The 60,948-nt window shown below is 35.1% G+C and overlaps 1 long non-coding RNA gene across 3 annotated transcripts; it reads right to left on the reverse strand.

The window, feature by feature from the left end:
• Positions 1 to 2,074: 2,074 nt before the first annotated feature.
• On the reverse strand, positions 2,075 to 58,443 carry LOC132673527 (uncharacterized). Of its 3 annotated transcripts, none has more exons than XR_009608096.3 (5): positions 58,193 to 58,443; positions 51,952 to 52,106; positions 18,910 to 19,043; positions 10,009 to 10,134; positions 2,075 to 2,258 (listed from the first exon to the last, which is right to left on the reverse strand). It is a non-coding gene; the product is annotated as an uncharacterized LOC132673527 (long non-coding RNA). The 3 variants fall into 3 exon arrangements; XR_009608097.3 differs by lacking the exon at positions 58,193 to 58,443 and adding an exon at positions 53,025 to 53,192 and having other exon boundaries at positions 18,933 to 19,043; XR_009608095.3 differs by lacking the exon at positions 58,193 to 58,443 and adding an exon at positions 53,025 to 53,192.
• Positions 58,444 to 60,948: the final 2,505 nt, after the last annotated feature.

Here is a 60,948-nt window from a genome sequence, read left to right on the forward strand (position 1 = left end):
ACTTTTAAAAAAAATGAATTGTAGGTAAGATTTAAGAAAATAACTTGGTTTGAATTTACTCATCCTGATACTATTATTATGGCCACACTCTCATCGGAATCAAATTCTTTCACCTTTTACCATTATTATTGTTCAAACTGGTCAATATTCTATGGGCCTGTGTCATACATGATGGAACTTCTCATAACCCACAGCTCCTTAAATTAAATGGACCATCAAATTTGTATGGAAATTGCCTTTTAAAATTCTCCAAAATTATTTTTATTATACTTAATTACCTGCTGCATATTTATCATGGAGATCAAACTACATAATAATCATGTTGTATTTTAAGCATATCTTTTTTACTATAATAATAGTAAATAATAATAATAGTAAATAATAAGTAAATAATAGTAAATAATAATAATAAGGTTGTGCATTTGGAGAAGTTATTCTCCAACCACTGAAAGAAAAAAAAATAAAAAAGGAACATTTATACACATAAAGATGAAAATTGTAAGCCAAGTATTCAAAAATTATTTCCTTCATTTATATAATTTTTATATGAAAACCAGAGAGAAAACACTTAAGAGTCTATAAAACATTCATTGCATCTTTAAATTAGCATGCGTTTGTAAGGTTTACCTTTCATTGCAGTGATATGTCAGTGTGGCATGATGTGGTATACGGCAGCAGCAGAAATTATACTCCATGGCATGTAATTTGTTGGAAAGCAGAAAGATTTAGAATGACAAAAAAACTGGTTCTGAAACATGTACATACAACAGTAAAATTAAATGAATTAATCTTTTATTTATTAGAAAGAGCAATTCCTTAAAAATATGAAATATGCTTAGAAATGCAATATTTGAAATACTGTCCTGAAGGGTATGCACAAACAGGAACACATCTTCGGTGAAACTCGCTTTTCCCCCAGTTCTGTTACTACATTTTATCTTTTTAAAGGGAAATCCCAATTTTGCAAGAAAAAAAAATAACTCAAATTAACTGCAAAGACCAGTTGAAAGTCCCACCTAGGAACAGACCCTAAATTAATTCTCTGAAAATCGTTAATGGAAGTGAAAATGAATTACAATTTCCAACATAAAAAATGCATAAAAATATTCCCATCAGAGGAAATAAAGTAAAACCAAAAATTGGTTCTGGTGTGGGGAGTCTCAGAATGGCATATGGAGCAGGAGACCAGAATGCCTAAAATGTTAGGGAGAAATAAGTATTTAACAATGAAAAAAATGTAGATGACGTGTATGACTTTTAGGTATTTGCAAGAATATTTTTCAAAGGTAACATGAGGAGGAAAATAATAGAGACGTCATTTTAGCATTGTAGACCATGGCTACAACATAGCTCTGACCTTCATCAAACTCAAAATTACAACATAAAACATGTATTTGGATCTGTGCCCCGGTAGAAAGACTTTGAGAGACGCTAACCTTTGGTTGATACTGTCTAAAATTCTCCCATACCTGCTTTGTCACATTGCGAGTCATTTTCTCTTTCTTCGTGTTCTCTGAAAACATTTACATCCATTCTCCTTCCAAAATATATTCTCTCCTTACCTCTTAAAGTGTACTCTAAGCCAAAAGACCCTGTTCTATTATTAAAATAGAATAAATAGATACTGCTATGTCCACAGATGCTTCCAGTTTGTCATCACTTCCTTCAAGGATTGCAGACATATTTTCTATTAGTTGACAGTGTATTTTCTTATAGCACTTCTGGGTTAAGTTCCCACCTATGTGATCCGTTATTTCATGTATATATGGAAAACAAACTGAATCACTATGTCCTGAACAGAAAACAACAACAACAACAACAACACTGTGTCTACAGATGCTGCCATGTCCTAATATTCGATAAAATTCCTTCTTTACTTTTAAGTAATTTGGGGAAGATTTAAAATGTTGGCAACCAATCTGCAAACTGTATGTAAGTAGGAAGGTGACAAATATGCCCTTTCTCTAATTCTCCCCCGCTAAAAAACCCAGCTGTCTGGTCTTTCAACATGTCCGATAAAATAGTGGAATAAATACAAAAGGAACTTTCTGGGTACAACATTTTTCTGCTACATTAGGAGAAGGTTTTATTTAACATTTTTATTTTCAACTTTAGAATCAAGTCACTTTTTGAAAAGATGGTTTGATGTAGAAAAACAAGGACAAGGCGGAACCACACTTGTTCAATGACCTTGAGATGGCTCCTCCTCTGGGTCCCAGCTGACATTTCCTTCATAATTGATGAAACTGATCATAAAGCTGGAGAGAGAATTAAATGAATTAACATTTGTAAAGAGCTTTGTATATTCAGTGTCTGTCATATAGTAAGGGCTATATAAACACTTACCGTCATGAAGATTCCAATAATGATTCTTCAACCCAGAGGTACATGATGCAATTTCAAAACTATTCTAACATGACAAATGTGAATTGACATATATTTATATATCTCTAGTGAAGCCTTTGTAAAAGATTTCTTGCCAAGATTGCATGACATGAGGCACATATGTATACTTTTCCCCAATATAACAAATACAGACTATAATTTTCTTCTTTTGCTCTCTAGACTGAGCAATCTAAGGGCATATCTCTTCAACTTTATCAAATAGGGGTTACCATTGGGAGAGCCTTGATAGAGTGTATCTGTAAACATGGCCCCATCTAGCTGAGGGCAGAGTTCCAATGTTCAGAACTGATTTCCCCAGGGAGATCTTATTGGATATGAAGTTTCACTGAAATTCACACCCAATAGCAAAGTGCAAGGAGGGTCACCATTAACCACAAGTGTTCAATTCTTCAGGAGAGCTGTTTAACAGACAGCCATATTTAACCTGGATGCTCTTCCTGTATCCACCACTGATGCATATTAGTTCAAAATGGAAGCCAGGGAACTCTTGCATGTACTCTAATAACTGAAGGAATTTCATTATTCTCTGTGTTGTTTACTTACATAGACACAGCTGTGAAAAGATTGCTCATGGGAGTCAAGACAATTCCTGATCAATAAGATACATTTTAAAGTGTGCTTATTCCAATGTGGAGGAAAATAGAATAAATGTCATGTTGCTGCTCAGAAATCCAATTGTGAACAGAGTTAGAAATGAATTAGAAAGACCATTCTCCTCAATTATTTGGCAGAGTTTTTAAAAACTATTTCCTCACAAACAACAATTGTACTTATCTCAATAGAAAAAAAATATTTTGGAAAATTTTCTTTATAATTGGTTTCTATTTTTTTTCTTTTTCCTTTGTTGGGAGAGGGAAGACTACATTTGTTTATCGAGTGCATCTGATGCTATGATCCATATATTACATACTTAGTTTTACTTAAGTCTTGTAACAAGTAAGTATTATATATTCTAACTTTACAGCTGAGGAAAGTGAAGGTTGGTAAGTAATGTCCCACAAAAGTAGCGCTATGGCAAAACAGGAATTTAAACCTGATTCTGTTCCACTTTAATTTCTATACTATTTACATTACACTGTGCAGATACTGTATCAGACATGACTATTTTGGCTAAATTATGGTCTTTTTCAACTGTTTGTTTTGAAGGTGTGGTAAATAAGGCTAGGCGTTTTTTTCAACTTCCCTCTAAACAGCTCAGCAACTATACTTTTGATTTTTTCTGCTTCTTCCATTTTGTTGAAGTATAACTTCTCTGCTTCATCTTCTGGATTTCTGGATATTATTGCTCAAACAAAGATACAGATTGAATCATTGGTACAAAAGATTTGTGTGACCACATCTGTGGCTACCAAGTGTCCATGATAGCATCAAGATAAATTCCATGGGGCTTTCAGGAAATCTACTATTATAACATTTCTTCCATACCTGTTCCAAGAAAGCTAAATTTGTATAGCCTTTGACAAATGTCAGCAAAATAACTAGGAAGCTATTAAGAACCACTTCAAGAATAATCAGTTCCTGTACCCAAACAGCTGCCTCTTATCAAAGGACGGGCATCTCCACAAAAGTTGAGACTAAATATGCTTTCAAAATTTGCCAGTGCTTTCACCAATATCTCATTTTCACAGGTAGATCCCGAGATATACCCAAAGTAGAAGAAAAAGAAACGATTCAGTGCTCTTGTGATTAAATAGAGTTTTTGAGTAAATATTTGAATGCTGACATGATATTATTGGTTTGCAGAAGCTATCGGGTTTAAAAACCGTTAATGGAAAATGAGACGATATAAGACATTTTCCAAAATCCAACAAAACTAAACAATATTCGTGAAGTCTAGAGCTAAAGGCCAGCACAACATCTGCAGAACCATGAATCTCACTCATAAAGCAAGACTTGTCAGTTTTCACATTTCTGGATGAATGAAAAGTATAATTACTTTGGAAATAGGAGGGAGACTATCTCAGAGTATTGAAATTAATCTTGTCTTTAATTAATTAATTAAAATTAATCCTGTCTCTGAGTCTGTGAGGGCAGGGACCCTTTCTCATTAATCATTCTACCCCTAGTACCTACTGTTATGTATGAACGATGTGGGTGCTTAAAATATATTGGGAAAAGGAATTAGTGAAATAATAAATGGAGAACTTAGCTGTGGCCCCAGGCAGAAAACACCACATGCTTCCAACATAGGATAAGGAACGGTTGGAAACTGAGAAGGAAGTTCAGAAGACTACAAAATCAGTAGCTTTTTCCTCCCAATTTGCCTACTAAGATCTCTTATGACATACAAGCCCAAGTGGAAGTGTTAGTGAAAGCTTAGAGCTCATACCCTATGTCCCAACCCCAGAAAAGTTGTTTCTTTGCCAGATTTGGGTTCATGTCTCTGTCTCCTCCTATCGGCGACTCTCTCATCCTTCCTAATGTTACACTGAGTGCAGAACATATCCTGCAATGTCCCCTGCCCTAACAATCCTGTATTAACTTTTAAGAAGAAAAAACTTCACATTATAAAGGTCATACCAAGCAAAGAACATCAGTCATCTTAAGATCTCTCTCCTAAATATGCACTTAAATTCCTTAATCAATAAAGTCCAGTCACCAGTTGTTATTAGTAGTCTTATTCTGGGGGGGGGGGGGGGTGAAGGGCTGTAAAATTGATGGGTTAAGTAATTCATCAACTCCTCCACATGAGTGCCCTGGGACTTTACCTCAATTATTCATTGTGTCCATTCACAATACGTTCTCAGGTAAGTGGAATTTGCTCACAATAACATAGTAAAATCCCAAATAGCTTTTTTTTCATATAAATTATGCAGCTACAACTGAAAGAAGTTGCAGGACATCCAGTATACAACTTAGTGACATGTGATTCCATTCTAACATTTTGTAGAGTAATATTTTTCATTCAGTTCAAAGTAATTTTACAATCCAATCCCTGCAGTGAAGGATCTTTTGTTCTGAAGATTCAAAAAATATATATTTTGATGATTCAAAACTGGGTAAAGAAGAGTTTTTTGATCTTAATATCTTACTAATTAAAATGGATAAGATTGGCATACAAACAGTGTTACTATGAAGCAGAAAGCACAGAAATTATTAAATATGTTAAGGGTAAAGAAGAAAAAGCCTTATCTATCTTATCTATTAGAAATAGTTGTCAGCAGATTGGTAGATTTTGGAGAATGATGAATAGAGTTTCATGATTATCAGGTGATCAGACAGGCAGAAACACAGGGGAAAGGAGCCTAATTCCATCCTGGCACAAATCCTGAGTGTATACTTATACAGCAGCAAATAAAAGCGTTGGCTGCAATATAAACTACCTTTACAGTGCTAGCTATATGCCACGCACTATCCTAAGAACCTTACGCATGTTATAAAATGTTCTTATTTTTATTGAGATATACTTGACAGTTACCGTCGTATAGTTTCAGGTGTAGAGCATAATGATTAAATATTTGTATGTGTTGCAAAATGCGCATCGTAATAACACCCATCACCATAAACGGTCTTAATTTTTTGTATGCAATGAGACTTTTAAGATCCACTCTCTTAGCCACTTTCAAATATACGACACAGTATTATTAACTATAAAATTTCATCTGTACAGCAGCAACATGAGGCTAAGGTGTTAAGACACTTTATTATTCCAATGACAGAGCTGGGTTGGACCTGGGCAGCCTTCCCCCATAAACCTTGCTCTTAATCACTGCACCATACTTCTCTCACTTCTTATAACCTCCTAATTGGGAGAGTGGCCTGCAAGCGATAGTCATTAACAAAAACCTCGATATCAGGAGGAACTGCTCTGGGCAGAAAAGAAGATGAATTCCTATTTCTATATTTCCAATTACAGATCTGTAATCTCATGGAGTTGGTTTTGAGAGTTGGAGAAAACTCCAGTTTGGGTTTGGAAATTAGCTTCACAGAGCTGAGATTAGAATGAGTAAGTTTACCACAGAAGGAAAAAATGTGAGAGAGAATAGGGTAGAGGACAGAGGCTTGAGGAAAGTCTTCACTTAGAAGAGAAAGAGGGCTCTGAGAAAGAACGGGCCTGTTGTGTCCAGGGAGCTGGTGGTGCCCTCCTGGTCAGGCTCTGCAGAGACCTGTCACTCAGAGTGGACCACATTCCCACCCATCTTATCCACACGGCTCGGCTTTGTGTCTGGCATGCAGAAGACTTTCAAAAATCTTTTCAAATTAAATTGGAAAGAACTAACATATTTTGTATGCATGCAATATGAGCCACAGGGTTTAATAACTGCACCTTATTGAATACCCATGGTGTCTTTTCTTCCTTCCTAGAAATGAAGAACTTCACACATTCAATAAATGGAGAAACTATGAGCCAACTTCAGATTTGCCTAATTTCAAATTGGTTTCTACTTCTAAACCATGCATCAGAGATGTCTACCCTTTGTTCATTGAATTGCTTTCAGTGTAGTTTAGTTTTTATTTTTGTGGGGATGATGGTTGGTGTTTAAAGAAATAAGAAGGCTTTCACATGAAATAATGAGCTGTCATTCTTACAGTCATGCTCATACTATCCTGAAACAAAGCAGAGAAAATTCAACATGAGGACTAGAGTTTGTATTTAAGCTAATTATTACTGTGTCTAAACAAAAAGAAACAAGAACTTAGCAATATATGACATTGTTGAGACAGTTTTGTAATACCATGATGGTTGTCCTAGGCAAACGTCATCCATCTATCAAGAGATACAAAGAATCAAGACTTTCTCTCTCTCTCTCTCTCTCTCTGTTTCCCTCTCTCTCTCTCTCTCTCTCTCACACACACACACACACACACACACACATACACACACACACAAACACACACACATTTTTTTTGTCTTGATAATTGGACACAAGTTCATTCTATTTCTAAGATTTTGTTGTGGTGGTAGTGTTTTATTTGTTTGTACATGAGGAATTTCTTCTTGTCATTAGGACTTCCAGATTTATTCTAGACAAAAAACTCCCAATTAGGACCTTGAGGAAATAGATTTACATCTTCCTTGAAGGGTTATCAGTGAACCCAAGAAGCATGTTAATTTAGGTGCATAAAACACCACGACCAAATAGATGAGCTATCTGTTCTGTCCCCCTGTTCTCTCCAGCTCCTGGGAGGAAAGGAGTGGGCCATGCATTTTCAGAGGAAGGGGTGGGGAAGTGGCATTTCCTCTTTCGTTAGATGAAAAAGGAAACCCATCCATTTAGGGTGTTTGAGTTTGATCTTGATCCTTCTGATCTAGAGTCATCATTTGTTTGTTAGATAGGAAAGAAATTTGTGCACTGACCCAAAGGAAAACATAACATCTGAATTATGACCTCACTCCCCCCACCAGCCGTCACATAAAAGAACCTTCTGAATTACTAACTATTCAAGTTGACAGGGAAAGTTTGAAAGGAAATGTGACATAATGTCATAATGTGAAAGATGGAAGGAAGAGACCAAAAAAAGTCACTTTATTTTCTATTAAGAGTTCTCATTCATAGGAGAAATTGAGGAAAGAATAACAATGCAAAGGGCAATATCAAAAGTATGCTCTATTCTCACTTTTATTCTAGCCATTCACCCTTTTGCTCTGTACCTCATCTCTCAAATTTTTTGTGGATTTCAACAAATTTGATGTGTTTTAGAAAGTCAGTGTAGAAAGGGGAGAGAAACTAGAATGGATGCTTCTTTTTTCAAAGTTATTTGGATGTTAATGCTTCATAATGAAAATAGTTGTATTCCTGGTTCAAATGTGAGATGGCTTTGATATCTCATCCTGATGTCTTCAACATTAGTGAGCCATTATAATTTACAGATAATGTTGACATTGTGTGATTTCACCACACTGAGGACATTATGTTATTTGTTATTTGTTTTTAAATAAGAATGTTATTTTCTACAGTGTGACCCTCTGTCTCTATGAACTAGCCAATCCATTCATGCAACATAATAAACATCAGTAGAATATAAAAGGTATCAGTAATGGTACATAATATGGTTGCAAAAGATGATATTGCATGTGACTGAGTTCGCTGAACTTGCTGCTTCATTCAAGCTTGGCTGACATGGCAGACTAAATGCTACTAAATGCTACAAAAGATCTTTTCTACAAAGCATCCAGCCCTCCAGCCGCATCATTCCAATATTCATGTGTAATTTTACATTTTAATTTTAAGAAACCGATTTGCCTTTATTAGCATTTTAGGTCTGTAAACAAAAATGACACAACTATTGTTGCAAGAACAGAAGGAAAACTAATGTGCATGTTCCTTTTGCCTGGAGATGTTACTTTTTATGCGATTTAAACAAACGTAAATTTTATCATTTTTTACGAAAGTACACTTTTTTTATGCATCACTATAATTTACATCATATAGAACATGAAAACAGTATTCTATTAGATTATATAAAATCAGAGCTGAGCGATTAAGTCTAAAGCCCTAAGTAGGAGTTCAATAAACATCTATTAGATTAGCTAAAAGTTCTGAATTCTTATTTCTATTAATTAGCTATTTGAAGTTGGAAAGTTGTAGAAATATAATCAAATAGAGTCGAGCACAAAAAGAGAATAGGAATTATTGACTTCATAAAACTCTGAAGTCCTACAGTTTACCTTCAGGTATGGTTGTATTCAGGGACTCAAAACTCATCAGGACTCTTTTGTTTTTGTTTTTGCCCCATCCTACCTGTCCCCCACCATGGCCATGCTTTCTTTGCTCCATGTTACCTTCATCAGTAGGTACTTTCTTTCTAATGGCCCCGGAAGTTCCCAAATTCCATGCTGCTACTTAGTAAGCAAGGCAGTGGAAAATCCCTCTTTTCCAATAATTCTCAAAAAACATTACTGGTGGTACTTCAATGGCCAGGCATGAATCCTGTGGCTTCTCCTAGATTTCAGAAGTGAAGTCATCCTTCATAAAGACGTGGACTAAGAGTGAAGGAGTGATGCCCAAAGTAAAATACAAGCATTATTTACATAACATGTGTCTACTACATAATCTCACCTGAGATAAATCCAACATTTTAGTACATTTCAATAATGGAATTTTACCAGCATTGCAATCCTGCCAGGGGTGTCTCAACTATTTCTAATGGTCATTGGTGGTTTTGATGTCAATATTTTAGTCTTTTAGTAATTAATTGTATCCAATTTAAAGGAGTAGTTTATGTGGAGAAAGCATTAGTTATTATCATAACTTTCCCTGAAATTTAGGGCCACAAGTCACTATTTTGAGAACAAGTTTAACAGCATGATTTTAAGAATATTTATTTTATTGAAATGATAATTCCATTTGAAAAATGACTTTAATTTTCTAAGCAGCCTGATCAGATTGACCTAATAAATGAAATTGGTGCTAACAAAGTGATGACAAATGTGCTTGAGTTGTTTTTCCAGAACTAAGAGGAATTTTTTTATTATTGTGAATATAGTAACTTTTCCAGCCTCTTATGAGTGGTTTATACGTGTAAGACACCTGGCTGGCCATGGTTCAGTATGCAGTCTGTGATCACTGTACAGAAAAAAAAAAAGTTAACTGGACTATATGGGGCTCAAGCCCCTGACCTCGGCCTCATTATGCATAGAACCGAATCAACTGTGCTTACCAGCCATAGACATGCAAGAGTGTTATTGAATGTCCCAGATTTCCTGACATAGGCTTCTTCCTTACCACAGGACAACACAGTTTGGTGATGACTCATCTAAGAACCAGCCATGCACATCTCAGCTTCCTGAGGAAGGAACCAGAACAACAGGCCAAACAATCTTTAGAAGCTGATAAGGTTTAAGTCAGCACCTTCTTCATCAACATCTCCCAGACCCCTCCACTGACTCCTTTTCCTTGGCACACTGATGTATAACAGTTACATCATTTCTCAGGAAATGGAACCCATAGCCCAGTGATCTCTGTGGAATTATCATTATTGCTGGCATGTTCGTGATTGGCAGTCTGACTTGTTTCTTTTAATTTTTTTTTCCGTTGGAGGATGATCAATCCAACTAGATGCATCTCTGGCTTCAAGTATATCAAGCCTTAAATCTCCATTACTAGATTTCAAGTTTACTTAAGGTGATTTGGACATATTCTTAATTTTTCACAGTTTCATACTGTAAAATGAGGTTTTAAACATGTAAGTACTTCATCATCACAGCTTTTGGTCTCTCCTTATATGAGAGATTGTTTCTAGCCCTTGACCTGTATGATTAAAAAGACATAGTTTGTATTTCATACATATGTTAAAATGCATTTTGTACAGTTTCAAAATACAGCAACTGACCACATGCACTTACAGTACTTGTTTTTATGTAGTTAAAATACTTGAAAAGGCTTTTTACCACAGCTTTTCCGATGCATGATGCCTATAATTATATTGACACCAGATCATGGCTTATTAAATGTCTTTCATAATAAGCATCATAATCAGAATTCATAGACTGAGCCTATCTTTTCAAAAGGAATATTTATTTTACAGTTTTTGATGCTAAAATTCCCTTTTTTATCTATTATTCTGTGGCAGTTATAGGGTTCAGGTTTTCCGGAGATTGGTCGGAGATGGTGCCATTAAGTGCCTGATTCAAACTGCAGATATTTGGATAAATAAAACTTCAGCTAATAGGGTTGATGTTATTAACTGTTATTTTAAGCTAAGCAGAAAGGAAGAAAGGAGTAGAGGAAGGAAAGAAGGGAGAAAGGAAGGAAGAAAGGGAGAGAGAGGGAAAAATAAAAAAAATTACTTGTAGATTTTTCATATACCTCTAATAGTATGATTATGTATGCTATTTAAATCTAACCCTAAAAAACAAAATTAGAAAATGAAAAGTTCAGAAACGGTAACTAATCTAAAACAACTTTGTTAAAGTCAATAGGATATGAAAACATAGCTTTATGCTCAGTAGATATCACATGAATATTTGCTCAGAAACTCGGATAAAGTGGCTGAGGCATTTCTAAAAGAGATTTCTTTCTTTTCTCTTTCGAGCCAAAATACACTAAAAGGAAAGCATGAGTCCATAAAAGAAAGAGAAGTAACCATTTTAATTTAAAACGATTTGTTGGCAAGTCACTTTCCTCATAGTGTTCGGAAGGACTCTTTATGTGAGTTCAGAAAGCTGTGAAAATATTGTATATTGTACAACTGGAAAGATTACAGACATCCTGAAAAATAACAAAGGTGAAATATAATGCTATTTCAATCACAAAAAGTTAAACATGAGGATTTACAATAATGTAACTTATATGATCAGTTATAAACATATAATTCTAGACACATATAAGAACAAGTATAAAATTCTGTAATTAAAACATCCATTAAAACACATATGGACTTAAGAGTCTCACTGAAATTCCACTGTTAACTTTTAAAGGGTCTTAAAGCTGCCAGTTCAGCTGTTTAAATAATAGGAAGACTTGTAATAGGAACATATTAGGTCATTGTATTAGAAAAGCCTACATTTTATACCTCTTTAATGTTAGTCTTTCTGGGATATTCCCTACATATTTTATTAGCAGCAAAACGCTGCCTGGGTATTCTTTCAGCTACAGAGAGTCTTTCTAGAACCCATGCGAATGTATTTGGTTGGGTGAGCAACATAAATGAAAACATTTTAAATACCCTTAAGTCTGGTAACCAAGTAGTATGCTTCTGATGGCAATTTTATCTCTCAATCAGAATTTCGTAAGTAGTCATTACTGTACAGTGTCAGTGTTTAGGAACTCTCTTGGAAGGGAAAGTTTGGGTTGCAATGAATTTACAGAATAACAGATGAAACCTCTAAGTATTTGTGACTGTTGAAAAGTGGAATCCTAGGAGATTTATTTAAATTGTTTTAAAATCAGTTCCACTTGGAAAGTCACTTCTCAAAACTATCTCAGAAGTTACTGAAGTATAGATAATGAATTACCCATGGTAATCATGCCACATTATCTGTGGAGCCATAGGGGGAAAACAGATACTGGATACAACAGAGAGCACAAGGTAAATATGGATCAAGAGCCTCGCAACTGTCTACGCTTCATTTTGTTTACATTTACCTAACAAGTGTTCCACGTGGCTTCCATTTGCCTGCTGAATATCCCTGTTAACTTCAGCATTCATACCTTCAGTCTTATTCCTCTTGCTTCCATATCCTGTCCAAAAGATTCCCTGGCCCTTCCTTCGTCTCCCTGACTGTCTGCCTCCTTTCCCTTTTGCTTTTCTCTCTTTTTCCTTCTGGCTTTGTGCTGAAAGTGCTGTTAAACATCTGTTTTGTTTCTAAGGGTGACACTCTTTCTTTACGAACTTTCCTCATGGTAATCCCTTGAAAATTTGAAACGTTGAGTCCAGCTTTTGATCAATCAGTTAGCAGCAGTTTTCTCAAACACCCACGTATGTAGTCAACACAACATCAATCTTACCCTTTAAATACAGAGCCTCAAAGAAATGGAGTAAAAATCTCATATATTAAATTCTTCTTGGATTAAAGACTATGCTATACACTTCTACAAATTATTTTATTGAAAATTTGCAACAATCTACTTCATCCAACATCGACTGGGTCCACATTATGGGGAAGAAAGAATACCTAACCCGGAGGCAGAGGCATGGGTCCTGACCCTTCTCCATTGCTTACCAGCTGTTCAATCATGAGCACCTCATTCTACCTTGGTATTAAGATCAACTGGAGATAATAATGGCTAAAGTTCACAGATGGCAATAGATGTGAAAATTGTCTTTACATTTCAAAGTACTTATTCAAGTATCAGATATTATAATCTCTCGAGAAAGTGCCCAAAAGACTACCTTCAATTTTTCACATAATTAACTTTTTAAAGAGTAAATTAGAGCCCCTTAAAACTTTTCCCTATAACAAGGTCACTGTCACTTTTTCATGTATTCTTATGTAGGAGAAAAAGTGGTTGAGGTAGGGGTAGAAGGATTAGAATTACACATTATTAGGGTAGTCAATATTCTTAAGCTCCTTCCCTGCAATTTTTAAAGCTACAGAGAATCAAGCTCTTATTCTGTGCTCAGTTAAATGTTTTATATATGTCTGAAAGAGAAAAAGACAAATCCCTCTTGAGAATATAACTTTTCTAAAAACCCATGATGGACATGGCTTCAATATTCTGGGGGTGGGGAGAGAGAAGAAAAAGAAAAATCAAAGCTGAATTGCTCTGTTGGTAAAAACTTTGGAAAATCAGGACCAGGGAAGGTGCTGAAAAGTGAGACTGAAAAAGAAGAGCCAGGAACCAAGTCAAGGCACATTCGTGACAAGTTGCTGGTTGGGGAAATGGCTGAGGAACATTTGAAAATGGTATTATTTTAGCATACTTTATTGAAACACCTGCAAACCTTTGAACCTTGGTAAAGCCTGCCCCTTACAACCCCCCTCCCCGCCCCACACATGCACATAAACACACTCTAATGGTGGTAGTACTCCTGGGAGGGATTAAGAATCAAGACAGCATCAGGTATATGTTAATGTGGCATGGAAAAGGAGACTAGACAGCATGGGAACCAGAAGAAAGCAGACATGAAAGGTATACATGTGCACTTTACTAGGAGGCCTTAGAAACTGGATTTAAATCCAGTATCTTGGAATAATTAAGTGGTGTGATACTGGGAAACTACTTTTTCCTTTCTGAGACACTGATTCATTGGGAATAATTGAGGACGATAATATCCACCTTTAGGGATTGTTGTCTAGATTATATATGAAAAAATATCTATGTGACCAATAATAGGCTCTATGGATATACTCCATGGACTCTAGTCTCCTTAAATCTTTCTGAACTCTGAGTTAGATAAATATTAAACTCCACCCCTCCCTCTTTGATTTTCTCAGGTATCAATGAGGATATTTCCAGAAAAAAAAGTTAAGTACCCTGCTGCAGAGAAGCAGGTGGTAACTTTGATTCCATGGTATATAGACTCCTTCCGTGTGTAAGCTCTTCATGCCTATGTATGGTGTGGATTTCACTGTAACACTGAACTGGGTGGGACTAATGTGCTGAGTCTGGTGACAACACAGGAAGCAAATGCTAAATAACTCCATCTTCTTAGCAATACATAAGATTCTGCTTCTCATCTTATTTCAGGGTGGGAAGTCATCTGATACACTGGTTTACATTAAGGTGATATTGAATGATAGTTTAATGTGTAAACTTCTCTGAGGGATATGTGTATATTAACAATAATAGTAGAGAACATATACTGAGCACTGCCTGTGTTAACAGGCACTTTCTAAGAACTTTTTAAGTATTATATACAGAGTTTAACTTCACACAACCACATGGCAAAGCTACTTTTAATATCCCCATTTGGAAAATAAAAATAACTAAACTTAAAAAAATTTTTTTTAATGTTTTTATTTATTTTTGAGACAGAGAGAGACAGAGCATGAGCAGGGGAGGGGCAGACACAGAATTTGAAGCAGGCTCCAGGCTCTGAGCTGTCACCACAGAGCCCGATGCGGGACTCGAATTCACAGACTATGGGATCATGACCTGAGCTGAGGTCGGACGCCCAACCGACTGAGCCACCCAGGCGCCCCAAAATAACTAAACTTTAGCAGCTTAAAGAATTTACCTAAGTTATCATCATTAAATAATGGGACCAAGATCTAAACATAATTTTCTATATTCAATAAATATTAATTATCACTATTAACACATGTAGTTATTAATATTGATATTTTATATATTAATATTTAATATGTTTATTATTTATATTCATCTTGGATTTTATCATCTCATAGCATTACATCTCAAAGCAAATTAGATAACCCTCTCCTTTTCACATAAAAAAAGGGATTCTTACCCTACTGTTCTGGAAATATTTTCTAGCAATCTAATCTCACCCATCTACACATGACTTTGGACTGTTAATTAATATTTTTGAGCTCTAAACCTCTATATTATGTCACTTTCTTCTTGAATTCCCTCAAAGTTCTCTACTAGTTCATAGAACTTAGTCCATGTTTCTATGAGACCAGAGTGATTAGTCAGTCCATCCATCTTTATTTTGTACACAACATGTCAAAGTTTCTTCTACCTCTGTGCAACGCTATCCCCATATCCTTCATTACCTTGTCAACCTCCATTCACTTCCAGGGCCAAATTCAGTATAACTTTTACAGTGAAGAGTCCTGAGACCCGTGCCTCAGGCTAAGTTAACTCTACCCAATAGAACCTCTATTACATAGCCCACTTCCTTCTGTAACAATAGCATGGCATTTGTACTAATTTTCATAATTGTTTGCCCTGTATTTTCCCATAGATTGGGAATTGCATGAAAGTAAGAATATGTCTCCTTCATTTTGTTTTCTTGTTTCACCCCTTTTATCCTATTTCCTATCATACCATAAACTGTATTCAGGGCCTTCCAGACACTTGCTTATATTCATATAGGCACATCAAACTTAAAATGTCCAAGACTCAGCTTTTTCATCTCTCCCCAAAACCTTCTTGAGAATCTGGGCAATGACTGTCTATCTACTTATACTCAGTCATTCAGGGAATTATTCTACACTGCCCCCTTCTCTCCCTCTGCTTATCCACAGTCATCAGGTTATGCAGATTCTGCTTCTTAAACACTTTTCCTCCTCTCTATTTGCAAAACCCAACGCACTCAATCTGTCTTGAAGTATTTTCAGAACTTGTCTGGTCTTTTTGTCTCAAATCTGCCCCTCAAATAGATATTTTCCCCCCAAACACACAGCTGGTCAAATTAAGGTTCTGCCAAAAGCTTTTCAACGAACGATTTAACTGTCTTCAAAATATTGTCCTATATTTTTGTTGTCCTCCCCTATTCTCCACTTTCGTCCTCCCCTTCAACCATGCTACACAAATATTCGTACAAATACCTTCCATTTCATGTGCCTTCCCCCCACCGGCCGCCCCGCACTTGGATTCCTTTCCTCCTTGGGGAACATAGCTAACTCTTATTTAAGAATCACCCGATAATTACTCTAGGAATCTTTTCTTCCTCATTCTTACCCTCTCACTCTGTTCTCTAGGGTTTGATATTTCCATAGTGTCCTATAATCAAATATAAAAGTTTCACATTGTATATTCATTGCTTATTAAACCTGAAATAAGGAATACCAAATTTGGTTAAAACAATTCCAAAATTCAAATTGGTTAAAAAGAATGTATTTTTTATTGTTTCTGTTTTGTTTCACAGTAAATATTTCATTCCTATCCCAATTTCGACTTAAGAGAAAATCCAGACACCACAAGAACCCATAAGGTTTTTAGTTTTGTTTTAGTTTCATAATCCAACATTCATAATGAAACCTTTCTAATGCTATCATGAAGCCTATAGGAACTGTAAAAACTCTCATCTCCCTGGGGCTAGTATTCATTTGTTTGTTTTGGTTTTTGTTTTCTTTTTTTTATAGCTTTAAATAGTTGATTTTTGAGATAAAAACTTTAAAAGCTTCAAAAATGATTTGGGGTACTTCCTGTGTTTTAGCACTACAAAGACAATATTCCAACCAAAGTGTGTTTTTCTATATTAAGAGAATCTCAAAGGAATCTCCATAAATGTGAGCTGTGGTTTATGAGACACTAATCTTGATCCTTCAGACTTTCTCAGAAATTGTGGTGATTTTGAGGAATTGGTTTCCTTTTCTCTCCTGTCCACTTGCTTGTGTTTTATTTATTTTTTTTTTTAAATATTTATTTTTGAGAGAGCGCAATTGGAGGAGGAGAGGAGAGAGAAAGAGGATCCCGAGCAGGCTTCGCTCTGATAGAGAGCCCGACGGAGGGCTCCATGTCTCAAACTCACAAACTCAGAAACCATGAGATCACCACTTAGGCTGAAGATGTCATGCTCAACAGACTGAGCCACACAGGCACCCCACTTGCTTGTGTTTTAAAGAGAGGGAAAGAAAGGAAAGGAGGAAGAGAGGGAGTTAGATGCTTCCTTCCATCTGCATGATTTCCTATTTATCCTCTGCATTTTTGTTATTTATAAAGTTAAATGTTTGGAATATGAAAGGAAGATATGCGGGGTTTTGCTTTTTGTTTTGTTTTCAGCTCAACCTCTGAATCATTTAAATGTTTTCGACGGGATTATAGGTAAAATTTCTATTAAACCTATCAGTTTACTTTTTATATATAAGAGGTGATTAGATAAGCTTGAGTGTATATTAAATGTGGTTAAATAAAGAAAATTCACAGATATTATTATAAAATAAATATTTAAATTGACTATGGAATATATATATATTGAAATACATATATATTCTGTGAAATATTTCTTTATATGCACCATTCACAGAAACTATTGACAAAATGGAAATCTATGAGGAGAATAAATTCTGAAAAAAAAAAGGCCTTGAAAAAAAAATTTTTTTAATCTATCGCTATTAATTTGACTGAAGTATTCATCTGTCTTGTTCTCAGCTTTTTGCAGTAAGCAATAATATTATCTACTTTATATTTCTGTGTGAGACAAATAAAATGATATATATGAAGTTCTTGGCACAAACTCAGCACAAAGAAAACCCTCAATAAATGCTAAGTATTCTCCCTTCGACATTTTAAATCCTAAATGTTCTACATGTTTAATAGTTGTTTTATGTTTTTTGTCATGTAATATTTTAAATTATCAAAAAGGAAAATTTAACTCTTCAACTGAAGTCATGTGCTTATTTGGATACAATGTTTCAGATGCCCAGAACACATCTTTTAATGCAATCCACCCACTATTTAACATGGCAGATGGTAACAGAGTATAAAATTACTGTCTTGTTTGTTAATATTATAGATATGTTATCTGGGGCACAGTGTGACACATGTGACCCACAGGAAGAGAAGGAGGTGCTCTGGTTCCCTAACAGATGCTATTTCTTGTGACCTTTGCAAAGTTGATATGCAGTTTTTCCTTGCAGGATTCAGTGATCCTACTGATTCTAACCTGTACAGGGAGATAATAACATACAATCTGGTCAACTTCCTTTCTTTCTTTTTTTCTCGTTTTACTTTTTACTTATAAGTAACCCAAAGCAAGAAGTTTGCAGAGTTGTTTCCATAATAAAAAGTTTTATTGAGGTAAATTTGAAATAAACAGTGAGCATACTTAAAGTTACAATTTAATCTCTCTCTCTCTCTCTCTCTCTCTCTCTCCATATATGTATATATATATTCCTGAGAAACCACCAAGATACTGAATGTTCAGCATATCAGCACCCAGGTTTCTTCCTGCTCTTTTGTCACCACTCCCTCCTATCTCCTGCCCCTTCCAGTCCTCACGCAATCACTAACCTGCTTTTTGACACCACACGTTACTTCGCATCTCCTCAAGTCTTATATAAAAGTAATAATACAGTGGTGCCTGGTTGGCCCAATCGGTTCAGCATCTGACTCTTGATCTTGACTCAGCTCATGATCCCAGGGTTGTGGGATCGAGCCCTGTGTCAGGCTCCATGCGGAGCATGGAGTCTGCTAGAAATTCTCTGTCTCTCTTTCTCTCTCTCTCAAAAGAAAGTAGTCATACAATATGTATTCTTTTTTCACTCACTTGGTTGCATCAATTTGATTCACCTGTGTTACTGCACACGTCGATAGCTCGTTCTCTTTTATTGTTAAGCAGTATTCCTTTGTATGAATATTCCAAAATCTGTTATCTTTTCACTTGTTGTAGGACATCTGAACCTACAAAAATAAAATAAAAATAAAAAAGCTGCTATAAACATTCTTGAACAAACCTTCCTATGGATATATGCTTGAATAAATACCTAGAGATGATGCCTTGGCTGATATTTTTCACATTTTTTCATTTGCTCATAAGAATTTGTAATTGCTTGCTGAAGCAACTTTCAATGGCTGCTTTAAAAATCCTGTCAGATAATATCAACATCTGATTTATCTCTGTGTTGGCATCTGTTGATTATGCTTTCTCATGGGGGGATTTTCCTCGTTCTTACTATGAAGAAGAGTTATAGTTTTACTGTTGTCTAGATACATTCGATATTACGCTATGAGACTATGAATCTTATTTAAACTTTCTTTAGTGGGCAGTCCCCAGGTGAGGTGTCACACTAGACCAATTGGGTGTGTATGACCATCTTCTCACATGCCTGGTTGGCATTCCTCCCGTGCCAGCTGGGCGCTGACTCCCACTGCTCATTGCAGACAGCTAGGGTGTAAGGTTAGCCTCCCCTTGACCCTGCCCTACGTTCCCATTAAATATAGAACATCCGTTCACACCACCTCATTACCTCTGAGCAGAGGGGTAGATCAGCTTTCCCCTGATCTCAGCTGTCACCAAGGAAGTGGGAAGTGAAGGACTCAAGCCCAAAACCTTCTTTCTTGGTACGATTTGGAGAAGCTCAACTCTTTACTGGCCCTCCCCACCATCACCCCCACCACCAGAAACCAGGAGAGGGGAAGCGGGGCGAGTGGAATGTCAACCAGTCTTGCCCCCACTACCTCCTGGCACCTCCTGAGGCGGGTGCTCAGCAACCATGCTGGAGATGGGGGAGCTGTGTGTCAAATCAGGAGTGTGGCCCGCCCTGCTTCAAACCACTTTCTCATGGTATCCCACCATTGCCTGCTGGACATGGAAGTTCAGCTCTCCCGTGGGCCTTAATGACACCAGGGGCGGGGAAAATGTGAGCCACTTCTTAGCACCTACTTCCACCACTTTGTTTCATTTTATTGATGCCATGTAGGGTGGAGGCTCTTCTTCCCATTACTATGGAGGAGAAGGATGTAAATTCTAATGGTGACCAGTTATACAAACACCACCTCCTTCAGGCTCTTTGCTTCTGGGTGTGCCATGGAGGCTCAGCTGACCTCTAGACCCCCTAACACTATCCTCGTAGGGAAACTGGAACACCACTGCATTCGCCAGGCAGATGATGAAAGCTGAGCTCCCTGCTTGGCCGGCCCATACTGCAATCAGTTCTATGGCAAGATCAACACGTCTTCTCCTGAAACACAGTGTCTTGAAAAGCAACGTTTCATATATTTTATCCCATTTTCGGTTATTTCAGGCAAAAGGGTAAACCTAGCCACTGTTACTGAATCTCGGCTGGAAGCAGAAGTCTGAAATAATTCTTCTAAACGAATTGTCAAACTTTTTGAAAAGATGGACTTGAGCAGAGCTGTACTGGTCACAGTATCCAACATTGCAATCAAATGTAATAAGCTGAATACATCAGATCACAGGACCAGAAAATGAGTCACCATGGTATTCTCTCCATAATGACTTCAGATTTTAAAAATGGAGTGTTCCTCGGTAAGATCCAATCAATAGCAAACTGATGTCTTATGTCTACAGTCTGCTAAGCATTCGTTCGTGTTTTATTTTAATGCAAACAAAAATAATAAAATGGGGATAAATACTTATTCAAATAATTAACTGTGATTATCACTTATGTACATTTGTGAATGGTATTTATAGTTTCCTTAGTAGTATTGCAACAATAAAAATTTCTTAATTTTGATAATGCACTATGTGAGATGTTAATTAGAGGAAGCAAAGTGAAGGGAATACAGAAACTCGGCACTATTTTGCAATTCCTCCGTAAGTCTAATTCATTCCAAAGCAAACAGTTAAGCTAAAAAAGTTCCCTATGTTTCTATAACCATAGTCAATGTTGAAATATCAGAGTCTTTTTCATCCTTAATTCCACTCCACTCCTCCAATGTGGGCACTATCTTTTGTCTTCTGCAACACACTCACTGCTCAAGGTCTCGTTACTTCTAGCTTGGATCATCGCAATGGCCCTGACATTCATCATTCTATTTCTATGCCTGAGAAGAAACAAGGAATGTAAGTAGGTCCCTTAACTCTTCTGAACCACAAACGTCCTCAACTGTAAAATGGGAATAACTACAAAATGACAGTGAGAGACAAATTACATCTGTATCTATATCTATATGTATATCTAATCTATATACCTACATCTATATCATCGGTATTTATATCTATATCTCCCCTGAAATGGGCAAAGCACTTGCACTTTAAAATGCTAATGCATAATTAATTGCTAGATGCAGCCAATCATCAACAATTCCTTCCAAGAAAATCATTTTACTCACATGTTTTAGGTTCACAGGTTTTCTGTGATCTGCTTGCATAAAAGTAGCCGCCAGCAGTGACACTAAAACCCAAAGCACATTGACATGCCTCAAGCCAAGTCCATCTTGGGGATTGCAATAACCTCTTATTTCCACTTTGTTCCATTTCAGCTATGTAACATAGCCATACAGGGCTAAAGCTGTTAATTTTCATTTTGTCACCTTCAGTAACTCCTTAAAGCCATATAGCTCCAGAGCTGCCTACAAATTAACCCCAAGTAAAATAAGTCACCCTCAAATGATTGAATCGCCTTCCTGGATACATGTAATAACATCCATTGATTAACGCACCTGTAAGTACATGGGTAAAACTAAAGTAATAAATGCTTCAACAAGAAATAAATTTTTGCAAGTTCACTTGCAGGAAACAATAGGATATGCTCTTAAAATTATTCATGGCATTTAAAAGCCATCATCACCTTTATAGTTTGTCACATTTGAATATTCTTCATGAGAATGAACACAAACATTAGTCTTTCAAAATTAATGATATTTTGTAGAAGCATTTTGCTTTACAAGTCACTGACTCAACCCAACCTTTCCAGATATCCAACTTCTTCTTTTTCTTGCCTTTCTATAGAAGAAATAATCCAAAATTTCCTAATGATATATAGCAATGAGATATCTTAAACTTTTGATAATGTACTAGGCATATTTTTAAAGTTAGATTAGATATTTGCAAAGGATTTAAAACCAAAAGCAAGCTTTGTATTTTAGTAAAATTTTCCGGTTCTTAATAAAAGTAACACCCACACAGCACCATATGTCGGCTGGGTAAAGGGGGGAAGGGTAATGAATAATTCAAAATTGCCGCCAGAACCTAACATTATAATGGTTTTCATACTGCTTGGTTATTTCTTGCCGGACTCACTTAACTGGCATAGTCCACGTTTCTACACAGCTTTATTCAGTGAAGAAAATCTATGCTGAGACCCTAAGCCTTAACAAATTGCCAAGGGATGAGCCTAGAGAGGACTGGGGATCTCTGTATATTTAAATATTCAGGAATCACACCTGATAAATACGAAGGGTAAGGCAGAAACTCAAGTAAAGGAAAAGGTTCCTATTTGCATCCCAGGTAGTCTGCCATTTCACTATGATGTTAAATGAGAACCTTGGCTTTCAATATTGACAGATGAATGATCTGACTCTTGAGGAAAAGTTATTATCCGGTACGGGCTCTGTGTTATACAAGCCATTCTGTTTTAGTTCTGGGGCACTTGGCATAAGGACCCTCCACCATTATCTGCAGCTTGAGAACGCACAGCTGGAATGGCAATGGATTTGTTATTTGTAAAACATCCATGAATTTCACCACAGGCCCCTACCAACGTGGAAGCATCTGTGAGTCAAACTGTTCCCCAGCTGTTCATCCACTACCTGCAGGTTCTTGTAGCATCAAGTCCCTATTAATACTGCTGGTTACACTGCACCCTGATGAGTTTGTACAAAATCGTTCCTCTTATACTACAGTTTAATGCATGAAATCCCTCAAGATAAATCCCTTAAGATTCTTTTTTTAAAAAAAATCATGTCTTTTTGGAATTGCTGCCAGAGTTTCTGGGGCAACTCTCCACATTTTCATCTGAACCCTTTTTCCTAAGTTTTTGTAAAAGGTCCTCCCTTCCAGGCAGATACATCCTTGGTGCTTTTCCACACAAAGAATAGAAAAAATTTCCATGGAAGCAAGATTCAGAAGCTAAATAGAAAAAGGAAAGAAAAAAAAAAAAAAAGCCAGGCTGAAGCCGTTTTAGGTCTTATCTTCAAAAGCACAATTGCTTCAGGACCCCTTAACAAATAGCTTTTCTTATTAAGGCTCTGGAAATTTTAATTTCTTTAACAGTGACACACATATTTTAGGTTTTAATTAAAAGCTTTAGTGATAATAATTTGTATCATTGTACCACGGTACTTTTATTTAAAAACAAATTGCATTTATAAATCATTTGGGAAAGGGTATTTAACGGCTTTACTTCAGGAAATGGAAAAGGAGTAGACTTTCATATTAAAAGCAGAACAATAATATATAACATTTAAATTTGCAAAGACACCAACTAATAATTATAGTAAATGAATGGTTACGAGGTTTAGCAATTCAACAGTTTCACAAGTGTTCCTGAAAAAGCATACAATGACTTGTTTTAAAATCTAGATCTCTTTGATGATGTTTTTGTTTTTGTTTTAATTTTTAAACATTTATTTATTTTTGAGAGACGGAGAGACAGAGTGTGAGTGGGGGAGGGGCAGAGAGAGAGGGAGACACAGAATCTGAAGCGGGTTCCAGGCTCTGAGCTGTGAGCACAGAGCCTGACGCGGGGCTTGAACCCACAGACTGTAAGATCATGACCTGAGCTGCAGTTGGATGCTTAACAGACTGAGCCACTCAGGTGCCCCAATTATATTTTGTTTTGTAGCTCCAAAGTTTCAATAAGATCGGGTTAACTGCTGTAATCCATGAATCCCCCCAACAGAAGTTTGCCATTTTTTCCACATTAGCAGATCTAGATTTCTTGACATCAAATTGGGTATTCCCTCCAGTACTCGTGTTTGTCTTTCTGTACATTCACGTTTCTCTGGATCCAAAATATATAGACCCAGTTTAATAAGAATATAGTCACACGAGTATAAAGTGTAAGAGTTTAAACCTGGACAAGGTAGTATCAGTAGCTTCACTTGCAAGTAGATTTTTAGATACCGGTTTGATTTTTGAATTTCAGATATTAACCTTCATTTTTAGATTTTTGATATAAGATTTGTTTGTATTCATAAATGGACATAAATATAATATGCTTTTAAACATAAAATTCTTAATATGTAGGCCACTTTCAAATAGGAAATAATATATTTCTGGAAGAAAGAAAATAAATTAAATATTGTCTGCCTGCTTACATTAAAAGAAATACATCACCAGTTCATAACTAGAAGAATAATTGGTAATTTACACTCCTTATGCATGTGGTAAAGGATAAGCTTATCAGCTTCGGATCTGTGGCTTGGCTGACCACTCAAGGCAATATTTCTCTAAAGAAATAACTCCTCTCTTTTTCCATGCATCTTCCCTCTCCATAGCATTGCTTTACATACCTCCTTCTCAAACCCGATTTCTATCCAAGCACTTACTAGACAGTGTCCTTTAACCACTTACCTCATAGTCACAGAGAATTTCATCATAATTCATGACACTGTGGCAACACTGGTCAAGCTCAAGATTGACACGTGATCTAATGCTCGGTCTTCCCTCTGCCTAGAATGTTTTTTCATATATTTCATTTTTTTATGGCCATCGCCACTTCTTGTCATGTTAATGTATCAGTGATGCCTCCCTAAACTATCCAGTATATATTAATCATCCCCCATCATTTCTGTGTAAAGTATGATTCACATTTGTCCACAACCAACAGAAAATTCAAAGAGTAGCTTAATTGAATTAATACTTTATTTTTCTCATGCATAAGAAACAGGTAGGCAATTGGTAAATTTAATTCAGGACACTGTCCTGTCTTTCTCACATGGTCACAGTGTGGCTTCTCTAGTGCCAGCCATCACTTTTGCATTCCAGCGAAGAAGTAAATGGCAGAGGAGGGTGCACACCTGAATATGGAAAGCAAAAATGTCCCAGAAATTTCAGAAGTCTTTCTAAATTTTATTATTCAGAATGGTGTCATGACTACCGTTAGCTGCAAAGGATGCCTAAACAGGTAAAATTCTTGCCACCTTGAAGAGCAGTGATATTGTGTTAGCAATGAAGGAAGAGTGAATAAGCAACTAGCAGCACCTGTCAAACTTCCATGCACACCTTGTGCTTTATTTTCTTCGCTGCCTTTATTAATGGATTTATTGGTTTATTTATCTACTGTCTCTCTTACTAGACAATGAGCTCCAGGGGAGCAGAAGTTCTGACTGTCTTGTTCACTCCTGCATGGCCATAGCATAAGTTATAAATATTTTCTTAGTGAAAGGATGTTAGATTAATCTGGTAATTTCTTAGTGAAAGAAGTTGGATTAAATAGTAACTTTGACTTATCCAGCGCAAATACTTCCTGTCTGAAATTGTCACAAAATGACTGTGCTATTTTCAGCTAACTGTGTCAATGATTATTTAAATTTTTTAATCCCAAGAAGTACCATGTAGAATCAGACTGGAAGGATTTCCTGTCATCACTTTGTTTTGGTTTGAAAGAATTCTAATACTTGAAGTCCACCATCTTTTCTGTAGAGCTAATAATTCCAATCACAGCACCATTTTCTTCTTACTACCCCCAACCCTCACAAAAAACAAAAATGCAAGAAGCAACATAATTTTGAACACGTCCCATATGCCAAAAATTCCACTATGTATCACATACATAAGTATTTTTGGGATGAGGAAAGTCATTTGTTTACTTAGCTTCTGTAATACTATACATGAATGAAAGATGATTGTTATTGGCTTTCTAAAGCCTCATACTTTAATTTCTAAAATACGGCATTTCATAAATGGCTCTCTGTTATATGCAAATTAAGAAGACTAGGCTACTTCTTTACTGGGCTTTAAAATGAAATAAGTGGGTAAATACCTGCTAAATATAGTAAATATCTGCCTATAAATAGATTAGTTGGAAGGTGTTCAAATACTTTTGAAAAGACTATCATAAACAAGTATAGGTGAGGAATGTAGTGGCTTTTTAGGAACAGGCACCTACAAGCAGAATGGGCAAGTTTCCACATGATGATCTCCAATCATTTCTAGCACCTGTTATCAAATGCCATCCTTCCGGACGTATGCTGCCTGGAAAATAATTGGTTTTGTATTTCTTGGCCTTTGATATTGTTGGAAGCAAAGTAAAATCATTCATTGTTCAACTCTTTATCAGTCCATTTGACACTAGCATAAGCAGTCACGGTCACGTACCCAATTCTCACCACCTAGAAAGGAAATTTCAAGTCAATAAACAGAGCAGTTCCCATTGGTTCACGGGGAATTCTCCAGTAGTTTCTTTACAGAAAAATCACACAAAATTGACACAATCCTTTTTATGTCTCCTTAGTAAACAATAATTATTGAAGGATATTATTTTTGTTTTGAAAGAGAGAAAGAGAGAGAGCAGGGGAGGGGCAGAGGGAGGGAGAGAGAGAGAGACAGAGAGAGAGAGAGAGAGAGAGAGAGGATCCAAAGCAGGCTCTGTGCTGACCCTGGCTGGGGGCTCGAACCCATGAACTGTGAGATCATGACCTAAGCCAAAAGCAGATGTTTGGTGACTGAGACACTCAGGTGCCCCATGAATGATATTATTTTAAATCATCCAGGCAACTGTTTTTCCTGTGAGAGTACTAAGGAACTAAGATACTATCACTTAACTGAGCTACTCAGAGTTGGAGAATTGCATTAGAAGTGGTGTTAAAACTAAATCAGGTTTCCTGACTACTGAGCCCGTGTTTGGACCATTCTTTCACTAGAGTCCCTGATATATTGTTAACTGAAAAGGATCATTAATTCTTTCAGGGCATGAGGGTATCATTAAAACACTCAGGAAGAAGCTACTTGCCCACCATGATACTGACTCCCTGAAACAGTTACAAGAAAGAAGAGTTACACCCACAAGGTATTGTATAGACCTTGGCTCATTCTAGAATCAGAAGTTATCATTAATTTTCATCTTTTGAAATAAATATAACTTTAATTGCATGTCTGTATTTGCTTGTTGTTGGCTTAGGAGTTCAGAAAATCATAAACCTGCGTGTTCCATTCCCTCTCCCACTGAGCTGTATACATTTTCAAGGAAGGAATAACATGAAAGTGACAGCAATGACAAATAAAATTGCAATTCCAGAGTTTCAAGTTGTTTTCTTTTCTACTTTAAATTACATTATGTATCTGCTACTGAAGACTAGGCTTCTTTCAATATCCCAAACTTCATAAATGATAAAATTGGAATGTCTGGTCCTATAGCTAATAAAAAAGTTGGCAGGTGAATACATTCTTATATCATTAATTGTTTTTGCAACAAAATGAATATCTGAACTCAAATTTAGTACAAGTATTTAAATGACTCGGTTGCAACCATCTATATTCTTGAAGCAAATTTTATTTAGTGAATTTCATTCATGGGTAACTGATATTCTGATAAAGTTAAATTTTTTGCATATGACAAGATCAAAACTAAAGTAAGATGTCTTGGCCTTTTATTTAAAGATGGAGAGAAAAACAATTCTTAATAGTAATATTATTTAGAGCCTATAATTGTTGCCTGCTAATTTCAAAATACAAAATTTATTCTAGAGTTTTAATCATAAATTCTACTTCTCTGAGTTTGAGGAATATGCCAGAGAAAATATAAGGAGAATGACGGTGAGAGGGGAAAGGAAAAGAATGAGAGAGAAAGAAGAGGAAGAAGAAGGAGAAAGGTGTGGAGGAAGAGGAGGGAGGAGAGGGGGGAGGGAAAGGAAAAATGCAGGAAGAAGGGGAGGAGTGAAAGAGGAAAAAAAGAAAAGAAGGAGAAGTAAAGGAGTACAATGAGGAGATCACCAGGGAAAACACAGCGCTCCTCCTGCTGTATTCTGTTTTGGCTAAAGGAAGAAGGCTAAGCAAAGTACAATTATGTAGTATTACGGAATTTATTTCCAAGGATCTTGGCATATAATACATACAACATCTAATTCCCAGTAGGTAAAGGCAGGATTCCTTCCTGCTTCCCTCCCTCTCTCATACCACTTTTTTTGTTTCTCTTGGTTTTCTCCTCTCTGTCCCTTCAACATTTCCATTTCTGATCAAATGCAATCTATTCATGTGAAGCACAACATCATGCTGACTTAAGTCTTTCTGCTTCTTTATCTTTCAGAAGAAAATCACTCTATAGTTGAAATCCCAAATTACAGTAAGAAATACGCAAGGTATCAGTGGTTCAGATTTTGATCACCAATACGAAGGAGAAAGCTTTCTTTTTTCTCTTTGAACTGAAATGTTTATCTTGTAGATAGATTGATAGTTGAACTAATGGTAATGAGAACACTTTACATAAGAGCATTTATAATGAAATTTGGTTCTGGAATTTGTAGGAGATGTAAGAAACATTTTTTTCTTGTTAAAAGTAATATTATAACCAAAAAAGGTATTTTTTATTACTGAATTTCAGGGTTGGAAGAATGTTAAAGAATATTGATATATCTAACTTTAGTAATAGAATTTTCTTTTCTCTTGAAATGCTCTCAGGGCTACAACAGTCTCATATGTCTATTTTCTCCTATGAAATATTTCTAGTACATCTACTAATTTTTAAACTATATTAAGAGATTTTAATATTGCAAGAGATTGATGAGTTATCCTTGAGGTAACTTTATAACTGCTTCTTTTTTACTCAATACTTGAATCTATTATCATGTGTGTTAATTCAACCATTCAAAATGTTATCTGTTCATCTGAATACAACTGATAATTTGTGTATATCTGAAAGGTGTATTTCACATTTATTTTACGCAGCATGTTTTCCAAACATATTCCACCCTTTACGTACAGAGCACAATTGAAAGTCCTTCAGTGTTGTTTCCATCAAGAGACGATAAGTAGAAGGAATCATTGCCACTTATTCTGTTTGATTCTTCCCTTTCAATTTTGGGAATAAATTGAAGTTGCTTAAAAATGTGTCTTTTGATATATTGTAGCTAAAGTTCTTCAATTTATGCCTTTAGTTTGCCAACACTGAGAGGAGGTGTCCATAAATATTTAGCTACCTAATAAATTCAGACTAAATATATCTAAAGAAAGATGATTTGATTATATACCTTCTTGAAAGACGTTCTCAACAATTTACACGCAAGAATGAATCACTATCATTTAAACTAATTTTCAACATGTTTGGCAAAAAGAAGCATTTTCTTCTGCTCAAAAGTTTCTTCTCCAAAAGCAATTACATTGTTCATGGAACTCAACTGCTGGGTTTTCCTTTACTCCTTTCAAGGTTTATGATCCTTATATGGAATCAGACTCCCATTTTGCAGGTATTGTTAGACAAAAATCATGAATATTAAGCCATTATTTTTCCATTAGCAAGTTTTCCCAAGGTGGGTTTTTATCATTTTAAGACATTTTGTTTTGTGTGTTACTCCCTTTTTGTCTAATCACCTCTAAAATTATGAACTCTACAAGAATAATACATGCTGAATAACAAAACAGCTTGAAATATTCATAACTAAGAAAGCAACTGTTAAATGTTCATAAACAAAGTTGTTTGGAGACTCCTTTATTAATTTTTAATTTATTTTCAGTCAATTCCTTATTACTTCCAAATTCCTGTAGGGGATTCTGTTAATTAGTAAAATATTCATTAAAACCAGCTTCCTATTTTCTTCTTTTATTGCAAATTTACATTTCTAATCTTATAACCAAAATAAATGCCATTGGGTAGAAGAACCACATTAATTTTGATCAGCCACTTAAAATAGAAGCTCATACAACGAAAGATGTGGTAATATAAACTAGAAGTAATACTTGTTTTGTGCTTTTATACCTTTGCACATAAAGGATATTTCACAAACAACATACACTTCGTATTAACTTACTTAAAGATGCATGGTTAATCCCCAGCGACAAAGTTGATGTCAGATTGAAATTTCTAGGTTGCACAAGTTTTGCTAGATTAGTAAACTTCACGTTTCACTTTTAAAAATAGTTTCTTTGTTATTTATTACTTTTAAAAATATCCTAAACGACTGTCTTCACTGCAGATTACTGTTGTTTGGGCTCCATACTACAAATTACAAAGTAGGGTAGGCAATGGGACATTCAAGTGAGCTTAGCATTAATGTAGCTATTGACTCTTTTCTTCATAAAGACACATCAGTAAAACATTCATACAAATATCTTTAAAAGTAATATACGCTGGCTTGGTGAGAAATAAAGTTTCCAATGCCAGGTATAATATTGCAAAAGTCAAATTCTCCGTCGGTTGAAAACTTTTGTTTTGGGGTACATCTAATACTGCTCTCCTGAAACACTCCAGATAGCCTGTGCATACTGCTTTTCTTCTGAAAGTCTATGCCCAAATTTTAATCCTTCAGTCATGCAATTAAAATATGTAAAATACAACTCCATATGGAAAGGCTGTTAAAATTAAAGAACTATTTAGGGGCACGTAGGTGGTTCAGTCGGTTAAGCATCCGACTTCAGCTCATGTCATGATTTCATGGCTTGTGGGTTTGGGCCCTGGGTCAGGCACTGTGCTGACAGCCTGGAGCCTGAAGTCTGCTTCAGATTCTGTGTCCCCCTCTCTCTGCCCCTCTCCCCTCTCAAAAATAAATAAACATTAAAAAAATTAAGTAACTATTTAATGGAAAAAATCAAAAGCAGGTATTTTGAGAGAAGAGAAAGGAAATTATCTCCATTTAGTCAAATAAATGGAATGTTTTGTCTGTTTGCTTTGGAGAGGAACAGTAAATTTACTACCAAATTAAAGTCATGGCTGTGACAACACATTTACACCCTAGAAAGATTTAGCAATATTCATCAAAGATCTCTCAGAGATCTTCTGACACCAAGCCACATCAAGGCAATAAATGTAGGAGGCCCAATTTGTTGGATGTTTTAAAGAGAAAATACTGATTCAATAACGAAAACTACTCATTGGGATGCCCAAGGTGTATAGACCAATATTTTAAAAGATTGTTTCTTCATTAAACAGAAGGTCAAATATAAGACTGAATTTTTGAAAGACGTAATACCAATATTAAAACAGATCTCTAAGTAACAGGTAAAAATATATACTAAAAACAAACAAACAAACAAAAGTTAACCATAGCATATGGTCAATTAGATTAGAGATCTCTTACCAAGCTAAGTTGAACTGTCAGTCAATATACTTTAGGGCTGCTTATTCTCCTAAAAGTCAACCTAACCTGAATTTGATCTAGCCTGCATTGATTTCTTCATCTTGACCACAGAACATCAAGCAAGTTATTCCATGGTGACACACACACACACATAAACCAATCTGCCAGTCTTGTATTGTAATTTTTAAAAGTTAATTTAACATGCCTACTGGTAAAGACCATGCTTGCCCCTCTTATCACTACCTTATTTTCTAAACGCTCACAAACATTAACTCTCTAGCAATTTTTCTCAGAATCAACCAAATTAGAGTTTTCTAAATCTCCTTTTGGTCATGAGGTCATTTTTCCTCAGTATTTTGAAACTCTCATTCTCCAAGAGTTTTGAAAGAATTATCAGGCAGTCATGACTTTGCACCTCTGTTATTCCGTTATTTACGTAAGGCCCTTAGAAAATCTCAGAGACTCCTCTATATCTCATATCTACAATGTCCCTTGATCATAAATGTTGTGTGCCTTCTGGGTTGAAAATCATTTTCACATTTAGATGGGAGAGTGGGAGTAGCTAAAGAAGAGCGTGAAATTCAAGCCTCTCTTTTACAAATGAGGACCCTGAGATCAAGCACAGGTGTGTTCAATGAACAGAATACCAGCTGGACCTCGGGCCATTGCGCATGCTCATTCTCCATGAAAGGAACTTGAAAGGAAAATTAAGAACAGAATAATGTGTGTGAGTGTACTATGAGGAAAAAAAAAATACTCAGCTCTGATTTGGGTTTAAGTTCCAGCTTAACCCTTAGGCAAAGTTTTGAACATAGTTTCCTCATCTGAAAAAGGCAAAAAATTCCCTGCACTGTTTTACAGCACTGCTATGAGATGCCTAATTGGGAAACAAAGCAGGGAAACCATAATGGATCATATAAGCATAAGTTATTATAATTATATAGTAAATTACACCATCTGTCTTTGTTCTTGTTATAAACTTTAACAAAAGTTGTAACATAGTCTGCCCTTCCTGCTTCTTGAAATGTTTTAAGGTTGTTAGATCGTTTTTTATCTTTCTATACTTTATTCCAGAGAAAAGATCATGAGTTTTTTATAACCCGACAATAGCTTTTCCTGAACATACTTTTTGATGATAATCATCATTTAAAGATTTTAAATTGTGTGTGTGTGTGTGTGTGTGTGTGTGTGTGTGTGTGTGTTCTACACGAGTCATTTAGATTTGGGATGGTAGCTCTTCCAAAGAACTAGTAACAACACTTTCTCAGAACTGTAAGAATGATATATTTCTGAAAATATCCTCAGCTGTCTGAAGAGACTTTTAAATGCAAGCTGTGACTCCTTTTTAGAAACACGACAGCAAGAGAGTTTCCCATTTAAGACACTGCCATATGCAGCATTTTCTTGCTCACTCAGAGATTGTATTTAATGTCTACAAAAATATATTGCGTTGATTTCTTTTGAAAGTATTGAAACTTTGAGGAACAGCAGTGTCTTTTAATAAAGAACACCTAAATGTTATACTACTCTAAAAATGTTTCGTTTCATTCTTCAGCAGCTGATAGGAAACTCGGTATTATTAAAGCAAAACAAAGCAAACTCATAGTCTATAACCAAGGCACATGATAAAAACATAGTATTTTGTTTTTACCGCATACAGCATGAAAGCAAATCACTTATTATCAGAAATATATCTGATTCCTTAAACAGATAAATATGAAATAGTTCCTCATAAAATTATCACACTCGATTTTTAAAATGTCCACTACATCAAATAGTTTTTTATGGGGATGCCTGGTGGCTCAGTCTGTTAAATGTCCGACTTCGGCTCAGGTCAGGATCTCCTGGTCCAGGGGTTGGAGCCCTGCCTCAGGCTCTGTGCTGACAGACAGCTCAGAGCCTGGAGGCTGCTTCAGATTCTGTGTCTCCCTCTCTCTGCCCCTCCCCGACTTGTGCACGCTGTCTCTCTGTCTCTCTCTCTCTCTCTCAAAAATAAGTAAGCATTAAAAAAAATTTTTAAAGTTTTTTATGAAATGATTAGAGTCATGATCAAATTCATGTAAAAAATCTAGAAAGGGCAGTTTTTACAAAAAGATTGCCTTGCCTTTTAAAGAATTAATTAAGCAATTATTTTATACATAGCCCCAAAACTTACTCACAGTTAAACAAAGCAGTTAAATATAATGTAATGTTATGAGATTACACTTGCTGGCATTTTGTCATAACAAATAATCTTATTTTTACTTCGCTATGCAATAGGTAAGAGAAAATTATTTTCCACCATCATTTTGATCTCTAAAAACAACTTATGCTCAGAAAATCATGTGTAAAACGTAGACCCCGATAATAAATTTGGACACATTTTTATTCGCATTCAAAAATCTCTTTAAGTTAAAATTCAGATTGAAAAGGAAAGGGTTTAGGAAAAACTCAAAGATTAAGAATTCATCATCGCAGAATGACATTTCTTTTGACAACATAACTCTATTGCTACTCAAAAATAAATCATTTAGGATTCAAATGCTGTGAATATTTATTTAGTGTCATACCTGTCATTTGTTTGGCACTTTTCCCCATGGATAGAGGAGAGCAACTGTATATCTCTTATTACACAGTTAAAACCATTCCTGGTAGCAAAAATCCACAAATGCTGTGTACCTTAAAGTGGGCAGGAAAAATTTTCAGTTGTTCTAATAAATCACAAAAAGAACTAATATAATTCCCATAACAACACTCCACTTGCTCTCAAGCTAACATTTCATAAAACATCATTCAAATGCAACAGTAGATGGGGCTCCTGGATGGCTCAGTCCATTAAGCATCTGACTTCAGCTCAGTCATGATCTCAGGGTTCCTGGGTTTGAGCCCCGTGTCAGGCTCTGTGCTGACAGCTCAGAGCCTGGAGCCTGCTTCAGATTCTGTGTCTCCCTCTCTCTCTGCCCCTTCCCTGCTTGGTCTCTGTCTCTGTCTCTGTCTCTCTCTTTTTCTCTGTCTTTCAAAAATAATAAACAATAAAAAAATTTTTTTTAATTCAAATGCAATAGTAGAGAAGTCCACCCAGCCTATCTGATAGGATGAAATTTGTAGTAAATTTAATAAAAGAATAAAAGCACAAAGAGTCAAGTTCTTAGCCTTTTCCAAAATTAAGTTTCTCTGGTGTCCAAACAGTACCTTCATTTTTATAGTGTCATGTCTGTGCCAAAATTTTCTTTAGGAACTGCCTAATTTAAGGTCCAACATGGCATGATAGAACTAAGAATATGCAGGAGCTAAGCACATCTAAGAACAACTTCTAGGAAATTCATTTAGACAAGACACTATTAGATTCTGGACAGGAATAAGTCATATTTTAATTATACTGCAGTATACCTATAAAATGATATTTCAATATTTTAAATTAATTTACTTTGAAACTACTCAGCTTCTAATTTATTGTGTTGTTGGAGATCAGTAAATTTAACATCAAACAAACAAACAAAAAACAATTTTGCTGCATGAAGAATTTTGGACAAAACATTGGCACTCTCCAACATTTCTATCTTGTACCATTTTTGTGAGGATTGACTTAAGTTGTAAAGTACACTGCCAAATAAAGCTCTATATGAATATAATAGATTACTCTGCGGATGGTGATGATTAGTGTTTGTGGGTAATTTAACCCCATTTAACCCCAAATTTAACCCCGATTTAACAGATACACTTTCATCCCATCTTAATGCATTTTTGGTAGTTAAACCACCCTGCATAAGCCAGATAAAATGCCTAGATTTATCAGATAACTGAACCTTAATGGAAATCTGTTGATAATAATAAAATAAGGAATTAACAAAGTTGATATGTCATAATAAAGTGAGTGAAGTAAAGAATTTTAAGATCTAGTCACTCAACAAATCATGGAGTCAGTTTCTCTTGGTCTGGAAAATAAATGGATTGGATTTTAGGTCCCCAAATATCCATCCAACAATAAACTTCCACATTAGCTGTCACAATCAGAAATCCATAGTTTTATAAATCACTAATAACATAGCAATGCAGATGGTAGATTGTACTTTTTAAGTCAAACATTGTTTCATATCCATCATTGCAAATGATCCCTACCTTCCACCTCCTCAAAAAGAAGCTATGAGGGAGCCAAGACAGACTGTACAATCCCCATTTTACAGGTAAGAAAACAAAGGCTAAGTGAAGTTGCATAATGTGCCGTGGATAGAAACATAAGATGCCCAACTGGGGCTAGAATACAGATTTTTTCTCATTGCAAGAGAAGGAGTCTTTCAGGATTCTTAGAAAAGATTCTCTCAAAAATGAAAAAAAAATCATTGATCATAGAGCATTTTGGTATCTATTAAAAATAAAATTTCCCATGAGTTAAGGGATAGACTAAAATACACAAAGGTTGAAATATTCTAATCTCTAAAATTAATACATAAAAGCAGGAAGACTAACCTTGTTTGTTTATTCTTCATTAAATATTTTAGCAAATAGTGGGGAAATGATTGTTTCAATTTTTAGGTATTAGACACTTCTCTTTAGTACATTGTATTGCATTTTAAAAGTATGTCAGAATTGAAAAATACATATAATTATTATAATATTCAAAAGTATTCATTTTTCTCTGAGTTCAAATATTTGTAAATCATGTTCTAATTATAAAACCTCTAGAGTTGATTAGAATCAGCTTTAATTATATTCATATTTTATTTTAAAGCCAATCAGTTCACTTAATAGAAAGGAACTTATGCTGTCAATACTATTAATATCAATTGCCTTTAGATATCTCACATTAGTATTTACTTGATTCAAAAAAGTAATCATTTCTTGAGGTTGCTTTAAGATAAATGTATAATATTTTATAATCATGATAGTTCTATTTCTAAATTTCCATGTTTTATAATATGTCATTAGTTTTGATGCAGTTTATAAAACTTGAAATACAGTGATAGCAACTGTGTATCATTTATATGTCAAAGACATTTGAATGCAAACTCTTGAAAATTTTCTTTAAGCCCTATTACTGATTTCCTGTGAAAAATAATATATTACAATGTAATGCAGGTAGCTAATGGGTCCCACAAATTAAGACACAGTGAAAACTACTTGCTTCTTTCAATAAGCTCAATTAGAAAGTTTATGATAACTTGTAGATTTTTTTTTGATTGAGTGACAGGAAGTAACAGTATATAACTGCCAAAGGTTATTAGCATATAGACTGAGGAGAGACTATGACTGGCTAAGAATTCATTTTTTCCAGTGCAACTTTAACACTTTATCCTGGGTGGACTCCATTCTTTATTTTAGTACAGTGAAATTGTCTTAACTCAGAACATAGTGAGCAATGTATTGCATTTTAATGTCTCCGTTTCTTACACAATTTGTGAAAATAAAATATCATGGTCATAGCTTTTGAAAGTACTATAACTTTTTAAACTACAAAGCAAACTGAAAGGGAGGGAGAGTGGGCGACCTGCAAGGAGATAAGGAAGGGAAATGGAAAGGCAGGGGAGAGGCGAGGAAGGAAAACAATCCTGATACCCTAATAAACTAACTTGCCTTCCATTGCCTCGTGTTCCTGCACATTGAGCAGTTTGTCATTGGCAGAATGAAGAAGTAATTCACAGATTCTGCAGATTCCAGTCATACTTGCGGGAATGGATTCTGGACTTCCTCAGGACTCACTGAGAGGATGAAACTTGGCAGAACCCATGTGGAAATTCATTTCATCTGTTTTCATTTTATACTGTCTATCATGTATTTTTGATGACTAAATGGAAAAGAAAAAATGAAATTCTACCATATGAATTTCTATTAAATATCATTTTAGCTATCAGTTGTCACACCTGTTATTTGATGCATTTCCGCCAGTTGGTATAATTATATATATTTGCAACCTATATCATTCTATGAAGCCTTATTTATTTTGCAATGAATCCAATTTATTAAAAATTTATTCAAACATCTTAATATATACCAAATATTAGTTCCCAATATATTTAAATATTTTTCACTCCGAATCTATAAGGGATTGATAACATGTGGTTGTTTTTAAGTGAAAATGAGTCACTGTTTTCCATGATAATGTCACGACAGCTCTGCAGGCTCTCTTTATGGGTCAGCACATGCGCTTAGATTTGCATACAATTTCAGGAAGTTTTGAAGCTCCCTGATGTCTCTTCTTAAACCCTCCCAGGTTCTGAAGCTCCATCAAACCTCTATAGTCTATCAGTTGCCTCCAAAATTCTGTCATTAGAGTCACATATCCGTTACATTTTTTAGTATTCTGCCATATATGTATATTTGTATATAATACCATGCAGGATTAATCTCTTAAATATAACATAAACATGTACAAAAGTGGACTTTAAAAGACTAAACAGGGCCACCTGGGTGACTCAGTCGGTTAAGCTTTTGACTCTTGATTTCAGCTCAGGTCATGATCTCGTGGTTCGTGGGTTTGAGCCCTGTGTCAGGTTCTGTGCTGACAGCACAAGCCTGCTTGTGATTCTGTCTCACTCTCTCTTCTCTTTTACTTAAAAATAAAATAAAATAAAATAAAGACAAAACAAAGATGTAAAGAATAATATCTCACTGTTTCCTTATTGATGTGACTTCAGAGTATCTATATGGTTGGGTGTGATTTATAATTAACGATGATATATTATGTAAAATCTTGTTTCAGAATGAATTCTTGATTACTTTTGTTTCTTGGCTAAATGTTTGTTTTAGCCAAACATTTTGGACTGATTAGTCCCTGTTTTTATTTCCTAAAATGCCTCATAGTACAAGTATCGACATCCCACTTTCAAAACCAGCAGTCTATATATTATAAAACACCCACACATACATACATACATATTGGGTTATTATTATGTACCTCATGAAGATGGCTCATCAACCATTCAAACTTCGGACTGGGTAGAATCTAGCCTAAATCGCAATTTCTCAGTGGGATATAAAGACAAAAATACTTTTACATGTAAATTTAAATAGATATATATTTCAATTTCTTTAGTCCCAGTCAACCTTCACATAATTTCTAAAATGCTTCCATCTTGATTTATTTATATTTCCTAGGTTAAGTACTATAAACATATACTTTGCGGAAAGTATTAAGATGATTTACTGTACTCATGTCTCTATACTCACTTGACATCTTATTTATATCTTTTCCTTTGGCTGAGTCATTTGATAAAAAGAAAGATTAAAAGAGAATATATTTTGTTAACAAAGATATTCTTTTCTGAATTTCCCTGCCAAATATTTTTAATATGCTGAGCAAAGCTTTCTTTTGGAAAAAAAAAAAAAAAACATTTTATACCATCCATTTCTCAACATTCACTTACTAAAAAGGTACTTGAATACCTATTATTTATGAGCACCATGCCAAGTACTGTAGATTCCTTTTTCAAAAGTTGATATCTGCTTCCTTCTTTTATATACTCTCAGTCTTAAATTAATTGAATTAACAGGGTACCACCCACATTTCCTGACATTTTTTCCTTCTGCAAATGCACTTTTTCTAAGTTCATAGAAAATAAGTAGTGCTTATCAACCACAAAGAATTACTGAACTGTATATAAATGGGCACTAAGAATCAATCCCCACCCTTGCAATCTGGGTCTAAAATAAATCCTGGAAATAGTGCTCATTTTATCAAGGAATATGAAAGTTGACATTTCTATACTTAGCAAGCTTATTCCTTAGTGGTGATAGAAAAGCAAAAAGACTGATCTAATCATTCCAGTATTCCAAATTACATCATAGATAGTGACTCTTCAAATGAAAATATACTTCATAGGCCTACTCTATAAGCTTTATATTCTGTAGTGTAACAAAGTATTTTAGGAGTGAAAATGACAGATGTGAGGTACATTAGCAAAACGAATAGTCACTTCTTCCCACCAGACCAAGCACTTTTATCACAGCAATTTATCAGGAACTAGATAGCAATTTAAGAGGAAACATTTGAACTACAGTATATATTGCAAAGGAAGTCAGCAAGTTTGAAATTATGACTACAAAACTAGTAAGCATTTCATTACGGATTTTAATATTTTGAAATTAAAATATCACTTAAAAGATGAAGAAGTGAAAAAATACACAGTTATCAGAATACATCGGGTAAAACTTAGGGAAGAAGGAAATTTAACTCTGATTTAGTCAGTAATCGCCTGCATTTTTCGTTCTGCATTTATACATCTACATTTTGGGGGAGTACTTGGCTGATTTTCTGGGAAGTACTGATTCTCTCCGACTGTCTGTGTCGCTAGTGGGTTCTGCTCAAATGTTTTACAAATAAATACAAGTCTGAATTCAAGATCCAAATGCTTAAACAGCAGAGAATTTTCTACTAATTCAATTTTATTTCATTTCATTGTTCTTATCAGAAGCTGTTGACGTTCAGAAAGAGTTATTTTAAGGCTGCATGTGTTCAAGAGGAGCTCTAGAGATAAATATGCACAAAAAACTCTGATAAATGACAAAATTCCAGAATGGAAACATGCTTTGGTCGGGGGGAAACATTCACTCCCTCAGTCTTTCATTCACTTCATTAGACATGAAAAGCCTCCTCTGGGGGTGCAGTAATAAGAAAGACACAGCCCATGCTCTCAGGAGCCCATGCTGTGTTGACAAGACTGTTAATATTCAATTTGAATACAACGTAGACATGGTATGATAAAAATATGTTTAACATGCCATGACAGAAACATGAATTAAGCACCTGAGTCTGTGAGAAATCCTTTGAGAATACTGCCAAGGGCGGGGAATGGGGAGACAAGAAGGTGGGCATAAAAGGCTCCCCCTAGTGGTAGCCAGCCCTGCCTCTGCCCAAGCTGGAAGGGAGACTTCCATTCCTCTGAACAGCATCCCTTCAGGAATGGCTGTGTGAAGCGATTCTGTACAACATTAAGGGGGAATCCATACGCAGCAAGGTTCTGGAAAAGTTTAGGAGAAACACAAAAATGGGCACACAAAGACAGACATTTCCTCTTCTAGTCTGCGGCTCATGTTACTTTGAGAAGATCCAGTGCTATGAGTCGCCACGGTTTTGGTGCCATTTTAACAAGAAATAGGAAAAGGGGCACCAGGGTGGCTCAGTCAGTTGAGCCTCCAACTTTGGCTCAGGTCATGATCTCATGGCTTGTGAGATTGAACCCTGTGTTGGGCTCTGTGTGACAGCTCAGAGCCTGGAACCGGCTTTGGATTCTCTCTCTCTCTCTCTCTCTCTGCTCCTCCCCTGCTCATTCTCTCCCTCTCTTTCTCTGTCTCTCTCTCTCTCTCTCTCAAGAATAAATAAAACGTTTTTAAATTTTTGTAAAAAGAAGAAATAGGAAAAAAATTGGGGGTCAGTGGAACTGAACACAGTCCAAAGCTTACTCAGTTACATTTGCATTTGCAGACAGAATAACTTTGACAGCTTTACTAAGTGGCCAAGAGATTCCAAACATCAAACATAGGTACAGATAAATATACCCTAGCTACTCACCAAAGTCAGGAAATAGAAATAGAACAGGCAGCTCAAAGTGAGAATCTATCCTTTACTGATCTATTTAGTCCTATAATTTTACCCTAAGTGATTCACTCCTTTATGTCTTGATACAAAAGCTTAAATATACTTGAACAGGCTCAGCTATTATTAGCTAATGTAAGAATACATGCTATGTGCATTATTGCACGATGTAACAATGTGCCAAATGTAGAGAAGGGTAGCTGATGTTTGGAAGAGGACTAGAAGCAAAGGCCTGGTCAATGGTACAAATCAAAAGAATGGCAAGACTGAAAGCAAAGTTAGAATAGAGACCCAATTTGCCTATTTCACAATTTTATCTAGTGTTGGTCCTAAATACAATCTTAGAGATAAATTTTATTTCATTCTGGAGGATAGATTTTTATATCTAAAATTACTTCTCCATTTTCTTATTAATCAAAACAACTATCAACAGAAGGCCAGCTGGAAGAATTTCACAATAATATTTGCCAGTCTATTATAAAATAATGATTGCAAATTGCTCCCATTTATTGAAAATTGCTACATGCAGTAAGTGTGCTTGATATGTATTATCTCATTTAATCATCATAGCAAAACTATGAGGCTAATACAGAACTCTGAAGCTGATCTTTGTACTTCCCAATAAAACCCAGACCCAGCTACCCAAGATCAATTATTTGTAAGTAGCAGAAGTGAGATTCAAACTCATGCTTTCTGAATACAAAGCCCATACTTTTAAACAGTAAGTGTGAATGTATGACACAGAGGAAGAAACATGTTGGTAATTAGCCTAGGAGTGTGGTCCCTCTTGCCTGTAGAGGTAAGTATTTCAGTATTTTATTTTTGAGTATTGAAGTAAACTGTGATGGTGTTTTCTAACGTTTCTTATCATAAACTCATAAAATTTCAAGGTTTGTCAAGAAATGTTAAGACTGCTTTGTTTAACTGAATACAAAGTATTTGTAAGGGTTAATAATACATTTTTAAAAATACCTGAAAATACACCTGTAACAACTGACCACTAATCTCCTTCCGTTATACACATTCATAAAAATGAACATTTTTAAAGTTATTTCAGGATCGTAATTTTAACAACCTCTCTTGAAATGTTATGGGAACCAATGAGTTAATACTCATAAAGCACACTGTAATTCTTAGTTTAAAGGTGCTTAATTTAAAGAATATATGGACTCTTAATAAAAAGGTCAGATGTGTAATTTATTGAACTAAAAGCAAGTTCTTCTTTATGTGTAATTAATCATGGAACTTGTATTGACATGGACTGAAAAACAGTGTGGCTCATTGCAATTCAACCTCACCAGGATAGTTAAATGAGGGAACAAATTGTTCAGGTAACATCAGCCCAAAGAATACAACAGAAACTAACATAAGCATAAATGTCATAATTGCCACCATTTAATATTCACTGGCTGCCTGCTAAGTGGATATAACTATGATAAATGCTTTTAAGAGTTTTAAAGAGAGAACATCATGGGTCAACAGCATAGGAAAAATAAGTTACATGATAAGATTTTAATAGTTCTAGAGTATAGACTCTGTTTTATTTGTAGCAAGCATTATTCACATACTACTTCATTTTTTTTGTTTAATTTTTATTCATTATTTTAAATAAGAAATATTTGAAACAGATGAAAGACCATGTGTAAGCATATACAGCTATAAAGCATAAGAATAAACTAGCTACTACCACATATATATTGTCCGTTCCTTCTGCATGTCTTATTTTTATCTCTCATTTGGAAGTAAACACTATCCTGGATTTTTTAGTATGATTCCCTCGTTTTTTATGTTTTTAGCACTATCCTTGCACAGGAAGTTCATATTTGGGGGGTATTTACAAAAAAATGGCATCATACTTTATGTCATTTACTGTGACTTCTTTTTTTTCCTCTCCTCATTACATTTCTAAAACTTATCAATGTATTTCACTTTTTGTTTCATTAATTTTTATTACTGAAAAATATTCCATTATGGGGATAAACTTCATCTTAGTTATCAGTTATCTTCCCTATATTCAGGTAGGTTGTTTCTAGTATTTTGTTTTTTGCTTGTTTTTATTATTACAAACTATGTACATTTTTGTTTCTGTCTCCCAGGGTTTATTTACAAGAGTTTCTCTAATTATACATCTAGGAATACAATTGATAAAGGGTAGATTTTTTTCTTCCTAAGTGGATACACTAAAATATAAAATGTAACTTGATCTACACCCCACGAATACTTGATATTGCTAAGCTTACTTGCTGCTAATCTATATTGCGTTCCAGTAGAGCTGAGACTATTTTATTTTTGGTTTTTGAAAACTCTCTTGAGATTTTGTGTCCAATTTAATTGAATCTATAGTCCATTTTTTAATGTTTATTTTAGAGAGAGAGGGAGAGAGAGAGAGCAAGAGTGGAATAGGAGCAAAGAGAGAGGAAGACTCAGAATGCGAAGCAGGCTCCAGGCTCTGAGCTGTCAGCACAAAGCCCTATGCAGGGCTTGAACTCACAAACCCCAAGATCATGACCTGAGCTGAAGTCCAACATTCACCCGACAGAGCCACGCAGGAGACACGTATAGATCATTTTTAAGGAGAAGTGACAGAATTACATCATTCTATTTAAATTTTCCATAAAGACTTACATTACATTAAAATTTTTACTTACATTAAAATTTCATAATTTCTGATATATTTTAAAGTGGATTGGGTTTTTTTGTTGATAGTGTAAATGGTATTTTTAATTGGAGCAAACTGCATCAATTTTTATATATTGATCCCATATTTAGCCACTTTGTCAATCTTTCTTACTATTTCTAATAATGTATATGTTATAAAATAATGTGTATAATAGCAGCTTTGCCTATTCTTTTCAGTCCTAATACATTACATTTCTTTTTCTTATTTTGTTGGCCAGGCTTTCAGTATAATGTTTGGAAGAAGTGATAATAAGTCATTTTTTGTCTTTTTTTCCCCCTGATTTTATACTTTTTGCCACAACAATGATATTTGCTATAATATAAATATTTTATTCTATTATACATTTTTTAAAGAAAACAGGAATGAGTATTGAGTTTTAGCAAATGGCTATTTTCTATATCTATTGACTACACTGTGTTATTTTCTTTCTCTAGCCAGCTAATATGGTAAATTTACTTAAAGATTTTCTGAAGTTTTATTCTTGGGCTAAACCCAAACTGGTCTTTTTTTTTTTTTTTTATATATATTGATGTATTAGACTGTTACCATATTTTCGTACTATCCTTGCTTAATTTTGGTACTAATGTTATATAGGGCTTATAGACTAGGCTGCCTCTTTATTCTCTATTCTCTAAATCTTTTATAAGATTACTTAAAATGATATATTTCTTGAAAATTTGATAAAACTCATCTGTAAAATGATTTGTATTTCATTTTTTCTGTGAGAGAATGCTGCTTTTATTTTCCTCTAGCAAACACATATCTTTCCTGGCAACAATAACAATAGCTAACACAAAGTACTTGTTGAAAGTGCTAATTCTCCTGTATATAATACATATAATACTTGTTACAATCTTAGAAGCAATATATTATCATTATTTCATTTTAAAGATGAAAAAATGAGGCATGGGAACAATTGCTTAGCTTATAATAGCAAAGTCATAAGTTATATCTACATAACTTTGCTCCAGAGCCTATGTCCACTAGAATTGTCTGTTGACCAGAAGTCCTATGGTTTATATCTTTTGCCTTGAAACTTGGGGAGTTTCAATCTTTCCTTTTTATTCCAATTTTAAAAGTCCTGAGAAAGGTCTTTAATTGGACATTACCCTCCACTCAACTATGGTCAGGATGACAGGGTTTATAGCAACATGACTGCTCCCATTCTTACATGAGAATATAGTGATATTAAAAGAAGCTGCCAAGATAAAGAGAGTTGCATTTATTGAAAATGGTCGAGGTTCTGAGTATACACAAGCACTGGACTAGGAAAAATATCTGAAAAACAGAAAAAAACGCTATACTCAGAAGAAAATTTCCCTTATACAAGTGGAGCTTTGTGTATATATAAAGATTTTTTACCTGGCTGAAAGAGAAGTCTGGCCTTTGTCCTTGGTTCCAAAGAGGTAGACCCCTAGATCTTGGAATTTCTTGTGTGAAGAAATTTTGTTTTGTTTCATTTTGTTTTCTTGTGTTGTGTTGTGTTTTTTATGTGAAGGCTTTCGACCACATCAAACAGTCTATGATAACAATGTGATGTATGGTATGGACTTCGGGTTATGCGGAATCAGTGTGACAACCAAAGAGACTGGAGAGTAAATTCAGTCACGCAGGTAGCCAACCATCTCTACATGACTGAACATCAATAAATCTTCTGGACACTAAGTCTTGTGGGAACTTTCCTGTTTGGTGATACTCTGCATATCTTCATACCATTGCTAGGAAGGGTTGACACTATCCATGACTGCATTGGGAGAAGACAACTAGAAATCTCTCCTAGACTCAACTTCACATCTCTCTTCCCATTGGCTGATTCTAATCTGTATCCTTCGCAAACTCTAACTGTGAGTTTAACAGATTTCAGTGAGTTCTGTGAATCTTTTTAGTGAATTATCAAATCTGAGGGTGATCTAGGGAACCCCTGAAATCTGCAGGTGATGTCAGAAATGAGAGTGGTCTTGGGGACTGTTTCATAACTTTCTTAATGACGAGTATTTATCTGCCTGATGCCCTGCTCTTTTAGGTGAGGTGCTCTTTCAGAAAGTGCCTTGGTCCCTAATACGAAGAAATCTGTAGCAGGCAGCCCTGGCAGGGCAACTAACATGCTCAATTTTCTTTTTTTTTTTTTTAACGTTTCTTTATTTTTGAGACAGAGAGAGACAGAGCATGAACGGGGTAGGGTCAGAGAGAGAGAGAGACACAGAATCTGAAACAGGCCCCAGGCTCTCAGCTGTCAGCACAGAGCCCGACGCGGGGCTCGAACTCACGGACCGCGAGATCATGACCTGAGCCGAAGTCGGACGCTTAACCGACCGAGCCACCCAGGCGCCCCTAACATGCTCAATTTTCTATGGATCTGCTTCATGCTTCTATATATGTGAGTCTGTATACATATACTACATATAGATGCTTGTTTAATGATCTCTTCTCCTAGACTGTGAACTCCAGAAAGCAATAATCTTGTCTCTCTTATTCATTCGCAGGGTCTATATTCATTTACTATTCAGATTTGATGGATTTAATGATTGGTTAATTGATTCAACCATTCAATTAATATTACTGAACGTTGGTTAAAGACCAGGTGCTGTCCTACATGCAGTGGGTCCAATTAGTCAAGAGTTCCAATTAGACCAAAGTTTCTATTCCCATGGCTCCTAAAATATATCAGGAAAATAATATATAAACAAAATAAATAATTAAATATAAAGTTTCTCAAATGGGTGCAAATGCTGTTGAGAAAAAATAAAGAGGAGAATGGGGAGAAACGAGTGGTAAATTTAGGACTGCGGTTCAGAGAAGGGTATCATTTATAAGGTAACATTTCAGCAAATAACCTGAAGTGCAAAAGCAATATGTCAGTGCTCAGAGATAGACAAAGCCATGTGAAAACCAGGAGGAAAACATTTTCAGATGGGAGACTGTCAGAATAAATTCCCCAATGGGGCCAGTGCTACTACAGTTGAAATGAATAGTGAAGAGGGAGAAAGAAATGATAGAAGGTAACATTAGATAAAAAGGAGAGCAGATTATATAAGGCCTGTGGGTCAGTAGAAGGACTTTGGCTTTGATTCTGAATGAACACAGATTGCCATTAGATGGCTTTGAGTTGAGGAGTGTCATTATACAAGTAACATTTTTAAAAGATCACTCTGTATGCTGTATTGGGTACAGATTATGCGAGCACAAAAGGTGAGAATTGAAAGTCCAGTAAAGAAAGCCCATTTTTATGGAGAAGTCCAGGAAAGAGATGATGGTGGCTTGGACCACAATCAAGTTGGTGGTGGCAGTCAGAAGTAAAATAATTCTAAATGGATTCTGAATGTAGAGCTCACAGAATTTGCTGACAGGTTATATGCTGGGTGAGAGAGAGAGGAGTCAAGGGTGATCTTAAGGCTTGTGTCTCAAGTAACAGTTAGGATGGAATTGTCCTTAAATCAAATGTGGAAGCAGAAACAGTTTCGGATTTTTTTTTTGTTTGAGAGACAGAGGAGGAGAAGAGAGGAAGTTTTTTTTTGACATTCAAATGGCATATCTAAGAAAGTAGTTCTAGGTGCTGGTGATACAGTCTAAACATGGAAAGAATAAACAACAAAGACATAGATAAGCTTCATCATCTTGTTTGCCGTTATATCATTATTTCCTTGCATAGGTGTTCAATAAATATTCAAGACATGAAGAAGCAAATGTTTTACTATGAATATCTAAAATTCTGCCATGATTTTGCCTCTATGGGGTTGTGCAGTAATAGTATTGAGGATAGGGCCAGGAATTTCCTTAGAATGCAACTCCAGATATACTCATTTCTGACCTCTGTCCACTAAGCAATTTGTTTCCTGTAACATGTTTGATTTTCAACAGTGATATTCTTGTGAGTCAGCTAGGATGTTAGTCAGAAAACAGACCTCCGAGTAAGTAAAAAGTTAAGTTGAACACAGTTTAGTTTTATGTTAGAATACCAGGTGATTTTGCATAAAAACAACTCTAATTTTTCCATAATTGGCATTCATGTTTTTCTGACAAAAACTGACTAAGATATTTGGCTAGTTCTTAAGGCCACTTCTGACAAGAGGAAGTTTGTTTTCCTGTTGCTCTGACAGGAAGAGGAGGATCTACTTCTCCAAAATGCAATACCCAATTAAGACACAGGCTAAAAATGATGACTTAAGTTAGTATATAGCACTCTTGAAAACTACATATTGAGATATACAAAGTTATGTGAGCGTTTACAAGTGTGTGTCCACATACTGAGTTTGCAATGCTAAATGAATCTCTTAGGGGTTGCCTGCAAAACAACACTGATAATGACAGGTGAAACCATGGGCTATCAGATGTGATCCAGACTCCACCAATCACCAATAGATGAAATTGGACACATTCTATTTTTGCTAAGCCTCAGATCTTTATTTCTAAAATGGTAATGCATTTGGCTCATGGAGTTATCTCAAAATGTACATGAATTTATATCCACTAAGTGCTTTCGAATGGCTGGTGCATGAGAAACATTTACTACATAGTATTTATTATTGTTAATACTATTGTGTTTGCAAATTTTGTATCCTTCTGTTCTTTACTTGTAATTATATCATATTAATCCTCTATGTCATTGAACAGTCTTTATAGATAACATTTAAAATACGGTTTGCATACTCTTGTGTTCAGTTATTTCAGTATTCAAGGCTATTTTTAAAAATTAAACACTGGTCTGTTTTTTAGCATTATGTCATCATGCTAGCATTTTAAAAATCTGAAATCTGTATCAGTATTTTATTCTGGTGAAAATTACTGACTTTATTATACTACTGATGTGAAAAGACAAATCAATTACTATTCTATAAGCCTAGCCAGTTCTGTGCCCATGAATCTAAATAGGCAAATGTATTATGTTTTGCAACTCTTTTCAAAAATAATTTTTACTCTACTTCAAAAACATTCCAAATAAATGGAATACAAACATAACAATATGGAAATTGTTATATAGTTAAGGCTCCTTCAAAACTTCCATTTATTCATGATAAAATGTATAAAAAGACAAATCAGGAAACTGTTCATGTAACAAAAACAAAATATACAGCTTGCCATCAGTAAAAAGTTTGCAGAGCCAGAAAAAAAAAGACCCTTTGAAATCTTATTTTAAATGATTTTTTCAAAGTTATCAACTAAGGGATCTATTACGTAAAGATGAAAGATTTAGAATAAAGTATTTGGAGTTATTTTATAGCCTATCTCTGCATCATTCTCTTGACTTGTATAGAGTCAAAATGCACATTTACAGCAACAGGGAATAATCTACACAAAAATATACTCGTGAGTTATCATTGATGATATTACACTTTTTTTAGAATAGTGCTTTTAAAAAAGAGATCCAAGGGGCACCTGGGTGGCTCAGTCAGTTAAGCGTCCGACTTCAGCTCAGGTCACGATCTCACTGTCCGTAGGTTCGAGCCCCGCGTCGGGCTCTGTGCTGACGGCTCAGAGCCTGGAGCCTGTTTCAGATTCTGTGTCTCCCTCTCTCTGACCCTCCCCCGTTCATGCTCTGTCTCTCTGTCTCAAAAATAAACGTTAAAAAAAAAATTTAAAAAAAAAAGAGATTCAATATCATTTTCCTTTAAATATTTTAGAATTAAATCTTTTCTTTATATTCTTTCTTGGCTCACCAAAAATATTTTATTATGTTAATTAATATTTGAGTGGGAAATTTAAATTTACAATTCTACTCCCTGACTTACAATATAGCTATAATTTATTGTATTTGAAATGTATCACATATTTACTCTCATTTTTTTAAGAATTCAAAACTGTGTTTTAATAAAAACTAGCACGTATATCAGCATCTCGAAATAACCAAAAAAAAAAAAACCCAAAATATCCATTTTACTCTATTACTATCACCAATTTTATATGAATGTATAAAATAACATTGACTAGTTGTGGTGTGATTTCTTTAATTATTTCCTTGCTGTCGAGTATTTAAATTGTTTGCAATATTTGAATGCTACAAAGTGGGTGTAAATTCCTCAGTGTGTAAACCTTGTCAAAATCTAAGGGTGTTTATTTTTATTTTAGAATCTATGTCAAGAATGGGAGCTACTTAGTCAAAAAATGAGAATGCTTTTAAAGCTGCTTATAAACACTGAGAGATTGCTGTCCAGATCAGCCTAAGTGTTTTGTTTTGTTTTTGTTTGTTTGTTGAACTAATTGTAGTACTAGGCCACCTGTGTTAAGGCATCCTAAGCATTGTTGCTGTAGCAATATTCCCATAATAGATTTTAATAATGGGCAACAACGAGTATGCATACAATAGGACTCAAAGTTACTTATCTATAGCTGCACAAGACAGGGTTTGTCCTGGAGGGAACTTAGTGTCTAATGTGGCGCATTCTATATAAGAAATAAAGAATCAAAGTAGAGTAAGAATCAAAGTAGAGAAATAAAGTCAAGACATAGAGAATGAAGAAATTAAATTCCATAAACAATCAGAAAGCACACAAGAAATGGTATCCCTCATCACAAATGTGCACTCATAATGTGGAAAGACTTTTAATTTTTTTTTAATGTTTATTTATTTTTGAGAGAGACAGAGACAGGATGCGAGTGGGTTGGGGGCAGAGAGAAAGGGAGACAGAGAATCCAAAGCAGGCTCCAGGCTCTGAGCTGTCAACACAGAGCCCGACGCAGGGCTTGAACTCATGAGCTGTGAGATCATGACCTAGGCTGAAGTCGGACGCTCAACCGACTGAGCCACGCAGGTGCCCTAGGACTTTTAGATTATTCTTACCATGTTTCCTATTAAACCCCTATACTGAGTCTCTAGTTTGTTTATAACTGAAAAGTATACCTCAGATTTTTCTTCATGTTGTCCCCTAAATTTAATTTTTGATCAACCTTATCAATATCAACACATTTCTAACGTGAATTTTTTTAAAGCTCATTATGGGGCGCCTGGGTGTCTGACTGTGGCTCAGGTCATGATCTTATGGTTTGAGTTCGAGCCCCACATAGGGCTCTGTGCTGACAGCTCAGAGCCTGGAGCCTGTTTCAGCTTCTGTGTCCTTCTTTCTCTCTCTGCCCCTCTCCCACTTGTGCTCTGTCTCTTTCTCTCAAAAGTAAATAAACATTAAAAAAATTGTTTAAAAAAGCTCATTATGATAACGCAAAATAAATGTTAAGTATAACAAAAGATTTAATGTACTTGATAAAAACTGCAGAGACCTCTTATCAATATCTAAATGTTACCATTTTTTTTACTTTTGTATGAAAATCTATCAATATCAGTAAGCTAATATTATCTAATAATTGCGTTTGAGAGGAAAACCAGAACTGACAATTTTACTAATAAAGCTATTAGTTCTAAGTATTTCACTTAAGATGTCACCACTTAGAAACCAAAAGACTTTATCAATAAGCCACATTTGCTTCACTCAAAGCCCAGGATTGTGTTACAAAACACCGTGTGATAGTTACAAATTAATAAAAATTCCCATTATCACTTACAGCATGCTGGGATGCTTTTTTTCATGTTACTCTGATAAATACCATCTTATTTTTTAATGACCGTCTTCATAATCTATAAAAGCCACCATGTCGACTCTCCAGAAGTGTTTCAGTAACCCTTTGATTAAACAAAATCCTTAAGGATTTCTTTGAAATCTTGAAGGTTTGTCATTATTTTTAATAGACTAAGCGAAGCGCTCAAAAGATAGAGTCACAAGCAGTTAAATCACTTGGATTTGCACTTGCCACAATGAGGTACTTTTGTGTAGCATTCATATTTTAATCAAGGAGGATCTCTTTAGTTTAATTTACAACTTGAAGATCTATTATAATAAACCCAACATACTCAAAGAATTAAGATAAAGAGACATCTAATGTTGAAGTTATTATCTCATAATAAATATTGAAAAAATACGTATGTACCCTAACTTTGTTTTAATTTCTGGACTCAATAAATTAGTGGGAAAAAAAATAACATGAAAGTAAAGATTGTAATTTTAAATATTTTTGTTGTATTTAGCTATGAAAAGAAGTTATACTTTCAAAAAGTTGCTTTATTTGTGTCTATAGAAATATATATGCACACACACATACAAATACACATATACATATATGTATATATTCATGTGTGTGTGTGTGTGTGTGTGTGTGTGTGTGTGTGTGGTATGGTATTTAATTCCCTAAACTGTGGTTCAGGGCCCCCTGTCGTATCCTAATGTTAACTCCTACCTGAGCCTCTGACTTCCTTTGTTGGCAGTCTCTGATCATTACCAACTAGATGCCAAAAGCAAATTAGGGGGAGGCCCAGCATTACGTAGGTACAAAGAATACACTTGCAGATGCCCTGGTAGCCATGCCTTTAATCTGATGTGCCAAAACTGTCTTCATGTTCAGCTCCCTCAAATCCAACATCAATAGTTCTAAAAACATTATGCTTAAGAGTAAATCCCCAAAACAACAATTGCTCACATAAGATAGGAGGTAATTGTTCTCACCTTAAAGACTAGGCATGGCCAATTTTGCCAGTTCTTGCAGGTGGCTTTGGCTTTACGGTCCTCAGGGATGACTCTGTTTTATCACTCCACCATCCCCAGGCTGCAACTTTTTCTCCTGGTGGATAACTGCTAGAGTTCCGATTTGAGCACAGTGTCTTAAGTAACAGGAAAGAAGAAGCAGGGAGAAAAAAAAAATAGGCTATTTAAACAAGGCTTTAAAAGCAAAATCCAGAGCTCTGCTTATACCCCAATAGCCAGAACTTAGTCTCAGCAGAACCACTTGTAAGGTCGATCAGAAAATGCAATTTTTATGTTGGTAGGCTAAGTTCACAGCTTCAAGTATAGGCTACTATTATTAGGAAAGATGGAAAATATATTTGTTAGGGAAGCAACCAGCAGTCCCTGCCACACCCTCATGGCAGTCTACATTCTTTGTACCATACTGACATTTATTTGTATTAAAATGGTTGGTTTATCCTTGCTTAATGAATTACTGAGGTCAGTAACATGTCATGTCTAGTTTTGTGGTAAGAAGATCAGGACTGCCTGAAAGTTACCCTGAGGATTCATTTTGGGATACCTAGCAAGCGACTTTGAATTAAGGATTCTTCTTCTCCCATCAGAAGGCAGTTTTCTCTCCCACCCCAGCCACCTAGAGGAGTTAACAACCTCCGAAAAGCCCTACAATCCCCAATGTTAGGCAGCTAGTACCTAAATTCAGATTACTTGGCTTCCAGGAGTCTTCCTCTCTGTGAAAAAGCTATTTTCTTCAGGTTACATGACTCTTGGTTTCAGCTCAGGTCATGATCTCGTGGTTCATAGGTTTGAGCCCTGCATTAGGGTTGGTGCTGAACTATGAGGAGCCTACTTGGGACTCTCTCTCTCTCTCTCTCTCTCTCTCTCTCTCTCTCTCTCTCCTCTCTCTCTGCCACTCCCTGCTCAAGCTCTCTCTCTCTCACTAAATAAATAAACAAACAAACAAACAAATAAACTTTAAAAAAACATAAGGGAGAATGGAGGGCCAAATCCCCTTCACTGGAATCCAAACCCACACAGCATGTCCTGAACAGTACCTATTTAGGTAAACTCACAAGCCCATGCTCAGCAATAACCAAGAAGGCACACATCCCCTCCAAGAGGGGACGGCTGGTCCCGGTCTCTCTGCTATGCATGAAGTACAGACCCAATAAGGAGGGCCCTGCTTTCCCTTTTGGTGGTGAGGAGTAGGACAATAACCTTGTCAGTTGTAGAGGAAGGAATTTTCAGTTAATTTGGTTGACAGAGGTCAGAATTCTGATATCAACTGTTGACAAGAGTTGTTTGGGAAAGTACTTGGGCACCCTGTGGCCCCATGGGAAGCCAGATTAGATACGGCCCCTTCTGATGAAGAAAGTAGAGGAGCATCTTCAAGTCCCAGCTAGCTCAATGTCCAGGAAACCCAGAATCAGCCTATAGGATGAGTTAGGGATATTTCTGCTTGTCATGTATAATTTTGAATCTCCAGTGTCACAGAGAATATGCAAATAGTAGACAGTAATGTTGGCTGGAGAATTAATGAATGAATAGAGGATATCTAATGTTACACCTGATAGCAACATTGGGAAATACATTAATATCTGAATTATTCGTTATTTTCTTTAAATGAAAGAAAAAGCCACCTTTATGTAGATATCCTAATCTGTCAGTGGGTGTTTTCTCATGAAAGATCTAAGCTTTCTATGACACTACCAAGGGAAGTACAGAGTGAGCTCTCCTGGAGTAATGCTAAGAGCCTTTGTCTTAGGTATTTCTCATCAGAATGGAAGCTTGTTCCATGCTGTTCCTTTTTAACTTACTATATATTTCTTTCAATCTGATTCTAAACATCTAATTGGAATAGTGTTTTCTAATCTTAAAGGAAAAACTATTCACTGTAAAACAATTTCTCTGAGGACTGGAGAGATAAAGAAGCCATTGCAACTGGTTTGCAGGCACATACAAAAGTGGGAAAGCCACACATGGACCCTGCTGAGCCTCCTGTTCTCACGTGAATATCAGGACAAGTAGATGAAGCGATGTCTTTGGCTTTAGAAGATGAAGAAGTTTGATATCCCCTGGCATATGAAGCCACTAGAGGCAGTAAGGATGTAATAGTAGCTGTGATAAAAATGAACTGCAACACAGTTCTCCAGATACAACAGGGCGCCTCAGAAGTAAATTCTACTCTATTGTTCCCAGTATCTTAGTTAATTATTAGACACATTGTGTAAACTATTGTTTTTACTGGATAATATTTGGAGATGATTCAGTGCTAGAGTGATTTGATTTTCCAGTAACATTACTGGGATGAGAAAAGTTACCTCTGGGCAAGTTATTTTACCATAGTCGTATTTCTTCAGTTCTGTGTAGCACTCAACATGAACCAACAAGCTAGGTTTTAAAGATTCTGATAAGAATAGATTAATTATTTTGACCCCTTTTCTCCCAGTAAACTTTTTGCACAGTGAAAATATGAGGTACACTTGAAATTCAAGGATAACTCTTTGTTAGGGTCAAACATTTTATGATGCAGAGGTATAAAATTAATCCATTTTGTTGACAGCCTTATAAATCCTTTAGGAAAAAATAAAACAAAAAGAAAAATACATTCTATTGACAAGGATAGTAAGGAAATGGAACAAAATTAGTGTATTTACAGGACAACCTCTAAGACCATAATCATATGGTTCCTCTCAAATGCTACAGTAATGGACCACAGAACACTGTAAACAAGACATATCACTTAAAAATTGTGCACATCAACCTTAGCAGTCTTAGCACTGAAGGAATAAACAATGCATAATATTAATTTCAGCCTTAAAAAACCAAAAGAAAACAGTCAACAGAGGACTCACAATTTTAAAAAGTGTTATGCATTGTATTAAGTTTTCAAAAGTACTTTCTGACAAGTATAAATATTTTTTTATTCTCACAAATATGAGAGCAATGAGGGACATATTTAGAAGACACACTGCTAATGACAGAATACTGAAATTATTAAAAATAAAGTGAAAAATAACTATTTAAAAAATCTGCCCAATACTATAAAATAATAGAAATAAAATAAAAGCTACTTAAGAAAATGTTCTATATGTAGTTTTGTTGTTCTTTTTTTTTCTGTAAAGAGAGGAAGTGCCCAGATCAAGGAAAATGTTAACTGCTTACATTAGAACCTTATTTGTACCTCCTGATCTAATTAGACAAAGTGAGGAAATAGTTTGAAATAAAATCTCAACCTCAAGATTAAAGGGTCAGCTATGTTGACAATAATTTAACCACAGCCTCTATCTTTCAGAGCTAAGCAATTTCACACCTAAACAATGTTATACTATTATAGTTTAGAATTCTTTTCATTTTAAACATACATATTTACATTAGCAAAATTGCTTATAAGTACCTGAATGTCACCTAATGAAAGAAAAACCTCTTCATTTGTCCTATGTACTGGGCTCAGTAATTGTATTTGTCACAAAAATAAAATGATATGACTATTTTTCCACAAAATTATTCTTTGTACCTTACATAACTTTGCTTACATTTCACAGATAAGATTCACTTTCAAAAGACATTATTTTAAATATTTTCCCTCTCTAGAAGTTAATTCAGACAAAGAATTATTTTCAGAATTATCACCAAAACTGATCATCATTCTAGATTTTCATCATTTTCTTATAAGTCATTGAATAAAAGTGTGTAATTTCATATGACAAATAAATCAATTTTTATTTATCATTTAAAAATTTTCATTATGTTATAAGAAAAGTTGTAGTGGAATTTGGTATAATTACATTTGGAAAATTGCTATTTAAGAATTTTTTGGGGTGCCTGGCTGGCTCAGTTGGTAGAGCATGTGACTCTTGATCTCGGGCTTCAGCCCCATATTGGGTGTAGAGATTACTTTAAAAAATAAAAAAAAAAAATGGTAAAAGAAAGGAATTTTGAAAGAGAAAGTAGTGCAACTAGTTTGTGAATAATTTTTAAGACACATATGAGAACTAAACTCTATATCTTAGCCCTTGCTTTACAATGCTAATTTATAAGTTATGTGTCAATGATGCCTTTTTGTCACCATAACTTTTAGGGGAGTAATGGTTACCTTCAAATTTATCTTATTATTTCTGTCTAGGCAAAATCATATTAGCAGTTGGTTGAAGACAGTACTATTTATACTATTTATATTCATTTATGGTTATACATAGAAATATGAGGAAAACTTATGACCACCTGATATGCACCTTCATAAAAAAAGTTTTAAAAATGAGATAAATTACAAATGATTATAAGCTAATGAATTTTATTTAGAGTTAAAAATAACTTTATATTTTTAAGCTAATCCTTTCTCATAGAAGGCTATTAATAACAGATTACAATAGGAAAATTAAATCTTGTCTGAGATAAAGATTTGTGACAAAGTCAAAAGTAAAGAGTATGAATAAAAAGGTAATTCTCTAAGTAGTAGGAAGTTAATAATGATGCTCCCTAGAGATCTGAACAAGAGACTTGTATTTTCAATATGCATGTTAATAATAATGGATGATTGTGAATAACAAGCAGCTGAAATATGCTGACAATATGTAATTACAATATTTAATTTTCCTTAAAAATTTTGAGCAATTATGGAGAATTGTAAAAAGGTATAATAAACTAATGATCAAAGAACACAAAGTAGATGAAATGTAATGTAAAGTACATTGTATTACATACTAAAGAAATAATTTAAATTATTTGTACATCCTGATGGATTCTGTAACTTCTTAGGATATTCTTCTGCACAATCCAGTGAAGCAGAGGAACCAACTATGATTAAATCAATATTACAACATGTTAATTAAAAGCATAGCTAAAAAGTGTAACAATATTAAGTAGAAGATGATTTTAGCATGATTTCTATTTTAGAAGTGCCACACTTTTTAAAAAAATAGCTAAGTTTAATATTTTTATAACATGGAAAAAGTCCAAACAAAGGAAGATACATTAATAAAGTATTTAGAGGTCAGTTATAATGCAAACAATTAGTATAATACACTTTCTTTCTTTCTTTCTTTCTTTCTTTCTTTCTTTCTTTCTTTCTTTCTTTCTTTTTAAATCAATGCCTGGCTTAAAAATATCAGTTCCTAAGCATTGGTGCTAATTTATAAATCTTTAAGAATAGAAGTCATAGGAGAGAAAAAATCATAAAAAAAACAGGGACATTTGCAAAAATGTTAAACAGAATAATGGAAAGATTTAGTGAGTTTTCTGAAGGTCACAAAACAATTGAATGACCAGGCTGGGAAGGAACTCAGATCTCCTTTCCAGTCAACATCCAAAATTACCAGATGCTTTTTGCACTCGCTTCCACTAAAAAAAAAATTAGCCTAAAACTAGTCAAGTGTTGCTATTCATAGCCTTAGACAGTCAATTTTTAAATCATTTTTAAAATACTAGAGTTTTATAGTTATGGGTTATTAAAAATGCCTAAGTAGAAATGTTTATTATAATATTAAAATTAATTTTCATACAAAATATTGACAGACATTAAATAGATTCAATACAGATTAGAGAGACACAAGTTTCCAGATAGCTAAGTTTGAAAATCATAGCACTTCTTTGTTTTTTAATATTATTTTTTTAAAGTTTACTTATTTATTTTGAGAGAGAGAGAGAGCACACATGAGCAAGGAGGGGCAGAGAGAAGGAAAGAGAGAGAATCATAAGCAGGCTCTGTGCTGTCAGCACAAAGCCCAACAGGGGGCTCAAACTCACAAACTGTGAGATCATGACCTGAGCCAAAGTCAAGTGTCAAAGGCTTTTCTGACTGAGCCACTCAGACACACCCAAAATTGTAGCATTTCTATATTGATTATTTAAGACCATTAGTTTAACAGTAGACAAAAAGACATAGTTCCCTATTGTTTGAGAATCATTAATTACTCTACAAATAACTAAAGATTTTCCTGGACTTCTCTTCAAATTTAAATTCAAAATATTTACATCTGCTATATTGCAATAACATGAAATGTATCTGGAAGCCTAAAAGACATTTGAGGCAAACAATTTCTAGCTGATCTCCCAAAATAAAGATTTCCATTTGTGATAAATTTTACTATTCATTGTTCTAGATATTTATTAATTTATTAACTCATCTAATCAGCACAAACTTTTATTGTATACCTATCCTTCTCAAGTTACTGTGTGAGGTATCATGGAGGGGAAAACAAAGAAGCAAAACTATTTTTCTTACCTTCAAGTTCTAAGATACCAGGTTAGGAATCCTCATCAGAGAAGTCCACCTTGTGGAAACCCAATCGGTACCCATTCCTAGAGGTTGTCTTACATTGAGTGGCTGATGTTCCACTTTGGTAAAGCTTTTCTTTGTTTGAGTGTTGCATGTTGCCATCAGATTATTCTTCCCATCCTTACACATAATTCCTTTTTTCTTGTTTTTACTTTTTTTTTTTTTTTATAGCCCTTTTGCCAAGCATATGTTGTTAATGCTGGGATTGACTAAAAATTAACCTGTGGTGGAAAAATCTGTTTAGTAAATTGTAATCCTATTGAGAATCCTATGGGAAGAGAGATAATATAAAAGAATGAGGAACCACCTAAATTAACAAACTGGTAATAAAGTTTCCTTAAGTCAAGAAAAATCAAATGATGTGTAATGACAATATTTAGAATATAGTCACAGAGCTGGTCAAACACTTAGAATCCAATCACACTATTAATATATATGGATAGGAATTAGAAAATCCCACAGAGGCCTCATGAGGGAGGTCCAGAAGCAGCATACGTTTTGCACATGATAAATACATCTTTGGAGAAGGTCTTTATTTCAACTGTGCACGAATTTCCTATATTTTGACGTGCTGAGTATTAAAGGTATGGAATGCCTGAGAGTTCTGACATGTATATTAATGACCATAACAATTGTGATCTAATGTGGCATGCATTGTTATTTCCATGTTATAATGGGTGAGCTGTTTCCCAAAGAGGTTAAAAAAATCTATTCATGATAAAAGTTTGAGCTACACCCAGATCTTCACGGTGAATACTTTTCAATGCAAACTTTAACTTGACTAAGAACTTTTCAAGGAAAGCCTGTTTGATTTCGCATCTTATAGACAGACCCAAGATAGAACTAACCATTAATTTGCTAAGACCCCACATTGCAGAATGAGGGTTCAAACTAATGTATTATGACCACAACTGGGTAGGCAGCTTAGAATGACTTAACTTCCATGTGTTATACTTAGTCTAAAGTCAAGCTCTAACTGATTGCTATATTTTTAAAAGTTAGACATGTCTCAGTGGTACCCAAGTGAAGATGACCGATAAAATGTAAAACTTAAAACTATATCCCTTTGAGAATACTTCTTTAAAATACACTTTTCTCTCACAATTGAAATATTTTCTTGGATTGAAAATTCTCAATGCTTCTTTTTTAGTAATGTAAAGACAGTGGGTCCAAAATTATTCATTTACTATCTTATATCTATTCCTTAAGAAAATAGACTACTTCAAATAAATTTTTAAGTAATTTTGATTTTTACCAGAGCAATCTTAAACTGTAAGCATCATTAAAAGTTCATGTTCACCCTTATGTTCTCCTACATTTTCTTGATAAAGATATATAAATACAATTTTACTTTTTATAAAAATACACATGTGAAAAAAGAAAGCTTGGAAAATATTTTTTAAACTGAATTTTAACTTACTTTTGTTAATTTTAAAACAATGTATAGAGAAGAGTAATATATCATTTTTATTTGCTCATCTTCTGTTATCTTAAGGGTAAAGAGTAAGCATATGTGGCTGACATAGGAAGGAAACCATTTTAAGGCAATGATTTTAAAAGTAGGTACTGTCTTTCAGTTTATAAGTTGTCTCAGAAAACAATGTATTTCTATATTTATTATGCCTTCTGAATGATGAGTATGTTCAATGACTCCATATGATGAATCTATACCATGACTGTGGGAAAACTCTTCATAAACGAATCAGGCCATTGGAACACCTCAAATTTTAAATTAAGAGACTGAGCTCGTTATTTATTTCCCTACAAAGCCACTCCTCCTACTTTTCCAATTTTTGTGAATGGTTCCAACCTTCCTCTAGTCATACAACTTGAAAACCTTTCTACTCTCTGTGTCTCAAACATATCTCTCAGCCTGAACTAGTCAATCAGACATCAATCTGTCCTTCTTTAATCCTTTCAGGACTCTGTCCGCCCCCCCCCCCCCCACCCCTCCCTTATTTTTTTTTTTTTTTTTTTTCATCCAAATACCTCTACCTTTGTTGAAACATTTGTAGTCTATTTCCTGAACTATTCTGGCTTCCCTGCCTTTGATGTCTCCTTAATATCCTTCATTTAGACTGCTGCCAGACTTTTTCACTGAATCACTGTCTAGTTTAAAAAAAAGGGGGGGGGGGAGTAATCATTAAAAGAAAACCAATTAACAGAACAAAATCCCAAACTTATGTTTCATGGCATTTGGGGCATTTAAATCACCTTTACAAACTCCCTGAATAGCGATAATGGATAACTGGTGACCCCTCATTTTTCCAACAGCCTTCTGAGGTGCTAAGAGCACTAACTCAGGAGCAAAACAGCCTGGGTTTGAATCAAACCAGCCGCTGAAGACTAGTTGTGTGACCGGGCAACTCACACACTACCTCTGTTCCTCATTTCCCTCATCTATTGCAGACCCACTCTCAGGAGCTCCTGGTGGGAGTTAAGTTAAGCTAGAAAGGGTCTAAGCAAATGCAGTAGAGAGCCAGGGAAATATATTTATACCTAAGTACTTAGGTCGTTGTGACTTGTGTCATTGTGACCGGTTTTAGTTGTTGCCCCACGGGGGGGGGGGGGGGGGGGGGGGAGGCAGGGCTTGCTCCTCTTGGTGATTGTACTCTGTATACAAAGTCAGTTCTCAGTAGATGTTTGTTAAATCCAACAGAATGTAAATGAAACAACAAGGGGGTGCCCAGCTGTGTAAAGGA

Source organism: Panthera onca, chromosome C1 (genome assembly GCF_046562875.1).
Source record: "Panthera onca isolate mPanOnc1 chromosome C1, mPanOnc1 haplotype 2, whole genome shotgun sequence".
NCBI lineage: Eukaryota > Metazoa > Chordata > Mammalia > Carnivora > Felidae > Panthera > Panthera onca.